General features: G+C 47.9%; 1 long non-coding RNA gene across 1 annotated transcript; it reads left to right on the forward strand.

Annotated features, from left to right (window-relative positions):
• The first annotated feature begins 6,985 nt into the window (after nucleotides 1-6,985).
• On the forward strand, nucleotides 6,986-23,635 carry LOC123290183 (uncharacterized). The gene is made up of 3 exons (XR_011493068.1): nucleotides 6,986-7,358; nucleotides 21,332-21,454; nucleotides 23,519-23,635. It is a non-coding gene; the product is annotated as an uncharacterized lncRNA (long non-coding RNA).
• Nucleotides 23,636-71,923: the final 48,288 nt, after the last annotated feature.

Genomic DNA, 71,923 nt, shown 5'->3' on the forward strand with positions numbered 1-71,923 from the left:
TCCTACTTCCCTTCCAAGCTGTGATCCCGAGAGCAGCCCCTGGCCCCTGCTATGATCCTCCTGTGTGCTCAGCTCCATCTCAGCATCTGTCTCTCAGAGAAGCGGGACTCAGGCCCCGGGGACCTGCTCCTCTGTGATCTCCGCCTCACCCCGCCCTCCCTCGCTCTCTGCTCCGGCTGTCCAGCCCTTCTCTTTGTGCACCTTGCCAAGCTTGTTCCAGCCTCAGGGCCTTTGCACATTCCTTCTGAAGGAATACTCTTCCCCCACCTTTGTTGGCTTCTTATCATGTAAATCTCAGCTAGATGGTCCTCTCCTCAGCGAGGCCACCCCTGACCTGACCGTCTAGAATATCTCCCGCAGTTATCTCAATACATAGCCCTGCTTTACTTTCTTCAAGGCCCTCATCACTCTCTGACATTATGTCTGTTAATTATTTAGTTGTTTATTTTCTGTCACCCACTCCTTTGGAATGCAAGCTCCCTGAGGGCAGGGACCGAGGCGGCTCGTCCACTGCCCCATCTCCAGGGCCAGCAACTGCAGTGGAACAGCATAAGTGTTCCACCTGCATGTGTTGAATGAATGCCTGACGCAGCCATATCAGAGCAGGGGTCTTCATCCTGGAGTTTGGGACATCCATGAGCTTAGATGGTGTCTCAGTGTGCTAGAGCCTCTGTAACAAAAACAGCCCAAACTGGATGGCCGAATGCAACAGGACTTGCTTCCCCACAGTCCTGGAGGTGAGAAGCCTGAAGTCCGGGGAGGGCAGGGCCGTGCTCCGGGATAGCTGGAGGGGAGAAGCCTTCCGTGCCTCGTCCGGAGTCAGGTGGCTCCAGGTGCTCCGTGGCTTGTGGCTGGTCCACTCCAGCCGCTGTGCCCGTGGTCGATTGTCTTTGTCTTCACGGGGCCTTTTCCTCCTCTCTGTGTCTCTTCTTCTGTCTCTTACAGGGACACGTGTCATTGGATTTAGGACCCATCTGGATAATCCAGGATGATCTCATCTAGAGATCCTTAATTTAATTACCCTGCAAAGGCTGTTTCTTCCAAATAAGGTCACCTGTACCAATTCCAGACACTGGGATGTGGGCGTACCTCTTTTTGGGCCACCATTCAATCCACTCCAAATGGGAACAAAACTGCATCTTTATTTTCATTAACTTCTAGCTGAAGTTGAGGATTTCCCTCAATTATGAGAGTAGACGACAAGCCACAGTCCCATCAGCAGTGCCTGGGACCTGTCACCTGATGGCGCAGATATTGCCACCATGGGACTGAAGGATGCTCATGGATCCCTCAGAAACACAGTCCTTCTCAACCCCCCACTGGCCCTTGTTATTGGATGCAATAATAGAGGAGCCCGCATATTATTATTTTACCCGCTTGTTCTTAAACTTTTTTGATAACTGCATTGCATTATAATTGGTGTTTCCCTAATCTGGTGTATTTTTTTTTTTTTTTTACAAGAAGGGGTCCACAGGGGTTTGCATGCATCCGAGGGGGCTGTGAGCCTCTGGATAGATGGTTTCTGAGGCCTCTTTTATTTTTCACCTTCACAGGTTGGGCATATTTTTAGGTCACGTGTGCAACAGCATCAGAGGCAAGGAAATGAGCCCTGAGGTTCTGAGACTCAGGAGCAGAGAGCTGGGTTTGGAGGGAGAAAATGCTCCATCCACATGGCACTCTCCATCTCCCACGGGATGGCTCCTTGTCGCTGCCTGGTCTTGAGGGAGGGTGGGGCAGCGGCTGGAGTGGAAAGGGCTCAGGACCTTGGCATCCACCAGAAGAAGACTGTCGAATTCCACATTAGAGCCCCCGAACCCACAGCTGGCCGGCGAACGTTCACGAATGAGGGGACACACAAAGGACGGTCTGTTTAGTGGACCGAGATCAGCAGAGCTCTGGTTCAGGAAAAACGCCACCGTGGACAGCTCAGACCTGGCCTCTGGAAAGCTTCTTCCCATAACCAGACGCCAGTCAAGGCCAAGACAGCTCTTTGGACGCAGAACTGCCCTCATCACGGCCTCGTGACCTGCAGCTGCTCCGATGCGCCCTGGAATCAGGCAGCCGTGGTCCATTGAAGTGGGTGATAAACATTTCATTCTCTGGGCTGAGGGGCGCCACCGGCTCCTGCTTGCTTCCCCAGCTGTTGGCAGCTGTGCTGAATTGGTCTCTCCATTAACTGTGCAGATGATGTCAAAGCCACGCAGACCAGGTCAGCATTACCATCTTGCCTGCACAACAGATGAGGTGACCCTCAAGACCTATGCCCGTCTGCCCAGAGCTTCTTGTTCAACCCGAAATATTTTGAAGACAAGGATGTTGAGCTGTAAAGAGGGGCGGTGTATGATTTCAAATATGAACTGCATACCTGCTGTGCTTGGGGTACCCGTGAGCCTAACTTGGAAGGACCCGTGCCGTGCGTGTCCCTGCCTCGATCAGAGCTTACGGCGCTGGACCTGGAGGGAGGCACAGCCAGCTGATAAGGATCCCACGAAAGTCCCGTGAGCTCAGCTTCCTTATATGAGAAATGGGCAAAAAAGACTCCCTGATTCTTCCTACCGTCCAGGGTCCTGAGGAGCTGGATTGAGACAGTGAATGTGAACTCTCGCGTGACCTTGAAGAGCTGCCCATGGAGGGGTGTTTGCATCACTGTTTGTCTTGGCTCTGGGCTTGAAAGTCACATAATTAGGGAGCAGCGTTGCAGCCTCCACAGTAGCCTTCCATCAGTAGTCCTGTTTACTTCTTGTGGGCACCCCCGATTGGGTTGTGTTTGTGTGTCAACCATGCCCCTCTCCCCAGAGTGACCCTCCTCCCCATGTCACTCATGGTGGTTCCTTCCCCTTGCTGGATGTCCAGCTAGGTAGAGGCATGTGACAGCTGCAGAGAATGAGACGGTAGGGGAAGTCTGCTTGGACACTTCTCAGAAAATGCTCCCGATTTTGCAAAAGTAACTCAAGATGGGAATTCTCCTCTGCTTGCCTTTGGACATGCCATGCAAAGACAGCTCAGATAGCCATCTTCAAACTAAGAGCCACCTTAAAACACAGTGGCATTGTCAACATGCAAAAGTGGCAGAGGGAAAGATGGAGTCTCAGGGCTTGTGACAAGCTTGGTAAGCAGGTGAATTAACATTGGAACCATTAACCTCTAATTTCCTTGCTCTATGAAGTTATGCCCTTATTGTTTATGCCATTTTAGTTGGATATTTGTTTGCCTACATCCAAAAGAATTTTAACAGATAGTGAAGTGCGTTAGAAGCAGGAGAAAATTGTGTCTATATATTCGAATAGTCTAGAAAGGAAAATTTAGTGCATGGGTTTTGCGACAGCTATTAGGTCTATCTCAGGATGTTTTCCCCTTACTTCTGGGTTCACAGCTGGGATCTGGATGCTGAGCCTGGTAGAAGCTGACCCTCAGCCCAACAGGAGGGTATAAAATAAACAGAAATGTGTGGAGCAGTGATGGCTAAAGATGCCACCTTGACAAGCTCACCTTGACCCCTGGAGCTCTGACCAACACAGTCATGCCAACGGCTTGGATGCTGTGAAGGGCAGATCCCCCTGTGTTTCCATTAAGCCTCAATGTTCCCAGCACTTCACTCAGTTTCCATGCTGAAATCATTATCAGTTAATACGGTGATGCTTATTAACACGCGGTGACGTCAATTAACGTCAGTCTACTAATGCCTCCAGGTGCCAGGTCTGATGCCAGCTGTTACACTGTGTCTTCTCTCTGGCCCTCCCAACAATCCTGCAAGGTGGGTATTATTATGCACATTTTACAGGACATGATCCCAAGATTCAGGGACTCAATTCATGTGCCCAGAGGCCCGCGTTTTGATGGGAAATCAGCAGAGGCAGGACATAACTTCTAGAATTCTCCCCGATTTAACTGCTCAGAATGGAGCTTTGCAGATGGAAGTGTCTGTTTTGGATTTGCTCCAGTTCTTGGATTATTTTGGTATAAAAAAGAAACACCAACCTTTGTGTCAAGGCCCTGAGATTGAATCGTCATCTTTCCAGTGAGGCAGGGACGGAGGTGGGGGTGTTGTCATGTCGTGGGGTGGTTTTCTCCTCTCCATCTTAGTTTTTTATCTCTAAAAGGGTGACAAGAGATTTTCACATATTGAGGTTTATGGGGTAATTTTTCAAGGTCAAAACTGATTCTGCTTGACCTGAAAAGCTTGACTTACAGCCTTTCGATCGAACATACATTGTAATTCTGCTTCTGCATTAAAGAAGGTGCTCTCTGAGGATAAGAATGCGTGCTTCCTCTCCTACAGCCTATTGCTAACCCTTTCCAGGGTCATGTTTACCTGCTAATCTGCAACTGAATACCTCTGGCTCATAATAGACAGGGCAGTTAGAAACTTGGCCAGGGTTACATGGCTAGTGAGTGTTAGAAATGGAAACTCAGCTCATAAAATCATAAACTCACGATGCTGTCCTGCTATGTCCCTCCTAGAGGGACTGTGAGGATGAAATAGTTGTGAGGTGTTGATGCAAATAATCCACCACCAATCTATAAGTCAAAATTGGGGTGAGTTTATTATGAGCCAGAGTGAGGATTATAAACCAGGAAGGCCTTAGAAGGCGTTCCCCAAAAGCATGGGTTTCAGTACAGTCTTATATCCTTTCAGAACAAAGAACATACATCAAACACACCCAGGATACATTTCCATCAGAATTTCAAAGAGGTATTCAGTTACAAATTAGCAGGTAAACATGACCCTGGAAAGGGTTAGCATTAGGGTGTAGGAGGGGAAACATGCAATCTTATCTTCAGAGAGTGCATTCTTTAATGATTAAGCAGATGTTCAATGTATGTTTGATAGGCCATAAGTCAGGCTTTTTAGTTCAAGCCGAATCAGTTTTGAACTCAAATAGTTACACCATATACCTCAATATGTGAAAATCTCTTGTCATTTTCCCCTTTTCATCAATAATCTTTGATTGAAAGCATTGCTGATCAAAATATTGTCCCTCAGCACCAGGGTGGTTGCTCCCTGCCCTGGGTCCATCATGTCCCTTGATGCTAGGCTGTTATTGCATTGATTTGCCCAGTTATCCATCTTGGGAGGAAATAGTCAGATATAGTGGACAAGCACAGGGATATATATTAACAGGGGAAATGTTTCATAGGCTGTGTAACTTGTCAATTGTTTTCAGATTATCCCACAAACGTTGCACATATGCTTTTCCATGACTTCCTATAGTTACATTGTTTATAACAATTATACTCAAAGATAAAGAAAACCCTTTTATAACCTCTTTATCAAGAACAGATCAAAAGTTCAAGAAAATTATCCTTTTGAGAGAAAAAAACAAGTTTTAATTTTGCACGAGCTCATGTTTGACTTTGGAACTCATTTGCTTATTTGGATTTACTTTAATCTTAGCCAACTTGACCAGGCATAAAACTCCTTTCAGAATTTCTCTTTCACAAACCTTCTACACATTTCTTTTTGCCTTCAGAATTTGTCCCATGCTTCCTTTCCTCCCTTCTAGTATTTTAGGACAAATTTATCTTCCTTAACCCAATGAAGAAAAATACTTATATTCTTTATATCTTCTTTGCTGAAGACATATTTTACTTTCCTTGTATACAGAGCTGTTTTTCTTATTAATTTTTTAGTATCTTTAAATACATATATTAATTAGAATTCTTAACCCTTACAGACCCAGCAAAAACTAAAAAGTAATCAATTGCGAACTGTCTTTTATGTCATCATTCTAAACACTTTTCATAATTTCCAGAAGCATGATACTTCATAGTAATAAAACACAAGGTGTGTTTACTAATAGACCCAAACACTTTTTAGCTTCTCTGTAATAAGAAACCAAAAGTAGATAAACTTAGATGCATTCAGCAAAATTGTTTCAGTATTTTATCTCATGTGAAAATGACCCAGATACTCAAGTTTTTATCATTTAACTTAATTTAGTAAAACTCTAAAGTTACTAGAAAGAATTTGGAAGCTGTTTTTTTCAATTTTTCAGACCATAAAACATAATTATTGTCCTCACAAACTCCTATCCATTTTTATCTATCTAAATCATTTGTTTCCAACAGTTATGTTCAGATTACCCCCGAAAACTTCGTGAGACATTAGACAAAATTAGCTATCATTTAAAGCTATTATTTTGCTAACAAATTTGTATATAACAAATATATACAAAATTTTTTGATAACAAGAGCTTGTTTGACTAGTAAACCCAGGCTGCATGCCTGCATCATATCCAAATACTGACAACACTAAGGACATGCCTATTTCAATCCAACCAACAAACTTAAATGAGCTTTCGTTGACCAAAGATTAATCTATATCATCTTAACTTGAAAGACATTGGGTTAATTTCTATTACATTTGGAATTTAGGTGAGCACTTACTTTAAGCCAATTAAACAGAGCTCTTAATTTTGTCCGTAGCATCCAGAGGTAAAATGTCACACACATATGACATACATATAGATACACATGAACAGAGTCTCCACACCTATTGTTTTAAAATTACTGCCATGAATCAGGCACAGTAACATAAAGTTCCCTAGCTATGAATCCAAATTTTGTTTTAAGCCTTTTTTACTAATATTTGTGGAGAAGACATTCAAGGCGAGGCAATCACCCTTTTTTGAGAGAAAGGAACTGGGTGCAATCTGAACTGCCTCGAGAACTGCTTTTCCAGTCTTACAGGAATTTGTAAGTTGAAGATATCTGTGCAATTGCATCATCCTAATTTGCTTTTTTCCCTCCGGGTGCTTAGTTTTAATTTAACTTAGGGAAGAAGCCTTGGAAAGAAAATGTGTATCAGGCTCTGAATATCAGCTTCCCATTTGGCCAAATTTCTGATCCTAAGTTGCTAAATCCTTTCGAATACCTTGTCAGGTTTCAGCCAGGACAAACAGTAACTAGCTGGCGGTATTGAACCGTTCCAGTAATCTTTAGTGGAGCAGTTTCCCAGAAAATCTCTCAGAGTCTCATTAACTCATAGATTATGGGGGTGTCTGTAAATCCATAGCCTAATATTTTCCTTTAAGTACTATTTATAACTTAATTTTCTATTCGCTTTTTGCCACAAAACTTTCAATAAGATTATTTTGGAATGTTGAAGGTTTTTCTTTTTAAGTGCAGTTTTTAAATGATCTTATCTAACCAGAACGTTCCTTCTAATGGGCAGTGTAATTCCCCTGAGCCTGGCAGCAGCTTGGGAGGACCCTTAGCCATGAATGGAGTGCAACCCGCATTTCTCTCTGACTATCTCTGACTGCCAAATGGGGTGCAGCGCATTTTGTCTGACCATATTTCAGGACCTCTAACCTGATGATTATTAAGCCAAGCCCTCAGGACATGAAACAAGCTTGGTAAGATATTTTCACTGTTCTTTGTAAATAGTTACAGCTTCCTGAAGCTTTAGTTGAGCAATTGTATGGGAAGTTGGGGAGCTTGACTCTAAAAATCTCTCTGTTACCTGGCTCTTAAAAGGGAGCCCCACAGTGGCCACTGTAATTTCAAATTATCCCGGGTTATCTTGCCAGCCATTTCCATCTATCCTTATTTAATTAAGCACTTGCGAGTCACAGCATGAAGCCAGCCAGAGTTTGGGGATGAAGTTGCCCGTTTGGGAACTGGTTGGCTTTTAGAAGCTCAATTTCTTGCTTTTCCTTTAGTTTTGTTTTGCTATAAAGTCTGAACCATTCCTAGGGACAATGGAGTGGGTCAGAATTGTGCTGCTTGTGAGTGTTACTCCCTAAAGGAAGGTCGCAAACTCTCTTATGTGCCTCGGTTTCTCCTGCCAGCAGCCTAAAACCATCATGGGGGTTTGGAGACTGGTGACCAAGCCTCATAGGTGCTTCCCCAGAAGAGCCTGTAATTAATTAACGTGAATGAAGTGGAGTTCCCTATGGGACCGCTATGAGTCTTGAGGAACTTGACCCTCCAACACTCATGCTAAGGTTCTCAGTCACCGGGGAATGCCTTTTGGCTGGGAGGAGCACTGTCCCTCTTCTTCAGAGCTGAACGCATTCAGTCTCTCATTTCTCTATCAAGCAGTTTGTTCAGACTTTATGAACACAATTCCTTCCAATTTAAAGCCAAATTTAAAAGGTCAGCCAGCCCCATTCCCTCCAAAGTTCTCACTAGGCTCCCTTGGCCTAGGAAATTCCCCCTAGGTTCCTCTTACCGAGGGTATGTACCAGTACCCCCTTAAGATACCTAGTCTTAAAGTTTGAAACAGCTCATACAAACTCTAGACCATTCACATAAAATAAGGAGGTCCAGGTTTTGGGGGAACTCACCAGGGTCACCTGAAGAATGCAGTGAACTTGAGGGGGCTCAATGGGCCCCTATTGGTACTGAATGCTGGTTCAGTATAGACTCCAGGTGACCTTCGGTGGCTTTCTCTGAAATCCTGCCAACTATGCCAAGAAATATTGATGCAAATAATCCATAACCAACCTATAAATCAGAACTGAGGTGAGTTTATTCTGAGCCAGAGCGAGGATTATAACCCCGGAAGGCTTTAGAAGGCGTTCCAGAGAAGCATGGGTTTCAGTACAGTCTTATATCTTTTTGGAACAAAGAACATACATTAAGCACAGCCAGGATGCATTTCCACCAAAATTTCTAAGAGGTATTCAGTTGCAAATTGTCAGGTAAACACGACCCTGGAAAGGGTTACCATTAGGGTGATCCCCATAGGGCGGAGGAGGGGGAGCATGCATTCTTATCTTCAGAGAGTGCCTTCTTCACTTTAATGGTTAAGCAGATGGTCAGTGTATGTTTGATACGCTGTAAGTGAGACTTTTTAGTTCGAGCCGAATCAGTTTTGAACTCACATAGTTACCCCACATACCTCAATATGGGACAATCTCTTGTCAGAAGTGTGTGCAAAAGTGTGTCTAGCACAGAACTAGCATTCCACAAATGTCAGCTCACCGCGTGGTGGGGTAGCATGGTGGTCAGGGGAGCAGCTCCTCGGGTCTGATCTCTGGTCCTACGCTGGCTCCCTTGCTAAGATGTACAAAATCTTAGACAACAGTCTCATTTTCCTGAACAGCAAAGGAGGGACAATAAGAACATTCTATACATGAGGACTGCTGCAAGCTGTATGGGTTCGGTATTAGAACAGGACCGGAAAGATTTTAAGTGTGTTACAAGCACTGACATTTATTATAAACCCTCTTACTGCTTTCTACCTGTGTCATGATTATGAGTACACCCATCCCAGATCTTTTACTAGACTGTGGGATCCATGACAGTAGGGGAGATATTTTATTTACTATTGTCTCCTTGCAGCCCACAGCATAACCCGGCATAGAGTTGGGTTGGGATGTTCATTCGAAATAAGGTGAATTGAACACACGCGCGATCTGGGACGCTTGGGATCCTGTGACCTCTTCGTGGCACAGGAAGTTCATGGGGCCAATGATTAATAAAGTCCTTCCCAAGCAATTCGCTCACATCACTGGCTCCACTGCAATAGATGGACGCTGAGTGTCTGAGTGTGAGCAGGAAGGGGGTCGAGCAGAGAAACCTGAGACTGAATGCCCTTTAACATCTTATTTAGCTTTGACACGGAAGGCATTTGTCATTCATCTCTACGTTCATTCAGTCACCCTCGGGGCGCGTCCATTCCTGTTTATTTCCTCCAGGGAGGCAAAGCTGCACTTCTAATCACTCCTTCCTTTCTTCAGCTCTCCGAAAGCAGAGACCCTTCAGCCACGCGGGCATGGAACACCCTCGATCCTTGGCCTCAGGGAGAAGCCAGGCTGTGCATTCGAAAGCTCTCTTTTCTTTCCCTTTGTCAGCAGCTTCTTTTACCTTGAACCCCAAATGTCTCTCTCAGGCTCCCCCACCCTCCTGCACAGCCACTGCCTGAGTCCACCCTCTCACCGCTTTCTCCCGTGTCCTGCAGCAGCCTGCTCTCTCTGCCGGGCCTCGCTGCCTTCAGTCTGGACTCTCCTCGTCCATCCTCCATCCTGTGGCCAGGGCGGTCTTTCTAGAGACCACCTCTCTCTTCCCTGCTTGAAAGGCTTCGGTGATTTCCACCTGCTATGTGCCAGGCCTTGGAGAGAAATCATTGAGAAGACAGACAGCCCATGACCTCGTGGAGCCGACTGTCTACTCTGTGTTTAATTCTTGCACACGATTGTGACTATTTCCACCCATCAGACTTCCAGGGGAATTGGAGTGGGGATGCAGGGAAACCTTCCTAGTCAAGGTGGAATAACAGGCAGCCTTGGGAGTTGTCATGTGGGCTGAATGCTGACACGTGGAGCAATTAGCCAGGCTCTGCAGGGCACACCGGGGAGTGGGAAGTGCATGTGCCAGGGTGGATGAGGACTGGGCGCGAGCATCCTGTTCCCACAGCACTGTGTGCCTTGTCACCCTGGATGACAGTCGCTGGCTTATTTGTGTGCGTCTGTCTCCCCATCGTCCCCAAGCTCCCTGAGGGCAGCGGCTTTGTCTTCTTTTGCATCCCCAGTGTTTAGCGGGCACTCAATACATATTGTTTTAAGCGATGACTAAATGAAGAGATGACGACTCTCTCTTTCATCCCTTCGTCATTCATGGCAGCTCCCCTCCCTTCCCACTTGTTGCCTCTCTGCTCAGAGGTGGGCTGAGCCTTCTTCCTTCTCTCCTGGCCCAGGGCCACCTTTCCTGAGTCAGACACAGAGAATTCAGAGCGAGCAGCAGCAGCTGGCTCTGGATACAGAGGTCTGCAAATGCTGCTGTTTAAACGTGGTTTTAGTGCTGCGCTCTGTCCAGTCTGCCTCCCAAGAGAACATGAGTTAGAGTGGTCCATAAGCAGCCGGGGTGCGTGTGCGTGTGTGTGTGTGGTGTTGTGTGTGTGTATGCATGTGATGTATGGTGTGTGGTGTGTGTGTGGTATGTGTGCTTATGTGATGTATGGTGTGTGGCCTGTGATGTGTGTGTGTGTGGTAGTGACATGTGCATGTGTGATGTGCATGGTGTGTGCGCATATGTGCTGCATGGTGTGTTTATGGCGTGTGTGTGTCCGGTTCTACATGTTTAGTGGTGGTGAGATTGCAGTCTTCAGATCCAGGCTGTAGGTTCTAATGACTCACGTTGCCTTCTATGGCTCTGTGGTAGCTTGGCCTCTTGGATCCTCCATTTCCTCCTCAGTGAAATGGGCATCAATGTCTCCTCAGAAAGGCAGTTGTGAGGATGAGAGAGCCCGTCTTGAAGCCCTAGCATCTCAGGTTTGATTAATTCCACTCTGAGCTCACCTGCTGCGGTGCTCAGGGCCCCACCTCAATCTCATGAAGTCCCTGCAGCGTCAGGTATGAAGCCATCAGCCAGCCCTACCAGGGCCCCTGAACCAAGGCCAGGGCCGACCAGAGCCAATGGCTAGAGAGCTGGCAGTGTCCCAGTGAAGACGCAACGTCCATCCTGATTTCTTCTTAACAGGCCTTGGGGAGGGGCTGGCAGAACTTGGCCTTAATGGGAGGCCACAATGGGTGGTTGAATCCACTTGTCTTCATGGGGCCCCGTGTCTGGAATCATCTGGTCTAGCGCTGAGGGCTCTGAGGCCAAGGTCACGGAGGAGACCCCTGAAGGGCCAGTGCAGCTCCTTCCTGTCTAAACCCACGCTTCCCCCCAGGCCCTGAGCAGCGTCCCGGGGAGGATGAAATCAGAACAGCTTACTCTCTGTGTGAGTCTGTTAAGTTCCAGACATTGGAGCAGATGCTGCGTATTATAACGTTTATTCCGCGCAGTAGTCCTTGAAGGTAATGGGCCTCAACTGGGGGTTACTTTCCCCCTAGGGGACATCTGTCAACATCTGGAGACTTTTTGATGGACAAAAACCACATAATAATCTTAAAATGCAGAAAAAACATCTGACAAAATCCCAAACCCCTTCATTATAAAAATGCTCAACAAACTAGAAATAGAGCTTTCTCAACCTGATAAAGGGCATCTAAAAAACCCACAGCTAACATCATACTTAATGGTGAACAGTGGAAAGTTTACCCCTTAAGACCAGAAACAAGACAAGGATGTCCACTGGCACTACTTCTATTCAACATCATATTGAAGGATCTAGCAAAGACAATTAGGTGAAAAAATGAAAATACAAAAATAAAAGATATCCAGATGGCAAAAGAAGAAAAGAAGATACCAAACCATCTTTCTTGGTAGATGACATGATCGTGTACATAAAGATCCTAATTAATCTACTAAAGAACTATGAGAACTAATAAATATCATCAAGTTTGCATAGTATAAGACCAATATAAAAAAATGATTATATATCTATACACTAGCAATGAACATTCCAGAAATGAAGTTAAGGAAATGATTCCATTGATAATGGCATCAGAAAGAACAAACTACTTAGGAGTAAATTTAACAAAAATGGTACAAAAGTCATACTCTGAAAACTACAAAGCATTGTTGAAAGAAATTAAAGAAAATCTAAATAAATGGAAAGATATTCCATGTTCATGGATCAGAAGAGTTAATATTGTTAAGAGGCAATACTCCTCAGATTGATTTACATGTTCAACACAATCCCAGCTGACTTTTTTGCAGAAATTGACAAGCTGCCAACAGAATTGTTATGGAAATTCAAGGAATTCAGATATGCAGAATAAAGTAGAAAAAAAAGGAACAAAATTAGGGAACTCACACTTCCCAATTTCAAAAGTTGCTACTGTTAAAAGACAAACTGAAGTAGATTAAAATTTTCAAGAGTTTATTTGAGCTTGAGTTGATCTGAATCAGGCTGCACCAAACCCGATGTGGTGGGGAGCCAGGGGGGTGGGGGAGAGGTTTCTCTTGAGAAGATGTGGAGGCAAAGCAAGGAAATTATTTGACTGGCTACGGCTTGAGCAGTTGCCTTATTTGGGAAAGCCCAGTTGGCTCTTTATGATCGGTTCTTAAATTTCATTTTCTCGGATTCCAGTGCATTGGTTCCGGCTTAAGTTTTGGTTCACCCAAGTAGGGAACCCAGGCATTAGGGCCACCTCAGTCTACTGGGCTCCTTGTCTAATTACTTTAATACTACAAATCTACAGTAACCAAGACAGTGTGGTGCTGACACAAGGATAGAGACGTAAATCAACGCAACAGAATAGAGAGTCCGCGATTAAATCCTCACATTTTTCGTCAACTGATTTTCAACAAGGGTTCAAAGACCATTCAATGAGGAAAGAATATTCTTTTCAGCAAAAGATCCTGGGGCAGCCAATATCCACCCGCAAAAGTGAGGAGCTGCGCCTCTGCTTCACATCCTACGTAAGCACTCTCTCAAAATGGATCACAGACCTAAGTGTAAGAGCTCAAAGTGTAAACGTCTTAGAATAAAATATAGGACTAAATCTTCGTGACCTTGGCTTAGGAATGCCTTCTGAGAAAAAAGCCTTCTTAGAAATGAAATCCAAAGCACAATGACAAAAGAGGTAAATTAGACTTCTTCAAAATTAGAAACTTTTGTGCTTGTAGGATGCCATTAAGAAAGTGTAAGATGATTACTCAGCCATAAAAAAGAATGAAATCTTGTCATTTGCAACAACATGGATGGACCTGGAGGGCATTATGCTAAGTGACAGAAGTCAGACAGAGAAAGTCAAATACTATATAATTTCACTTACATGTGGAGTCTAGAAAACAAAACAAACAAACAAAACAGAAAAGAAACAAATTCATAGATATAAAGAACAAACAGGTGGTCACCAGAGGGGAGGAGAGTGGGAGCTTGGGTGAAGGGGATTAAGAAGTACAGACTTCTAGTTATAAAATAAATAAGTCATGGGGAGGTAATGTACAGCATAGGGAATATAGCCAATAATACTGTAAGAACTTTGTAAGGTGACAGACGGTAACTAGACTTATGGTGGTGATCATTTTGTAATGCATAAAATGTTGAATCATGATGTTGTACACTTGAAACTAACACAATAGTGTAGTCAACTATATGTCAATATAAAAATTTTTTTTAAAGTGTAAGGATGACCTACAGAATGGAAGATTAGATTTGTAAATCTTATGTCTTAGAAGGAACTTGTATCTAGACTATGTATATAAAGAACTCTCACAAGTCAATAATAAAAAGACAAATGACCCCATTTAAAGAATGGGCAAAGGATCTGAATAGATATTTCTCCAAAGAAAATACACAAATGGCCAAGAGGCACCTGAAAAGATACTCAACATCCTTCGGCGTTAGGGAAATACAAATCAAAACTCAATGGTATACTGCGCCACATCTACTTGGATTATTATAATAAAAAATACAGATGATAACAGGTGTTGGGGAGGATGGGGAGAAACTGGAGGCATCATACACAGCTGGTGCAGGTACCACTGTGGAAGACAGTCTGGCAGTCCTCAGAGTGAAACACAGAGTTACTGCGTGACTCAGCAATTCCACTCCCAGGTAGATACTCAAGACAAAGGAAATTTATATTCACACAAAAACTTGTTCATGAATGCTCATAACAACATTATTCATAATAGTCAAAATGTAAAATCAACTTAAATGGCCATCAACTGAGGAACAGATAAACAGAATGTGGTGTATCCATACTATGGGATATTAATCGGACAGGAAAAGGAGTGAAGTACTGATTCATACTACAACTGGGAGCATGCTGTGTGCATGGAGGAGCCTGGAAGACAGTGTGCTCCTGAAAGAAGCCAGTCACAAAGGACCACATATTAGATGACTTCATTTTTGTGAAATGTCTGGAATGGGCAAGTGTGTAGAGACACAAAGTAGATTAGTGGTTGCCTAGGGCTGGGGGAAGCGTGGGTTGGGAGTAGAGTGACAGCTAAAGCGTACTGGGTTACTTTAATGAGTGACAAAATGTTTTAAAACTGATCACGGAGAGGCCAGCCCCGTGGCCGAGTGGTTAATTTCATGCGCTCCGCTTTGGCACCCCAGGGTTTTGCCAGTTCGGATCCTAGGCACGGACATGGCACCACTCATCAGGCCATGCTGAGGCGGCATTTCACACAGCACAACCAGAAGGATCTACAACTAGAATATGCAGCTATGTACTGGGGGCTTTGGGGAGAAGAAGAAGAAAAAAAGATTGGCAACAGATGTTAGCTCAGGGCCAATCTTAAAAAAAAAAAAGGACAAAAGGCTCAATTCCTCTTAGCTATTAAAAAAAAAAATTGATCATGGTGATGGTTGCACAATTCTGAATATACTAAAACCCACTCAATTTCTTACTTTAAATGGGCGAAATGTATGGTATGAAAATTATACCTCAATAAAGCTGTTAAAATTAAAAATCAGGGGCCCGCCCTTGGCGCAGCGGTTAAATTCTCGTGCTCTGCTTCAGTGGCCTGGGGTTCGCGGGTTCGGATCCCGGGTGTGGACATGGCACTGCTTGGCAGGCCATGCTGTGGCAGGCGTCCCACATATAAAGTAGAGGAAGATGGGCACGGATGTTAGCTCAGGGACAGTCTTCCTCAGCAAAAAGAGGAGGATTGGCAGCAGATGTTAGCTCAGGGCTAAACTTCCTCAAAAGAAAAAAAAAAAAACCTAAAAATCAGTCCTCTATGTTCTAAAGTGCAGGCTCGGTCCTGGCAGGGGGCGGCTCCTGGAAGCTGGTTTCTTCTGAGAGAAGGGTGAGGGTCCGGGGACAGGATCCTCCCTTTTTTCCGCAAGTGCCGACAGGGGCTCTGGGTTAAGTGCAAGTGTGTCAGTGACCTTTCCGGGGACTCCTCCTGATCCCCAGATCTGCCTCCTGACCTCGTTTCTGGTCAAATGCAGGTTTTTCCTGAGGGCCAGGGGGTTCAGTGCCTACTCTGAGCACATGACATGGTGTCCTGAAAACAGTGGTGGGCTTTGGAGCTACACAGCGTTGTGGCTACACAAAATTGCCTTGGAGTTCAGCTCAGCCATGTGGAAGCACCGAGGCCCTGGCTGGTCACCTGGCCTCAGCGGGATGCCATCTCTTCATCCACAAGTTCAGGAGAAAAAGATGCAACCTACAGCAAGTTTGAGAGAGTTGACCAGATGCTCCTTCCAAGTATGGAGCTCGGGATCTGGTCCTTTGGGAATGCTCAGTTGTCGTCTCTTCATCCTTGGAGGAAGATGGAAGATGGTGGAAAGGCCAGTGCTGCTTTAAGCACCCAGAGGAGATCATTTGAGACAGCGAGGCCAGCTCATCTATTCTCTTATAATAATGATGATGCTGATAAAGAAACGACGTGTCTTGTCAAGGGCTTTTCTGTTTTTGAGAAGGTTTGCACATCTAACTTGTTCAATGCTGGCTCAGCCCCTTGCCAGGAGCCTGGGACGAGGATCAAAAGGCAGCCTTTGGAGGACTTTCAGGACGGTGGAGCTGGCCAGAGACAGCCCAAGGCCTTCGTGCTGGCTGGACCTGGCCTGGGCACCGCTCCAGGTGCTCACTCTGGTCTCCGACCTCCCGCTGGCTCCAGGCTGCTTCCCTATCTTCACTGGCGCATTCCTCAGGCTTGGAATGCGCAGTTTGGATAAGTCCAACTGATGCTGAGTCCTTGGGAGGTCAGGGAATCTGAGGCCCGAGAGTCATCTGTCCAGTGACGAAAGCCAGATGCTGTGGAGGAGACGGAGCCAAAGGGAAAATGAGAAGTTAAAAGAAAGGGCCAGGAGCCCAGATCCCTCCCCCTCCACTGGGCCCAGGAGGCGGAGGAAATGCCTACAGCGCTGCTCCGACCTGCTGCAACTCCATCACTTTCTTCAGGCTGTCATTCGGAAGAGCATCCTTAACCAGCGCCGAGCCCCTACTGTGTGCATCCAGCTGCACCCTGGGAGGGACCCAGGAGGGGCAGGCAGAGGCCTGATCTCAGGGAAAGGAGCAGTAGATTTACATCTGGTCCAGGCCCCTGATCTTGTTGCAGGTGGGTGGCAGATTCTGTGTGTTAGTGGCCGTCCCTGGACCCCACTCAGGAGTGCTCCTATCCACCACCACTGTCTCCAACAACACAATGCAGCAAACGCTTACAGCAGCTCTCATATACTAAGCTTCTATGATATGCCAGAACTGACCTGGTATTTCGTATACATGATCTCATTTAATCCTTAAATCAAGGTTACGTTACCCACTTTTGCAAATGAGGAGATGGAGCTCTGAGTGGTGAGTGACTTGCTAGCTAGTGCCATGGCAGCTCAGTGGTGGAGCTGGAGTCTGCACCCACCTCTCGTTTTGATCATTGATCTGCTTATTGCCTGTGGTACCTACTGATTGTCCCCTGGCAATGAGGCCAGTCATGTGTGAGGAGTAGGGCCAAGAGGTCAGCTTAATAGCTCAAGTCTGGGCAGGCTGAGGTCAAGCCCAAGAGGTCAGCCAGGGCAGGGTGGAGGGAGCAGGGAGCAGCGGTCGGGGTCAGTCGCGACTGATGACCTGGCACCTGTTCTGTGAGGTCTCCCTCCCGCCTTCCCCCATCTGGGACTCAGTGTGGGGTGAGCTGCGGGTCACAGGGGTTTGGGATTGTATCCCAGCTCTGCTCCTTGTGAGCACATGGTTTGACCTTGGGTGAGCCCTTTCAGCTCCTGGCGCTCCCTTCTGCATCTGTAAAGTGGAGCGTCTAGTCACATCTGCTTGTTCAAGCCTGTAAGGGAGACTGGGAAATGCAGTTATTTTATTTTATTTTTTGAAGATTCTCACTGAGAAGGCAGGGTTTACTTGGAAGAGAACAATCGAGGTGTAGAGAGGGTGTACAAAAGACGTTGGACAGTCACAAAGGATGGAAACTGACAGCTGAGGAGTCAGTCAGTAGGGGCGGGACATAGGGGCCCCTCCTCCTGGGATAAAGGAGGCTCCATTGATGCTGGGGGGCTGGACAGGAAGGAAAAGGTAGTTGGCTGCCTTGTGGCTGTGGTGACAAGTGGGAGCCGTCTTTGGGATTGCCAGGCATGAGAGGGGCAGCTCAGCTGGCTCCAGAAAGCTCGGAAGCTCTCACACCTCTCCCTCCACCCCCGTGACCACCCAGAAAAATTTTGGGAACATGGGCCTGGCAAGTCAGCTAAGGGAGCTACTTACCTAAACATTTATTCCTTCGATGTAGAGACTTTTGGCTCCTTGCTCTCTCTAGACACTGTGCTAGAGCTGTACAGACGTGAGTAAGACGTGGTCTTGCCCTAGAGGAGGGCTCTGTGTAGTGAAGAAGAACGTGAGCAAACCAGAGCAAGGATAGTGTTGCCCATGATGGAAGTATGAATAAGGAAGGCTTCCTGGAGGAGGAGCCACTTGAGATGAGCCTAAATATACAAGTTTGTTTACCAAAGAGAGAAGTAAGGTGTGGAAATCATTAGAGCTATTCATCCAAGTATTATTGCCTCTCTGCTGTCTGGGCCAGGATAGGATTGCCTTCCCAGACCCTTGACTTGCTTTGGCCAATGAAATATGACCTGAAGGGAAAGTTTAAGAGACAGTGCATGGTTTGCCATGTTCTCTTCCTCCTGCTGTTGTGGTCATGGAAGCACACGACTAGATGAAACCTCTCTCAGCCTGGGGTACAGGGTGGTGGCGATGAGCAGATGCCCCCTCTCCCCCTCCCCACAACAACTTTGAACACGTAGAATGAGATATAGGGGATGTTTGTTTCTGCAGCACAAGCTAGCTCACCCTGCCTAATACATAAAAGCACCAGTCACCATAGGCAGAGAAAACAGCACCAGAAAATGCCCAGAGGTGAGAAAGTGCCTCTTGTATCCTGTGAAGCCTGAAAGTTCAGCATGGCTGTTGTATAAAGGATGATACAGAAAAAAGTGAAGAGGTGGGCAGGGCCAAATCTTGAAGGCTCTGCTAAGCTTTACACAGGAGCTGAATCTTTTTTCTTGGGAACAACGGGGAGCCATCCAGAGTTGTGGTTTAGAAAAATCTCCTTAAGTGCAATGTAGAAAATGGATTGGAGGTAGATATACCTTGGGGCCAGGAATCCAGGGAGGAGCCTGCTTTCATAGTATAGGTGAAAGGTCAGGGGAGCCTGAGTGAGAGTGTGGCGCAAGGGTGGGGAAGAGGGGAGACGCAGAGAGAGAATGCAACCAGGTCGAATCTGTAGGACTTGCTGGTGGATTGGACGTGAGAAGGAAGGAGAAGGAGGGCAGTCTTGTGCCCAAGCCTGAGCTCTTTCACCCTCTCAGCGAGCTTTCTTCTGATAAATGCGTTTGCATCCATCACCTATTTTGATCCTCAAAGGTGCCCTCTAAACTCGAGTGAGCAAGTATCGTTTCTGCTTTACAGATGAAGAAACCGAGTCTCAGAGAGGTGGCAAGATGGGTTGCTTAAAATAGAAATGCTTGAACTCAGGTCTCCTAACAGCCAATCTGTTTTCCTTTCTCTAAATCACCCTGATCTCATTTACTTAGATATTTCAGGGGTGGAAGTATTTTTTTTTGGAGGGAAGAGGGGGCAGCAGTTAGGTAAAAGGGCCTCGAAAGGAGATGGAGCTGGTGCTTTACAGCCGTAGTTATCTGGCTGATTTATCTATAAGTGCTCAGACATATGCCGCACACGTAAAAAGCAATATGCTCGAAGGAAGCACCATCTACCACAGTCTAGATTTATAAGACTCAAATGAGTGATTTTTATTCCATTGTTAAAGGCTTTTTTTCCCCCTTCTTACTCTATGAAAGTGTTCCTCACAGGGTTTCTTAAAAGACCAATCTGAGTCTCCCATGTTGCTTTTAAAATGCAATTTATCACCCACATTTTATTGGCATTCCCCTGCTTAGTAATGTGGCCTCTGTTCAAAATGGCGCACGTCCACTCGTAGAAGTATGCCAGCTTGAGATGTCATTAGTTTGGTATTTCCAGTTGTCTTCATGGTTGTTTTGGGCAGAGACCCAGGGAGTCCAGTCAACTGTGTATTTTAAAATGGCTAAATTTCTCCAAGTCAGACTCAGGGTAAAACACTCTATGGAACCTCACGGGCAGAGAAGTGGTGTGGGCCTGAGAGACGACAGCTGGGACAACACCTGGTTCCTGGCGCTCCCCTTGGCATCAACACGGGGACCTGGGCCAGCTTCTCCCTTCTCTGAGTCTGACTTTCCTCTTCTGGAAAGTGAGAAGGGTGGGAGAGGCCAGTGCCCTGACCCTTATGTATTTATTCCTCTAATTACTCATTTATTTTTTAGCTGTTGAACTCTTTCCCTCCAAAATCAAATATCATGCAGAAGCCCCAAATAGAAAGCAGATAAAAGCAAGCAGCCCTTGGAGTTCTACCCTCCTGGCCATCCTTCATTCCCATGGAAGATCTTGGGAAACCAGGCTGCGGGGAATTTTTAGGGTTAAGTGATCACTCAGGTGCCTTCTAGTTTGGTGTAAGCCTAGAAAGTTTGCCTGCAACCCACTTCGGCCACTCGGCAGCTCTGAGAGGTCGGGTGGGTCACAGAGCTGCCCGGGTGTCTGTGTGCTCATCTGTAAAGTGGGTCATTCACAAAGCACTTGATGGGTTCTGATAGAGAAAAACATCCAGCACATTGTTCAGAAACACGGGTGTGTTTAGTGTGCATGTAAATATGGAAACTTACAGAGCACTAAATATACATTCGGACTACCGAAAGCACTTTACGTGTATTAACTCATTTAATTCTTACAACGCTATGAAGAAGGCACTTTTATTTCCTCTCAGTTTACAGATGAAACTGAATCTCAGAGGCAGTGAAGAGCTTGTTCAAGCTCACAGAGCCAGTAAGTGATGGATAAGAACTCTGGCAGTTTCATACATATTTGCAACAGACATTGTCTGGAAACCTAATCCAGTCTTTTAATAACTGGGAAACTCAATCTTTTATTTTTCTGGGAAAGGTTCGTCCCGAGCTAACATCTGTTGCCCATCTTCCTCTTTTTTTCCCTCCCTAATGCCCCACTATATAGCTGTGTATTCTAGTTTTAATCCTTCCAGTTCTTCTACGTGAGCCACTGCCACAGCATGGCTACTGACAGACGAGTGGTGTGGTTCCAAGCCCGGGAACTGAACCCAGGCCACTGACGTGGCCTAGACCATCAGGGCTGGCTCTGGGAACTCAGTCTTGAACTCACTATTTTAACAATCTGATGCAGTGACCTGCTAATGTGGTGGACAGATTCTAAAGTGGCCCCCCGCCCCGTGACCCCTGCCTCTTGGTGTTTATTCCCCAGGGAGGGCAGGACCTATGACTTGCTTGTAAGCATGGAGTACAACAAAGGTGACAGGATGCTCATGACTATAATTGTCTTGCTGGAGTCTTTCTCTCTCTGGCTGGCTCGACAAAGCAAGAACTATGTTGAGGGCCCACAAGGCAGGGAACTGAGGGCAGCCTCAAGGAGCTGAGGGTGGTCTCCTGGCTCCTGCTGACAGCGAGCAAGAAACTGAGGCCTGTGTCTTACAGCTGCAAGGAACTTAACGCTGCCAACAACCATGTGAACTTGGAAGTGCCTCCTTCCCCAGCTGAGTCTACAGATGACAACACAACCCTGACCGATGCCTCAGTTGCAGCCTAGAAAGGACTCAGGTAAGCTGTGTCTGGACTCCTGATCCCAAGATACTCTGAACTAATAAATGCATGTTGTGTTAAGATGGTAAGTTTGGGGTAATATCGTTATATAGCAATAGACAACAAACACAGTTAAACTTTTGCGTTTTTTCCTATTCCTTTTCATAATAATAACAGCTGTTATTTAAAATATCCTTTTATTAAGCTAAATACTCTTATGGGCAACAGTTAAAGAGGCAAAACATTGAGGAAAGCTAGAGACAACAGATTCCCAGACAACACAATGGTTTTACTCGATGTCCTGATTCCAGGTCTGCACCCCCATTGCCTTCAGCTCTACCTTACAAGGATTGGCTTCCAGCTGCCTCACGGATGCAGCCCCTTCACCTACCACCACACAGCCTGCCCATGTCCCAGTGGAAATGTTGTGGCCAGAGCAGAAGGCACGCTCTACAGAGTGCGTACTTTCTTCCTGGCCCATGTTCTTCCCTTTTCTGTAAGCGGTTGCACTAACTTCTTTGAGGGGACTATTTCTCACCACTCTAAGCTCATGTGATTAGGTGGGATCTAAGATGAATCAGCACATAGTCCTCATCATACTGCACATCCTACTTCCCCAGCCACAGGATGGGTTCCGGGATGAACAGATGACCTAAGTGGGCCAAGGGGATTCATCTCTGGACCCACTGGGAAAGGGAAACCTGCTTTCTGTGAAGACTGCTGACTTCTGTGAGGCTCCTGTCAGCGTGGGAGCAGCCACGCGTCGTGCTGTTCAGACAGCTATCAGGGGTGATGCCAACAGGGGGGAGCAGAGTTGAGAGAAACAAGAGTGATGAGATCCTGGTGCTCTAGTTTGAAGCTGACTGAAGTGAGTCTGTGCCTAGACTTTTCAGCTACCTAAGCTGATACCTTCCTTTTATTCCTAAGCCAGTTTGAGAAGGGTTTCCATCACTAGCCACAGAAAGAGACAAAACTGCCAAGTGTTAACACCCACCAAGGGTTAACAGTCATTCCAGATAACCTCCATTGGTCCACAGAGAGGCCTACAATTTTTAACATAGGCATTAACACAGTGTTGCATTATTATTTTTGTCAGACATGTCACATTGCTGACCCCCACAACTAATAGTGACAATAATATCTACTGTGTGTTGAACCCCAGCCTTGTACCGGGCATGTATCACCAAAGGCTCGCATACCCACATGACAAATGATGGGAATAACAGTAGCATCGCTTGGCCACCTGCCGTGCATTAGGCTCCATGTCAAGCCCTTTACATCCATGAACTCATTTAATTCCTCCAACAGCTTTATGAAGGTGGTGATGACGTCACGCCCACGTTAAGATGGAGTAGATTTGAATCTTCCGTTCCACTGTAGTGCCTACATCTTTCTCACAGACACAGAGGCTGAGCAGTCATGGGGCCACCCGAGGTCCTTGCTGGCTGCCTGGAGTCATCTCTTGCTGTCTCCCAGGGCACACGAGCTGAGGGCAGCCATGAGGGGAAGCACAGAGCCCAGGAGCTGTACCCACATGTCTAGCGTCCTGCATTGGTGGTTGCTGGGAAGAGCCAAATGTTGGGCAGACACATACCTCTTGAGCCAGCAGGCCTTCTGGCATAGCAGGCTGGGAAGCTGGGATCAATGCCAAGGATGACAATGGCAGGAATCTGAGTCTTATATGGCACAGAAAGTCTAAAGCTTTCTGTAAATACACCTGTGTTTATCCTTTACCCACAGGATGCACTGTGTAGGGGCTTGGAGTCAGAAAATGGGGACTTAACTCTCTGTGTGGCCTTAGGCACACCCCTTCACCTCTCTGGGGCTCACTAGGGCCTGTTAGAAAAGCTGGCCCACCCTCGAAGCTTCTGATTCAGCAGGTTTGGATGGGGGCTGAGAATCTGCATTTATAACAAGTTTCCAAGTGATGTTGCTGTTGCTGGTCCATGGGCCACACCTCGAAGACTACTGGTTTACAATGACAGACATTTACTTCTCAAACACAGAGCTGGGAGCACGCACAGAACTCTGCTCTAGGCTGTGGATCGCGTCCAAGTCAGCTGCATCTGTTTCTCACTCCAGGACGCAGGCTGAGGGAGCAGTGGCTCCTGGGCACGACTTCTGACGGTGCATGGCAGGAGCACAGGAGACCAAGCTAACCCAGCCATGCACACTGAATGCTTCTCGTCGGACATGGTGTAAGTCTCATTCCATTGGCCAAAGCAAGCTACAAGTTCAAGGCCAGCCTCGGTGGGATGGGAAAATATGCTTCTTTCATGGAGGTAGTGGGAGGGGAGAGTAAATATGCAATTTATAAAGTAGACACCGTTATTTATTTCCATTAGGCAGATGAGAAAACTAAATCTCGGAGTGGCTAACTGACTTGTCCGAGATGGCACAAATAGCAGAACTCACATTTGAACCCAGAGCCTGTCTGAAGTTGCAAGGTGGGGAAGATGAGAAGGGCCGATGGCTGCTGATGACAGGCTTCCTCCCCAACAGCCTTCCATAGAAGGTCCTGGTGAGGAGAGAGAGAGTAAGCTGTGCATCCAGACGCCTGGAATCAAATCGTTATTCTGTCTACCAGCCGTACGATCTTGGGCAGCCATCACTCTGTGAGTCTCCGTTTCCCCTTTTGGCTGAACAAGGGTATTAATTCTCAGCTCGCGGCATTGTAGTAAGAATTCGATACAATGAGGGTGAAGGGTGGGACTCAGAGTGCGCCCTTGGGAGGAAAAGCATTTGAAGTTTCAGGAGAATGAAACAGCTGGTGAGCCCCACCAACAGTAGAAGAGAGAAATTCTGTTGCGGGACAGAGGCACTGCCCAGTCCTCTCCCACTGGCCTTGCAGAAATCCACCTGTTCAGGAGGCCAGTGTGGCTGATCTCTGCGGGAAGAGCCTGTCTTCCCTCTAGGTTGGACTGAGTGAAGAAGTTGTCCTTTCTGAGCCCAGGACCCCAGATGAGTGTCTGAAGAATTGGAAGCTCAGGATGTTTGACTCTGCCTTGTCTCTGGCATTGTTCTGTCTGAGTCCCTCAGGACCTGGCAGAGGGCTTGGCACTGGGAAGTGCTCAGAAAACACTGTGTGAATTGTATCCTTCCCCACACTTACAACCTGCATCCCTCCCTGGAGATGGAACCTTGGCCATCTTTCAGCTATATTCAATCAGCCTTGAATAAGTTTATTTTTCCCTTGGCATGCTTTGCTCTAAAAGCTCTTTTCTTTCCTGTCACCTCCCGTCAACTTGACTACCTCAGAGGTGTAGGCCATTGTGACTGCCGTCATGATGCACCGGGCCTGGGCTTCCTGTTCTTGGTGCCACGCTCTTTCTATCACACCAAGCTTGGAGTACTGCCGTGGTCTGTTCATTCATTCATTTCTTCATGTCGTGGGAACAAAAGGAGACGATAAATCTCAAAATGAGGTCTATCTGTTTCACCTCCTCATGACGTCACAGAGGAACTAACCTAGAGAAACATCTCAGGCCCTCTCTGTTCCGCCTCCTTTTACTCTCTCCTTTCCCCAGCACCCGTTCCTTCCTGGCAAGGAGAAGTGATCGGGGGATGTATCTGGTTGGTGAGAGGCTAAAAGTGGTCACTTTTTAATCCTTTAGTCCGGGCTGCTGGTCATCTGGGTGAAGTTGGTGAGGTATGCTCTCTCTCTCTCCTTCTCTCTCTCTCTATCTCAGTTTCTCTCTCTCTGTCTTGTTGTTGCCTCTTAACAGGTATGAAACGGTGATTCTCTCTCCCCCTGGCAGGGAAGTTTCTCCTTTGCAGACTTCCCCGAATCCTTAGGAGGACAGAGGTCTTAGATGACCCGATTCAGCCTACAGGTCCAAGCTAGGCTTTCTCATCAAGTTTTAGCAGCATTGCCGTCGATCTCTGAATCCCCACCTCTCTGACTCCTGCCTGTATTTCTTGCTTCCGAACTTGGAGGGGAGCATGGTTGTGAATGCTTGTCACCCTTGAATCTCGGCAGTGACTGAAGCAGGCTTATCAATCGGATCCACTTTAATGTTATTCAAGAGATGCAAGAAAAGGATCATAATTAATGTCAAATCGCTATCGGTGGCTGGACTGCTGTTCGAATGTCACATCTCTGGAGCCGGAGTCACGTGGGGTGTCGGAATACACGGGGGTCACATTTTGACAGTCCTGGTGCTTTCCTGTACCGAGATGTGGGTACTGGTGGGCCGATCTGGTCTGCTTCCTGTGGATCTTGGGAGATGTCTCTACATTCAAGGCTTTTGATTTTTCTTCTTTAGGCTTCAAGTGAAAGGTTTAGTAAGGAATTAGAGAGGCTCCAAGGGGAGTCTTTATGGAAACTGGACCAGAATCCCAGACAGAAAAAAATGCATTCCTCTTGAAAATATTCTGTACTAAAGGATACAGCGCTGTCTAGATTGTAAACCATCCACAATGTTCCATCTTCCATGCCTGTCATGGAGCAGCAGGACCGGGGCCGAGAGAGATAAAATGACAAGAATAATAGTAAAAGCAACAACGGCCAACCTTGATTGTGTGTTTACTTCCAGAAGACACTGTGCAGAGAGCTTTCCTTGATCATGTGACAGAATCCTTTGAGGTCGGGTCTTGCATTTCCCTACTTGGCAGGTGAGGAAATGGAAGCACACAGAGGGGTTTAGCAATTTCCCCGAGGCTTTTCAGCGGGAAAGAGGCGGAGCTGACGTCTGAACCCTGGTTTCTGATCCCAAAGCCGGCTTAGAGCTACTGCTCGCAAAGCTCTTGGGAACAAAGCTGCGGGTCATTACCACAACTACCCAACAGAAAGCACAGTTAGCACTGAGTGGCACCACCAACTTCTCATTATTGCAGAGGTACGAGGTGACCCAGCGGTGTCCAGGCTCCCTGGAAGTTCTCTGTCTAGTGACAAAGACAGACTGCGCAGAGTCACAACAACGGTGTTAAATAAGGGACTTCGGAGTTGTCTAGACCCCACTTCCCCATTTTACAGCTCAAGAGGCTGAGGCCCAGAAGAAAGAACTGAGCTACCCAACGCCCACAGTTGGTGGGACCCAGAAGGGCCACACTACAGCCAGGACTGGGACAAGACTGAGGCAGGGGAGGGGCCCAGGGTGCCAAATGTAAGGAGGCTCTCAAAACGCAGAGGCCAGCTGTGCCCTGGCATGGCCCTGAGAGCCGGTGCGTCCTCCCATTTCGTACGCAGGCCCCTCGCTCCTGCCTCACCCCGTCCCGGCCTTGACTACAACCCAGGAGCCTCTGAGCTCAGCATTCCACCGCAGAGCCCGTCTTCCCGCATTCCTACAGCATGAGCCCTTGCCAAATGTTTATTCCCTTTTATAATTTTTTTCCAACAGACTTTTATCCAGTGAGCTGTAACAACACCCATAAGGTTTCAGAGTCAGTTACTCACTGGCTCGGAAACTCCAGGGCTGGGGGCTCAGCCTCACCCACTCATCCCGCCCATGGACCATGTCTTCAGTACTATATTTTCATCAATCTCAGACGCCAGGGAATTTTAGACTCATCTGATTTTTGAAGATTTTAAAATGATAAAAAAAAAAAGCTGTCTTAGAATTAATGAAAGAGAATAAGAATGGTGTGCTCGATGCCTCGATTGAGAGCCCCTTTTACAGATGGGGCCACTGATTCCCAGTGAGTGAACTATGAGAATTCAAGGTCACCCGGTGATCAGCGCGGTCCTGGCCCTGGACCCCGCCACCGTCTCCCGTCAAGTGCTTCTGTCCTGGACCATATCTGACCCTAGAACTGTAGCCTTTTGTCCCTGCGCTTGGTGCCCTAAGTAATCCCTTTCTGTGGGGGGCAATCAGGGACCCTTCCTGGTGGCATTGGAGGAGGGGCAGGAAAGATAGATCTATTTTGCTCATGGCCGTTTCATAGGAAACAAAGTTTATTCTCACCTTAATTTTGACAATCTTGGAGCTTTATAAGAAAGAAGGGGCACAGAAATACATAAAGTACTCCACTTTTTTTTTTTAACTCTTTCTTAATGTCACTGTTTTCCTTCCCTTCAGGCCTATACAGCCAGGAGCAGTGATGGCTGCAGAAGAAATAGCAGGACCCCTGTGGGACCCCTCAGGCACAGAGCGTCCTTCAGGCACAGAGGGGCACAGCGCCCCGGGGCCGGAGAACCTCTGCTGCTCTGCCCTCAGGCCTGCCTCATGGCCCCTCCCCAGATTTAAAGGATGAACCGAAAAAGTAAACAAAGGGAGCACTTTGCATGTGTCTTTAGGAGACTCATTTTCCAAAGTCAGCAAAACCCAAATAAGTTGTACAAATATTTGGTGACTAACCCATCCTTGTCTTTAGAAATGGGAGAAGTCAAAGATCCGAGATGTCTGGTGATGTTTATTCTAAACTCTCCAAATATTATCACTGCGCTCAAGCTGTGGAGGGCAGAGAGAGAAACAAATGCCCATTCCTGCAGCCTCGTCATCACAACGCAGAATCCCCAGATGGAATGTTCTGGCTGATACGGCGTGGAGGAGAGACCATGGGGTTCATGCGGAGTCAGGCAGAGTTTGGTCTGAATCCTGTCTGAATCACTAGCGATCTGAGTAACTTTAATAAGATGTTCCAGCTCTCTGAGCCTCAGTTTCCTCCCTTGTAAGATAGGGATGTTAAATTGAGCCCACAAGCCATTCGGAAATTTGAAGAGCTGGCATGTGTAATCGTTCTTGAGACATCACAGGACTCGATATATCAGTTTCCTTCTTCTCCCTCCTCCCTCCGTGTAAACACTATCCCCACTCACCTCCATCCCCCATTCCACACCCTTTCGGCTCCTGTGAAAGTGTGGGTTCCCCAGACAGTGCCTGAGAGAAGGACTTGCACACAGGGAGTTCACTTTGGAGGTGGCCCCAGGGAGCAGGAGAGAAAGAACAGAGAGCCAGTCAGGGAAGAGGAAAAGCTAACACGGGGTTGTGCTAGGCAGGAGGCCCATGGGCGCAATGGGGTCTTGCTTTTGTTGGGCCGTCTGAGATGTATCCAGCAGATTTTCCAGAATTGCCCTGCTGTGAACAGAAGCCCGGTGCATCGATCCACTGACGGACAGTCACCCCAGGGACGCATCCCTCGGCGCCCCTGCACACCCGCACCCAGTTATTCTGGACTGTGTGCGGAAAACAAGGACACCCAAAAGCTCTTTCGAGTTCGCCTCCTGCCCTCACTGTCCACCACGGCTGTGGATACGTGAGCCGAGGAGATCTGACACGGGGGTCCAAAATCATCTGCTACGTGAGACTTGAGATGGACGTCATGTGAAAAAGCTAGCGTCCCTCGGTCATTAGAAGCTGGGGTTTGGACTCTGGCTGCATTACTCATCAGCTGAAATATCCCGTCTTTGTGGCTTAACCTTTCAAGCTTCAACTTCCTCATCCACAAACTCAGAGGAATTAGTGTACATTAAATGAGACCGCAACTATACAACTATACAAGGGGCCTGGAAGCCAGGAAGAACTAAAATAATAACACGGATGGTGGTTGTTATTATTATTGTTTTGTTATTATTATTGTCGTCATTATTGTTAGTATTATTATTGTTGTCATCATCATTGTTGTTGTTAGTAGCAATGGCGGTCTTAGCGATGCTAGTGATATTAATAGCACCAGGGTTTGCACATTAGCCTCGACTTTTACCCACAATCCCTCTACCCAGAGCCCAGCTGTGCGAAGCAAAGTGTGGTCTGCAGAGCAGCAGAAGCAGCATCACCTGGGAGCTGTTAGAAAGTGAGAAGCCCCGCCCCCTGCCCTCAGACCTAGGCGTCAGAATCCGCGTTTTAACAGGCGCCCCCAGGGCGCGCATGCGCATTACAGTTGGGGAGCCCTGGGCTAGCCTGAAGTCTCTGCTTTGCTCTGACCAGGGTTTGGAATGTGCGTGCTGTTCGGTCTCTGCGGAGGAAGAGCAGGAAGGAGCTGGGGGAATGGTGGAGCGATGGGATTGAGGGCTGGGCGACAGCATGGACGGGGCGTGCGGGAAAGAGAAGGAGAGGTGTGAGTTCCTAGGCCCTCCTCCCCTTTTCCTTTTCCTTCCAGTATCTGTGGAGCGTCCCCGTGAAGCGATCCAGGAAAATAGGGGCATCAGTGGGTGTGGAACTCGGGGAGGGTGGGCAGTTCGCTTTACGTTTGTGATTCGCCAGCAAACTGTAACAACAGCTAGCATTTGCTGAACACCCTTGGCTGGGAAGTCATGGGCGAGGCCCCGCCCCCGCAGGTCTGCGCAAAGTGCCCGCGGGCAGCGTGCGGTTATTGCCTCATTTTACAGATGAGAAAACTGTGGCGTGGAGAGGTTGCTTTTTGACCTTGGTCACTCGGGTAATAAGTGGAGGAGGGAGAATTTGAAGCCAAGGAGGCTGAGTCTAGAGCATTTGCTCGGCCCAATGATAGTGTGTTACATGTAGAGGGCTGTGGAAGTTCTGGAACATGCATGTCACTTAATTGTTTGCTAAGAAATTTTACATGTCCTGTAGCTTATCCTTAAACTGATACTAGAGTTGCTGTCTTCCTCTTTGCATATGAGGAAACTGAGGCTCAGAAAGCCCATATGGGAAAGGTGGTATGGGAGAGGTCCCATAGCTAGCAAGTGGTAGAGTAGGCGTGGAGATATTTCCACTACGTCCTGTTCAGACCCTAACATGGCTCACCCTCTGAATATAGTGATGTTAGTTGCCTTTTTGGTTTCCATTTTCTTCCTCTTAGCTTACAAAATCCTGATTTTGTTCAGGATGGCGATGTACCCAGCATCAGGTGTCGAATCATGATTGATGAAAACTAATTATGAAATTCCATTAATCATGACACGATAGTCCCTGTTTTCCAATTTCTATTTCAGGTAGGAGTGCCTTGGTAATGGATGTGATAGCTGGACTGACAGCAGCTATTTTGCAACCATGAGGCAACTGGTAAGGATGGCAGAGAAAACAGCTAGTAGGAGCTTTGGTCTCTGATGTCATGGTCAAGCAGCCCAACCAACACTAGGAGCTCCCCACCTTCAGACCTCTCATGTGCAACATAAAAAACCCTATTTGTTTAAGTCACTGTTAGTCCAATTTTCTCATATTTGCCCATGAACATATTCCTAATGGACACAGTCTTCTAAACATGAGTATAGTGGTTATATTGATCCAATGGTGCTTTTGTGAGAACAGCACAGAGCCTGCACTTGGTACGGTATTCAATAACGGTGGCTGTTATTATGTCAGCATGTGGCTCTGACTCCAGTATGAGATGCTTGTCCTGTCTGCCAGGCTTATGTCACCACCGGGCCATGGCGTTCTGCAGGGGACTCCTCCAGAGTTTATCGCAAGCCAATTAGCCCTCCGCTTTTGGACTCTTTCCTCCCGTCTGACATTCATCATCTTGTCAGCCTGTCCGATGGCTCTGCCAGACAAGTATGGGGACGTTCGGGAGGAGCTGCCCGGAGCCCGCATGATGGCCCTTCCGGGTGCCTCTGAGTGGGCCGCTGATGCTGGTGAATGTCAGATCTAAAATCCATTTCTGGAGAGATGGCAACCCCGGCTTTCTCCTTTGGGGGCGTAGAGGGAGTGAGGGCTGGGGGCTCCGGGCTGGGCAGTGTTGGAGGCAGACAACCAGACCGGTCGTTCGGCTCAAACGTCAACTCGTCAGAGGATTTCCCTGACCACCGGGTCTGAGAGTGTGTCCCCAGCTCTTCGGGTCACTTTCCTGTTACGTTTCTCTGGTGTCTGAAACTGCCTTCCAGGTGCGTTGTCGTCTGTCTCCCCCACAAGAGTGGGAGCCATGTGGAGAAAGGAGGTGTCTGCTCTCTCACTGTTCGTTGCTGACACCCAGCGCCTCTCCCACGGCAGATGTCCAATGTTATTTCAGGTTTAATGAATCAGAGGGCTGGAATTGGGATTCTTATAGAGAAAGTTACGTTTGTTTATAAAGTACGATGTTAACAGTAGGGGAAACTGAGTGTGGAGAGTACAGGACCTCTTTGTGCCATCTTTGCACCTCTTCTGTAAATCTAAAACTATGCTAAAATTGAAAGTGTATGAGAAACAAACAGCAACCAAACCCGGAGGGGTATTGCTGCAGCTCCCCCTCACGGCAGGCCCGGGGAGTAGGGGCGTGTGGGCTGCACAGCACAGAGCCCCTGGCTGAGCGCGGGAGAGACGGAAGCTTCTGCAGGACCGTGTGCCCCCAGAGGGGCCCCTTCGTGTCCTTGCCCACCTAGAGGGGCCATCTTTTTCTAATGCATCCAAGGGTTACTTAGAGCCTAGAGGCAGCCCAACCCATGGGCTGGCTCTGGTTTCCTTCTCTCTCTCCTTGTGCCCCCATCTGTGGTGGCCTCCAGGGGTACAGTGGAAAGAGCACGTGACAGATGCACCATCTCAGGCTTCAGTCCCTTCTGCCACTTAGCTAATCCTCTCCCATCGCTGACCCTCAATTTCTAAGTTGTAGAGCTAGACTGCCTGTGTGACCTTGGGCAAGTTGCTTCACCTCTCTGGGCTCAGATTCCTCTGTGTGCCTTGGTTTCCTCATCTTTGAGCTGGGGATAGTCACAGTTCCCATTTCTTAGGGATGTTGTGAGTTAATGCTCGTAAGCTCTTGGAAACGTACCTGGCTAATACTAAGTGCTCAATAAATGCGAGTAATAATAATAATAAATTAATAATAATTATCATTTATAAACATTACACCTGCCAGTATTTTAAAGTGATCTTCCCAAAATGCAATTCTAATCCTGGTCTTCTGTGCATATCAACCTCTACCGCTGCATTAGTTTCCATTCGCTGCTGTGCAAACTCTCGTCAACTCAGTGGCTTAAAGCAATGCAAGTGTGTTATCTTACAATTTGGGGGACCGGAAGTCAAAATGGTTTTATGGGACTGAAGTCGAGATGTAGGCAGGGCTGCGTTCTGTTCTGAAGGCTGTGGGGCAGGTTATTCTAGCTTCTAGAGGCTGCCTGAGTTCCTTGGTTCTTGGTGGCATCATCTGACCTCTGCCTCTGCCACCACATCTCCTCTGACCCTCCTGCCTCCTTTTTGTAAGAACCCTTGTGATTATTAATCCAGGATAATCTCCCCATCTCAGGATCCTTATTTTATTTATTTATTTATTTTTATTTATTTATTTTTTGAGGAAGATTAGCCCTGAGCTAACATCTGCCACCAAGCCTCCTCTTTTTGCTGAGGAAGACTGGTCCTGAGCTAACATCCATGCCCATCTTCCTCTACTTTACATGTGGGATGCCTACCACAGCACGGCTTGACACTCAGTGCCGTTTCGGCACCCGGGATCCGAACCAGTGAACCCTGGGCCGCTGAGAAGGGGAAGGTGCATACTTAACTGCTGCGCCACCGGGCCAGCCCCCAGGATCCTTATTTTAATCAAACCTGCAAATCTCTTTTGCGGTGTAAGGTCGCGTATTCACAGGTTCTGAGGGGTAGGAAGTAGATCTCTTTGGGGAGGGGTCAGTACCCCGCCTACCGCAGTGCTCATCAGGATAAAGCCCAAATTTCTCACACCAGCATCAGAGCTTCTCAACTCTGGAGTCCTTCCAGTGCTTCGAGCCTTCAGTCCGTTGACTCCCTTTCCATGTCCTTTGCCAGCTTCCCACAGGCCTGAACGTCACACTTTCTCGCCTTGATCTGTCTGCTTCCTTCTGGGAGGTCCCCTACCTTCTCCGTAATCCAAATCTTCCTTTAAGTTCCAACTTATCTGTCTGAGACAGCAATTGCCACAAAAATGCTGCGTAATTCACCACCCTGAAACTCAGCGGCTTAAATCCACCAACACGCATTCCCACTCGTGTTTCTGAGGTCGGCTGGAGATCGGCTGTCTAAGTGGAACTCAGCTTGGACTGGCTCCGAGTGGGAGGTTGGGTTCAAGTCTGCTCCACGCATCTTTCATCCTCCCTGGACCACGATTGTTTTTTGTCATGGCGATGGCGGTAGTGTGAGAAAAGAAGCCTTACACAAGCACACTCAACTCTGTTTCCTATTTCACACACACTCACATCCCATTGGCCAAAGCAAGTGGCTAAACCTAGCATCAGTGGAGCAAGGAAATATGCTCTGCTTATAGGAGGAGAGTAAATGTTTGCCGAACAACAATGATTCATATTATCATAAGGCCTCCGCCTCCAGGAAGCCCTCCCTGAGTTGCACAGCTGCAAGCTCTTTCTCCTTCCTTTGGCATCTCACTGCGCTCTGTGCCTTTCTTATAGCTCTGTGTTTTATCTATAGCCTAGTTCATTATCTCTACTAGAATAGAGATACCTTCTAAATTACGAGCTGCTTGAGATCTGGACATGAGGCTGACTCATGTTTACATTAACACTAACTCCCACCCTCCCCACCCCAGCCCCAAGGGCCTGCTGATTGCTCTGGTTAAGGTCTTTTGAACAAGAGAACAAATACCGCCCATCTCTTATCATGAAGATTAGAAATAGAAGCCCCACCAGGATCACCACATTGGGAATTCTCTCCTCAACTGGCCAAGCTTGCAATGTACAGAGCACTGAGTTTGGGACTGAGAACCCGTTCGTGACTCCCCAGCCTTATATTGTTTTCTGGGTTATAGTTATGAGAGGGAAGAGCGAAGTCTGGTTATTTGACTGAATTACTTGAGGCTACCTTCTCAATGGCCAGTTTGGACAGGAGAGATTTTAAAACCGAAGAGGGGGCCCTGAGGCAGGACTCAGCTACTAGGAATCCGCAGGCACACGCCTACGCCTTGTCTCGATAATTTGTCAGGTCTGAGCGGCAGTTTTCAAACTCATTTGGCTGGAGAATTCCCTTCTCCCACGTAACACATTAAAATCCTGCAGAACTAGAAAATGAGACATACCCTCTGGGAGTCCCTGGCCTGTGGGCCTATCCAGGGTTCCACTTAAGTACTGGTTTAAAAAGATTCTTTACCGAGAGGGGAACACACCTGCTCCACCACCAGCCCAAAGGCCTCCTGAGCAGGAGCAGCTCTCGGAACTCTAGTCTAAGAGCTTGCACCCTGTTGGGATCTGGGTGGCTCCTCGCCACTTAGGCAAGTGGCCTAAGCCCGCTGAGCTCCAGTTTTTCCATCGGATGAACTGGGGTGATGCTGGCCGTTTGCCTGGAGGACGCTGCAAGACTAAAGCGGGAAGTCTGCAAAGTGCCTCGCCTGCAGCAGGCCCAGAGGGAGGGTTCTGTGCTCCCCCCTGGGGTTTCTCCATGCTCCCCTCTCTGGGCTAGCCCTGATGGAGACGCGAGGCTTCTTTCCACCGCCTGCATGAGCCTGTGGCCTGTGTCCGTGTTTCCTCCTTGCAGCCTGGGCGAGCTTCTTCCCTCTTGCTGGTGTGTCAGAGCAGCTACAGGGCTTGTGAAATTATGCCCTCGAAGCATCGTCTCGCAAACCCTTCCAGACAGAGTGGTGCTCTGCGCTCCGCAGGGGGAAACCCATCCCGGAGGACTGGGGCAGGGGGGCGGCTGATGAGGCTCCAGGCCCAGCCAGTCCCCAAGCGCTCCCGCTGTGTTTCCTGGTAGAGTGAAAGTAATATCATTTAAAGAGCTACTTGAAAACAAACAAAAATGGACGGAGCTGGGATCTGTTTGTGTGGAGGTTGAAGGACACGTGACAAACAATAACATAGTCATGGGTGTTCATGTAGTTCTGTCTCTCTCTCCCTCTGGAGAGAGACGCACAAACGAGAGAAAACATCTGTGTCCTCAAAGCCTTCTGTCTAGTGGGGTTTGAGGCGAGTGTGTCCATCTCTATGTGATCTGATGTGGATAATCAGTCCCGGGATGGAGATCAATATAAAGCACTGGTAGACGAAAGGGAGTGGGGACGGCGTGGAAACCACAGAGCCAGACCCAAAGGGTAACTAAGAGTTTTCTAGGAAGGTAGGACTTCGATGGTTTTCAAGGAAGAGGAACAGAATAAAGGCAATTAGGGGAGTGCCCACAGATCTGCTGTGTCTGGGAAACAGGACGTCCAGTGAGTATTAGAGAACAAGATGTCGGGGCAGAGACCCCCATGACATGGCTGCGGACTGGAACCGTGTTTAGGATAATCTGAGCAGCACCATTTGTTGAGCACCTTCTACGTACAGGAGGTTCTGGGTGATTTCAAGTCTTGTTTCTAGTGTCCTGGCAGCCCTTCACTGCCCGCTCTCCACGCAGGAGGGAAACCGAGGCACAGGTGTGGAGATCACAGAGAAAGGCGCCCCTGGTCCCCACTGGAGTGTTTGACTCCACCGCCCACGCTCTTACCAGCTGCAAAGAGGGCTTGCAAGGGGTTTGAAGGGCTAAGTTGACAGTTCTAGAAAGTTTCTCTAGTCCACTCTGTGGAATATTTATCAGAGGGAGACCCTGAGGGCAGTGAGCAATGAGGAGGCTGTTGTGTTGGTTCAGATTAAAAAAGAAAAGAAGCATAGAGTCGCTGATGGTCAGAGGCGATGCTTCTGGCGTAGCACTGCCTGGCCTGGAGGGGATCCGGGCGTGGATGGTGATGGAGAAGCGAGAAGGGGAGTTGGGCTCAGCTTGGTAGCTGTGTGGAGCCACGGCTCTGGCCCCGAGGGCAGGTTTGCTTGAGTCGTAGGGTTTAGGGGGAGACTGAGAGGTTACGGGACCTGCCGGAGGCGGCAGACCTAGCTGCCGGGCGGAGCTGAGACTCAAATCGACAACTTTCTGTTCCTGGCTCTGCAAGGGCACAGTGTAGCCTTTAAATGTGAGTCTGTACCTCTGCAATGGGGCCAAAACTCAATCCCCTCTCCCTCTCTGGATCCAGAAACACGGGAGCTGATGTCCTCTGTAAGCCACCGTACCACGCCAACATGGATTTGGTGATGGCGCCCTGTATCCCCAGGCCGCCCCGTGAGCCGTGCTCCCCAGCTGTGCCTCCACCATCCGCCTGGGGGGCTCCACCGCAGATGCTGCCTCCCAGGGGAATCCTGGAAATAGACTTCTCTGCAGGAGGCTGGGGGAGCATGTTTCCGTGAGAAGGATTTATAGGAGCTCTTGGAAAGTTTGTCTGCAGGGCCCTGAGAGATGCCCCCAGCTCTTTTCCGTTCCTCTGCCGCAGCAATTACTCACGCACGTGCTGCGGTGGTCTGCTGGTGGTTTCTGCCCTGCCCGGCTCCCTCACCACACGCAGGGAGCAATTTTTTCCAACTGCCCCTGTGCCTGCTGACGTTAGGCTTAGGGGGCATCCTCCCTGCCATCCGCACCCTTGGGAGAGTGAGTCAGCTGGTCCAGGCAGCTTCTGCCCCATCTTTTCATGCATGGACACATTCTCTCTGCTTCATTCTTCCTTGTTGTCAGCCCAGCTGGCTCAGGGCCAAGGCCACCTTTCTAAAGGCAGGCCTGGAGGTCCATTCCTCTGTCCCTCCTCTCTGGACCAGGACCTCTGGGACGAGAGTGAAGAGTAAGGTGCAACATTTAAAGGGGCCCCAAAACGCCTAGTCATCAAGATGAATATTTTACTGCTAGACGAAAAAAAAAAATCAAAATTAATGGAAAAATCCACGATGAACAAAACATCAAAATGTTTCACAAAGACGGAATCTGATTCTACATTTTCATGTGCCCTGCCTCAGTTTCCTCACCTTAACCCCCCTCCCCATTGGACCCTATCTTTATTAAAAAAAATGATATTTTGTTCATCATGGAGTTTTTGCATTCATTTTGATTGTTTTGGGGTATTGAATTGAAAATTGTTTATTATTTACTGAGTTTCCTGGAGCCCCATTAAATTTCGCATGAGAGGCAAGTGTCTCCTTTTTCTGAGCCTGGTCCTTCCCTGCTTAGGAGTCAATGAACAAGAGGCCACAGTTCCTCTGTGGATGCTGGACAGGTGTCTGTCCACACTCCCTAGAGGGGCAAAGGGGTTTGGGTTGTGGGGGCATGTAGTGGAAAACCTCACAGTGTTTGCCACTTTCAACAGAGCTCTTGGTGTGGTACCACCGGCTATAACCATGAGTGGTAATTTGTTCCTCCAAATATCTGGTGACGGCTTGCTTTTAAAACCCCATTTGTGCTCAAGACGTGTTTACGAGATGATTAAGGAAATGAAGGAAGAAATCCTCGAGTATGTTTTCAGTTACTATTGAAACCTCCCTGTGGAGCCCTCGGCCTCTTCTCACACACACCATGTCCAGATTCCATCTCATTATCCTCCTGCTTTAACTGCAAATGTTGGAAGAGAACATTCTTCCTTGAGCTGTAACGTTGCGCAGGTTAGTGCAGTGGCCAATTAGGAACAGTAATAGTAACCAAAAGTAGAGGAGCTCGATTAACGGAGATGGCGCTCTTAAATTTTTATATATTGTGCAATTGTGAACAGGCGGAACCCACTTTGTCTGCAGCATAGATATCACCCCTCCTGCAAAGAAATTAACTCTGTCTCTGAAGATCGATGTGAGGTACAAAAGAACAAAAACTAACATGGAATCAGAAAGACAAAAGAGAAGGAGAAGCCAGAGAGGAGAAGGGTTTAACTATTTCTGCAGTGACAGCTGGTCAAGGGTGTCGCCAACTCCCTAATGAGAAGAGATTTGGGTTAAGAAAAATAAAACTGCAAAAGGTATTACATGCTAAATATCTTATTGGATTCAAGTTAACCTTATTTAGGTTATTTTTTGGTGTGGTTAATTCAATCTCAGCTAACCTTTTGATGTCTTTATAAGCCCTAAGAAAAAGGGGCCCTGGGGTTGTGGGTAATCTGAATGGATCAGCCTGATGCTGAATAATGCCTTAAAAATTCTAGTGCGTGTGTTGGGAGAACCAGATAATAAATTCACGCTATGGAAATGTGCCTGAGTGCCTTTATTCAGACAAGAGAGTATGCTGCACCATGCGCGTGGTCCCTGCTATTTTTAAGCTCCTGCTATGTGTTGCACCATATGTACATTGTGGAGGATGGGAAGTGGGATAAAACTCAGTCCTTGCCCTCAATGAGGTTATGGTTTGGGGGCTGAGGCAGACAATCACACGTGCCTGAGCCCAATGATGTAAATGTCATGGGAAGCTTTGTGCAAAGGAGAGAGGAACCCTTAATGGAGACTTGATGGAATCTACTTTGGGTGAAGTGTTGGGGATGATGGTGGTTTGGAAAATCTCTGTGGAGTTGGGGCTGTTTGAATGGGAGTCTGGAAGGAATCCTGGCCATGTGACCATGGAGCATGGCAGGGACCACTCTGTAGTCTCGGAAGGAGCGTGACCCTCTCGTGTTAGCAGTTTGCCAGGCTGAAAAGGGCACAGGAATGTTCCAGAAAACCTCCACATGAGGGAGTTGTGCCTTTGGAGAGTTGAGTTTCTTGGGAGTGCAGGAGTGAGTGGTGAGGAGATGGTGGGTGACAAGGCTTCGGAGGGTCTTTGTCCTGGTTCGTAAAGGGTCTCTGTGCATCTCACTGGGGAGACGTTTTCTTGCCTCTAAATGCTTCGGGCATGAGAGCAACATGGAGAGATGTACTTTTGGACCATCGGTGGTTGACCTCATGGAGAATGGAGTGGAGCGAGAAGACCAGTGAGACAGTGCCTCTCTGACTGCCTTGGGGTCAAAGAGCTTGATATCCCGGGACTTGGGGCTCTGGTTCCCTAGGGTCGTTAATCAGGTAGGCGGGATGGACGAGACCCTTCTCTGCCCTGGCCTTTTGGAAGAGGTTGGGTTTCAGCCTCTATTGCAGGGTGCTGTTCAGCCAGTTATTCTCCAACCACATTGCCGGAAGCATCAATAAGGACTCTCCCATGTAATTCCTACAACAAGCCAGAGAATAGGGCATCGTGGCCCATGCTGAGAAGAGGAAACTGAGGGTCAGAGGTCACATGTAGGAAGTGAAGAGCTGTGGCATAAATCGGGTCTTCTGACTTTGAGGTTTCATGCTCTTTCCATAGACATACATTGCCTGATGAGTTTCTTTCTTTCCCTTTCTTCCTCCCTCCCTCCCTTCCTTTCTTCCATTTTTTTCATTCATTCATCCATCACACATTCACTGACCAGCATGACCCTCCCTCTTAGTACCCCAGGGTCTTCAGCTGCCTGATGCAAATCCTCTAGCCCCTAAGTTGAGTTCAGCAAATATTTCTTGAGCAGCTTCTGTGTGCCTGGCATCACATAAGCCCTGGGATCTCGTGATGGCTGAGATACGGTCCCTCTATCTAATGCAAGAAACACATGTACAAACCAGAAATTGCGTTTCTCTGAGATAAGTGTTAGAGCTAGCTATGCACATACCCCCTCCGGACCTCATTTCCCCCACACAGTAAAATAGATGATTTATTTCCATGCTTCTTTCCAGTTCTGACACCCTGCGCACCGTGCTTTTGGAAAGAAAAGTCAGAACAAGCTGTGCTGGATCTGCTGGCCTGTGTTAGTGCCCAGGGCGAGCACTCATATTCCTCATCGTCTGCCTTTCAGAAGGCCTCATTAAGTAAGGGGAAAAAACTGTGAAAAGTTTACATTTTAAGTCTTAATGCCGTATGAAATAATAATGGACCCTGCACAGGAAATTTCATTTGAAATTATGGAATTCTCTATGTCAACGTATCAAAGGGTGCTTCCCGGATGTGCTCGGTGTCTTACAAGATTGAATAATAAAACATTTCAAGAGAGGTGGTGAATATTTATAGGAGGTAGTGAAAGTTTGATTTACTCATAAAAGAACTTAAAGAAGACAAAATTAAAAAGTATTGACATATGTATAGAGAAAGGTAAAATAAGCATTAAGGGGATCGAGTGAAATGTTCTGGTGGTTGTCTCTGGGAGGGAAAATTATACGTGATATTTATTTCCTTTTCCATATTTTTATGTATCTTCCAAAAATCCTGGAATGAGCACATATTGCTTATATTTTTGGAAAATAAACGTTACTTTTTAAAAGGCTCTTGGTGCCTTGAAGACTGAATTCTGTTAGCGGGCTTCCATCTGTCCAGACCTTTCCTGGAGGGGATTCAGAATTGCCTTGTGTGAAGTTCTTTTGTTTCTAGAATGAAAGTGAAATAGTTTTGAAATAGATTCATGAGCAGGCTCCTGAGGAGACAGAGGTGCCCTTCACCTGTGCAAGGTGAGCTGAGGGCACCTGGATGCCAGCCTTCTGGAGAAGAACCCCCTGCCCAGCAGCTAAAGACTGCCAGCAGTTGTGTGAAGTCCCCAGACGTCACAGGGCCTTTGCACAGGCTTTAACAGTGTGGATCGGAAGTGAGTTGATGCTTGCTGTCACGGGTAATAATAACGAAATTAACAACAATGGCAAATGTTTATTCTCATCAAACGCTTGCTCCATGCTGAGCTCTGTTCTGCATTCCTCATGTGTTGATTTATTTTGATGACGATCAGCTGAATGAACCGGGAGAAAGGATTCAGAAACATTCGGGTCTAGTCATTTCGATTCTCTGGGCTCAGCTCTTTCATCCACAAAAGACACACAGTGCTGTGCTTTGTGAGGAGTTCTTCAAAGGGATACTGCCGAGGGTGAAGTGAGATCCTGTGGGTGAACAAGCTCCCTCGCCGACTCCTTCATTCGCTCAACAAACATTACTATGTGTTTAGTTTAATCCTAATTTTAAAAAGAGAGGGGGTGGGTAATGCTTTCTGCCTAGTGCTTTTTGGGGGGGGACCTGAGTTTCACGGTGATTCTGCAAAGCTCCCCATGAAGGATGAGTCCCAAGTCAAGCCAAGTGGAGACTTCTGGGAAGACCGTGGGCGTGGCATCTCTTCATTTGGGGTCACAGGTGTGCACAGCCAACGCATCTTGTAAAACCCACGTCTGAGAAGACAGGACAGCCCTGGCAATGCCAAAAGAGGGAAAGAGGCGACAGGGTCCTGACCCCTGCAACCAGCCGGCCTCACCCCATCCGCCATCCGTGCAGCCCTTGGTTACATGAGCCAGTGCGTTTTGTTTTTGACTTCGGACCTATGTAACTGAAAAAGCTTATTTTATGATGTAAAAGGAAAGCTGGAAGCAAAGACACCAAAATAATGGCATCGAAGGCAAGGTGATTTTTCTTTGCTTTTTCCTTTTTTTCCGTATTTTAAAAAGTGTTTTTTAAAGATGGTTTTCTATTTTTATGATAAGAAAGAACTAAAATGTCAGTGCTTTGAAGGCCGCGTTGTGATACCTGCCATGGGCCCCGCCATCCCTCAGGACCGCTGGCACTGGAGGGGTAAGGATTTGAGGCTTTGCCCCTGCGCCGGGTGCTGCTCTGGGATGTAGGGTTTCAGGGTGGTGCTGTCTCCCTCCCAGTCTTGTTTAGAGATGTGAGCTCTGCCAGTCCCATTCTCGGCCCCCACTTAACATTCTTCAAGGTCCGTGTTTGCACTGCCCTTCCCATTTCTAACCTGCACTTGCTGCCTCGTATTTGAGATGTTTACTTGTCCATGCCTCTCTCACCTGGGAGCTAGCTCCCAGGGTTCCTAGCCCAGGGCCTGGGCCATATGAGACTATCGGCCTCTGTTGAATGCATGAGTGGCAGATCCCACAGACTGGCTCACACACCACCATTCCAACCACCTTCTTGCTCACCTTCTCTTGCAGAGGCTGGAAAGTTAACTTTTATTTCCTGGCTTCCCGTGAAGCTAGGAACGCAGCCCTAACCAATTGGATGCTGGTAGAAATCCCAGGAGGGGCTTCATTCCCAGGCAGAAGAGCAAAATCTCAGAAAGAGAAGATCGTTTGCCGTTCTGCGCTGTTCTCTTCTTCCTGCCTGTGTCGCTGACATTCTGCCCTCAGCACACACGCAGCAGTGATCGTATGTCCATGAGGGACCAAGGACAGGGAGAAAAGCCGGCACACTGGAAAGGCAGAGCATTAGGAGGGAGGAGTCTGGGTCCCAGCTGGCACCACTGAGAACTCTTAGTGGCCCTCAGCCGCTTACCCCTGGGCTTCTTGTGTTGGGAGATACATAGACCCTATCTGTTTTTACCACTGTGGTCAGATTTCTGTCATAGGCAGCAGATCCCCATCTAATACTGTGTGAATGAACAAGGGAATCAACGAGGCTTGGAGAGGAAGATGGCTCGCCATAGAACACGAATTGGGCAGTGGCAAGACCAATATGTACTCTTTGCATTTCTCCACAACGTCTCTTTTATGAACACATTACAGTGTGTTGGGCATATAGAACGTATCCACTTTGTTGCCTAGTTAAATAATAATGGTGGGAGTAAAATAAGCGTTGTTTTATAAGGAAGTTGCCTTTCTTGTTCTCCAGGTGGCCACAACGAAAGCTAACACATCCCAAGACGCTTTATACAAATGCAACATCAATTCCCTTTCTCCTCTGTCTAATCCTCAGATTTCCTGGACGTCACCAGTGTTATTGATTCTTGGCCCAGTGTAAATGTTGATGGGATGTTTCACACTCTAAGGAAACGTCATTCAAGGAGATAGATCAATAAGGCTGATTATTGGCATTACAGAGGAACCTGGGACAGTCCATTGGAATAATTGGTTGTAGAGAATGAATGACTACAGAGAGGCGACGTGGCATGATGGGGAAGGTCCCAGCTGACAGAGTCAGCTCTGTCTTGTACTTTTTGGGAAATCTCTCCAGTCTCTTTACATAATAATAACATAGATGCGGTAGTCATCATGGGAGTAGGAATGGTAACAATGACAATGACGATGATGTCAATTGAACCTTATAAGGGTTGTTTTGTGAACTACTTGAAATGAGTTTAAAAAAAACAACCCAAAAACCTAAACACTGCTGGACCATTCTTGTTGTGGAAATAAATATTAGCTATTATGATAATAGCTATGGGAAACTCTCCAACAAGAAGAAAGAGAAAGTGAAGAACAGTGAGATAAGATCTGGGCAAACTTTTGCCCCTGGAGTGCGAGCAGGGCGATGTCAGCAAAGAACACTTGACTTGGAAAGCTTCCCCCCCCCACCCCCAGCCGCCGGAAAGCCAGGCCGAGGAGCTGTCCACCTCCACTCCCTTCCTGCCCCACCCCTTACTCCTGTGGACACTGCATCGAGTTGTCCTGTTATGGTCAGGTAAGGGTCTTCTTTTATCCAGGGGCCTATGGAAGGAACCTTGTGGTTCTCGAAAAGTCTCGGGGGCTGGGGGCATTTTGTATGAGTATCAAATGGACTAAGGGAGAATATTTTTCAAATACATTTCTCTGATTCCACCCTTGGTTCAGGAGGCCACTGATAGCAATGGCACTTTGACTGTCATCGTCATGGGGGCAGGAACCATGCCTGCATTCCCAGAACAGTGTCTCACGTATAGTAGATGCTCAGTAATTATTTATGGAAGAAATGAAGGGGGTGGGGAGGGAAGAAAGCTCAGGTTATTGGGACATGAAAAGGACTGAAAGCCCAGGTCAGAGGCAGCGTGGGCTGTGGGACTGGGGACTCAAACTGGAGTAGAAACTGGGGTTCTGTGCCCCGCCCATCACCCATTCACCATGTGACCTTGGCCAAGTCACTCCCTTCTTAGAATGCTGTCACTTTGGAATTGGCTCAGGGCCATAAAAAGAACCAGAATAGGTGTGAGAAATAACCTCCTTTTCTGTTCCAGGTAGAGATGTCTCATCATGTGATCTCACAAGGATATCAAGATTTTCTCTTAAGTATCTTTTGAGGTTGACGAAAGTTGATGTGGAAAAAAAAGAGTTTTTTCAAGAAATGTGAAGATGCTGGGCCCATAGGCCTCCCAGTCTTCCCCGATTTGCTTTCTGTGGGGGAAAGTCAATAAAAGGCCTTGAACCTGAGATATTTTAGTTCAGGGAAGTGGAAAGTAAGCAAGAGTGAGGCGCAAGTGTGGGGTCCCTCGGGCTGAGTCCTCTGGGAAGGCGAGGCTGGAAACCCTTCCTCAGGTGTAAGGATCTGAGCGTAGAGAGGAAATGGGTGCTGCCCAGGGGCCTTGTTGAGATGTCTTTGGGGCCAACACAGGGTGGCAGCCACAGGTGGCAGCTGTGACTACATGGCATGTCCAGCCAAGGCAGGTTCCTGAATCTCTATGGCCCTGATGTGGCACGGAAAGACGAGAAGGCAAGATCAGCACGTTTTCAATGGTAGTCCTCTTGGGCTGATGGGGAGCATGACCCGCAGCAGATCCACAGGAGAAAGAGGAGGAAGGACCTAGCTGAAAACCAGACAGAATAAGACTCATCGGCCACAGGAGGCCACAAAAGGACCCACATTTTCAAAGGTGGGATTAAGACCTCACATCCCTCCATGGCCCAGGTGGCACTGGGTAAACCCATCACACTTAGCATTCATTCTAAGGAAAAGCGCGGGTGGGAAGCAGTGATGTGCCGGTAAATCAGCTCTCCAAAAAGAAACAAAACTCCCAATTTGTAGTCTGTATTTTCCAATCTCCATGGTGTCCATGGCAATCCCAGCTCTCAAAATTCCCCCAAATTTACTGATTGGCTTTCGCGAGCCTTATGAGCTGGCTGGAGCACATCTTGGAGTGGGAGGGAATTCCTGAGCGTAATTGGGCTTTTGCTCCCAAATGGCTGAGAGAAGCCAGAATTTATTAAATTTTATGCATCAAGTTGAATGAGGGTTAGAAGTGAGGGAAAGAGTAATATAACACTGAAGGAAGAATAATAAAGGATATTACATTGTGTTACAGGTGAAGCTCCCTCGATAGGAAAATCCAGATCAGCCCCAAAATTAGACCTCACTGGGGCTGAGATTGTATTAAAGATGGCTGGAATCTCTCAGGACTTCCAACTGAGGGAAAAGAAGAGACAGGTAGAGCAAGGCCATGACCACTGTGGGGGAAATTCTCTGAATGCTCACGAGCACAGACGCTGGCCACTCTTTGCTTTGGACTATCTTTTTCAGGACATCTGTAGAGGACATGGTCTTGAAAGGTAAGATATTGTCTTTCTCCAGAGAAAAGGGCAGGCGGGGCTCACCAACTATTATAAAAGATTCAGGTTCCCAAAGCTCGAAGGTCCTCTACTGGAACGTACCCCACTGTGGGTGCAGGTGTCACCTGGCCCTCTTCTCTTCGCCTTGTAAGAATTGGAGCTTGTGGAACTGATGCAAAAATGATGATCTTCAGGTTACACACCTATTGCCTAAGTAATAAATGGACCTTTGCCCTGATCTAGGAGTTGCGTGTCTTCGGCAGGCTGACTTGTTAGCCTGCAAACTGGGGAAAAGCCCAGACCCTTCACAGGTCTTGACAAGCGTCCATCCAGGTAATTAACAAGCTCCATGTGTCAGCGCTGTAGGAGTTTAGAACCCACCTGACGACTGATCAGGAGGGTTGCGAGAAGAATTTTCCTCGAATTGAATGTCATTACCCAATCTTACAGGTGGGGAAACTGAGGATCGGAGAAGCAAAAGTCTTGCCTGAAGTTCTGGGGATAGGGAATGGCAGGGGTGGGTTTGATCCAGATCTTCTGGTACTAAAGCCCATAAGATGTATTCCAAACCAGAGACCTCACAAGGCTGTCCCACCGCTGGGAAGGTGGAGGCTCGACTCTGGGGGAGCCCTGCCGTTTGCAGCCAAAGGGAGGTTGGAGAATGTGGTGGAAGCACACAGACTCAGGTTGCCATCCTAGCTCGGCCCCTTAACAGCTCTGTGACCTTGCGCAACCCATTTGACCTCCTGAGCCTCGTCTCCCTCCTTTGTGAAATGGGAAGAAAACAGGGCTCACCTCACAGAGCAGCCATAGGCTTAACCAGGATAAAATGAGTCAAGTTCCTACCAAGGCGCCTGCAAAGAGCCAGACTAACAGTAGCGCCTCTTCTAATAAAGCACTCTTCCCACGCCAGCAATCAACATCACGCAATAGGATGCTGGAGGCCTGGGGTGCTGGACATCACCTGGTCTGTTCGCAGATGAGAGAACTGAAGTGCACGGGGAGGGCAGGACTCACTCGAGTTCACACCGTGTGTTAGTGCCTGAGTCTGGACGGGACCCTGTCTCCTACCTCGAACGGTCCAGCGCCTCTCCCACTCCCTCCCGCTATTATTGCCTAATGAACATACCCAGTGCCTCTGCAGCCCCGCCCACACTTTCCGAAAGGATGCAGCTGCCTCTCTCAGCGATCTGACGTTTCTCTATTTGATGTCTTTCTCGTTCGCCTGAGCACAAGCTCTACAGTGTCAGAGACCATACCCGCTGCTGTCTGCTGTATCTCAGCACCCAGCACAGTTCCTGGCGTGGAGTGGGAGTTCCATGCATTTCTGCACAAAAGATGTAAGTGAGTGCACATACGCACGCATAAAGGTATGAATAAAGATCTCTTTGTGGCACACTTCAGGCCTTCAGGAAAGGCAAGATTCAGAAGAGGGGAGGGTCAGGAAATAAGGAAGCTGGGATGAAGATGGAGGAAGGATGGAGGAGTTTCCCTGGCACTGGTGTGACCTGGCTGTGGGGGCTGCTGGTGGTGTTGAAGATGGCAGGGTCCCCAGGTGAAGTGGCCCGCCAAAGCAGGTGGTGCCATCTTGAAAATGTTTTTGCTGCTCAGTTGAGAAGTCCTTTCACATTTATTCAGCACAGTGAGTGATGGCTGTGGGCCAGATCCCGGGAACCGATGAAGGGGACAGAGAAGTGGACAAACTGGAGAAGCAGATAAGCAGTGACTGGTTGGGGAAGCTGCTCCGAAGAGGGTCACCTGAACTGAGTCTTTAGGGTGTGTTGGAACCCTCTTTATACTGAGGAAGTGACCCAGACTCAGCTTGCTCGGTGCTAACTGCTGTGGCCCCCCCACTCTGCTCAGCTGCCTAGCTGGGCCATTCTTGCTTTGTGTCAGTCTCCCGGGAGCCCAGCCCTGTTCTCCCAGCATGGCATGGGCACTCAGAGTGAGCATGGCGGGGTGTGGGGAGGACAGGCTTTTGAGCCGGACAGATGCGAGGTCGAATCTACACCAGCACTGACTGTGCGACTGAACATGACTTGACCTATTGGCGTTGTGGTGTTTTCCTTTGCTAAAGTGGAAACATACAAGAAATGGTAAATTTCTCACGAGCCGTGAGCTAATACACAGGGGTGCTGTTGTTGCTGTTCTGATTTCAGCTGTGTTATAATTTTGCACCCTCTGTGCTCATGCCTCAGGCAAGTATTGAGTATCAGAGGCCTCTCTTCCCTAGCCTAAACATGGGCTCTCCCAACTGGGCACGAGTTTGCAGCTTTTTCTTTCTGGCTTTGCACAGTGGAAACCAGAGTGACGAGACCCCTTCCCCTTGGCGAGGCCCTCGGCTTCTGGCAGGGCTGTGCAGTTGGACCTCAGGCAAAACCGGAGCCCCACCTCTGTGATTCTACAGCAGCTGGTGGTTATCAACATAGTGACAACTGCAACAGTGATATCAGCAGGAAGCATGTCCCTGCCTTGAGCAGGAAGCTGAAAGAGGACAAGGCCTGGCCTGTCGGTTTCTTTACTGACATGGTAGACTGCGTTTTCTACTTCATTAGGCACCGCACCTCGCCCAGAAGCCTCCTGGGCACTGGCTCTGGCCAGGGGCAGAAGGACCCAGGCTCTGGGGCTAGAGGAAGGGGGGCTCGGGTGGAGGGGCGTCTAGAGGGCACTGCCAGCTCAGGTGGTGTCTGCAGAAAGAGAACTGGCACTGAAGCGGGGGCGAGGAGTGCTGGAAACCTTTGGGTTCTTCTCACACACACTGTTGGAAACAAAGGTACTGCCGACTGGGTGTGAACCTGGGCAAGTTTCTCTTCTTCTCTGAGTCATGGCTCTTTCACCTATAAAAAGCAACTTCCTCCAACGTCGTTGTGATGTCCATGCTCACAGATGATGCATTGGAGTGAACTCGTGAACTCCAAAGTCAGATGCAGCGGGGATGGGCGGTGAAGGGGCAGGAAGCTCGTGATGAACCATCATAGGCACCTGAATCTGTCTTGGGGCGGATAACCCCAGGGCAACAATTCTCCGTGCCTCAGTTTAACCATCTGCAGAACAGGGAAGTAACACCTGCTTTCACAGGTGCTGTGGGAATTGAATGCGACGATGTGCAAAACCCCACAAGCACTCTCTGCAGAAGGTGCTCAGCTCACTGCCTCCCTCCTTGCATCTCTGAGCCCTGGTCTTCCTCATTCGTTAAATGATGAGGTTGAATTATGACGTGAGAAGAATAAAGAAAGTCACCCTTTCTCACATCTGATTTTATCAAGGTGGCAAAGGCTGGAACAGCTCACATTAGGCCTCTGCAAGGTTCCCTCGGTGCTGATCCGTAATGGGTATTGGGATGGTGTGAGTGATAGCTAGCACTTCTGGAGCACTTTCTAGAATCCAGGCCTCATGTGCTCAGTGCGATACCTTACTTGTTCCTCATAAAGGTGAGGTGAGCTGTGTGTTTGAGCATCCCATTTTACAGATGAGCAAAGTGAGATGTGGAGAGGGGAGGTAGCTTACCCCCGGTGGCATCTCTAGGAAGTGACTCAGTTGAGATCCCCTCTTCAGGTCTCATGCCCTCACGCTCTGCCCTGAATGGTCCACAGAAGGTGGACTGGAACCGTCGTGCTTCAGTCCTTCTGTGAGAAGCTGTTAGGACTTGGGACCCATGAGGGCTGACTCTGTCCAGCTCAAGCGAGCACACACTCCTGTGGGGTTCATGAGACTTTCATAGACACAGAGTGCTGAAGGAGGCTGCTTCCATCTTCTCAGTGTCCGTGAGCATTCTTTGAAAAGTGACCTGAAAATGTGTCTATGCTATGTTGGCTTTCCTGTCCCACACTGCCTTCACAGTACTTCTGTCCCCGCTTCATGAAAGAAACCCATCCTTCTCCTTCAGCCTGAACCTGGCCTCTGGGGCACTGAACAAAGGGAGGGATTCTGTGAGTGCCAACCAAGGAGCTTCCGTGAGAAAATGTGAAGGCATCTTATTTCTTGGAGGCATCAAAGGCAAACAAGAGCAAGGCTCAGTTCTCTCTCTGTCTCTCCTTTTTTTTTTTAATCTATCTTCTATCTATCTATCTTTCTTCTTCTCTCTTTCTTTGTTTCCTTCTTTCTACTCATCCTTCTACTCATCCATCCAACCATCCATCCAACCATCCATCGATCCATCCATCTATCCATCCATCCATCCATCCACCCATTCATCCATCTAACCATTCATCCATGCATCCATGCATGCATGCATGCATGCATGCATCCATCCATCCATCCATCCACCTATCCATCCATCCATCTAACCATTCATCCATGCATCCATGCATGCATCCATCCATCCATCCAACCATCCATCCACCCATTCATCCAGCCATCTATCCATCTATCCACATATCCAATCATCCGTCTCCCTTAAAATTTGATTTCAGGAATGAGAAGGTTAACAGAGGTTGTGCATTAACACATCTATTTGAATTTTAAAATAAAGTCAGTCTTTCCTGTCAGGTAGTAAGTCAGATTTGGTTGATGGGTTTGACAAAAAGGAGTGACTTTGCCAATTAGGCTACATGGCACTTATTTTCCATAAAGTAAATGAGTTAAATCAGAACCTCTGAGGTTTTGACAAAGTAGATTTAAGGCACTTGTATAATACTCCACAACTGTACTGTCCAATATGGTAGTCACTGACCGCATGTGGCTCCTGAGCTCTTGAAATGTGGCTAGTCCAAAGTGAGATGTGCTTAAGTATAAAACATACACTGGGTTTCAAAGACCTACTATGAAAAAAAAGACCGAAAGGTATCTCATTAATGTTTTTATGTTGACTACATATTGAAATGATAATATTTTGAATATAAGTTAAATAAAATAAATTGTTGAAACTAGCTTCACCTGCTTCTCTTTTGATTGTAGAATCTAGAAAATTTAAAATGGCATTTGAGGTTCCCATTATATTTCTACTGAGCAGTGCTGCTTCAGAAAATACATCCCTTGGAATTATTTTAATGTATGACATAATTTTTAGATGTCTGTCTAAGATGTCAAAATGGAGCATGGTTTTCAAAATTCTCTTAGAACGTACATAAGCAAAAGCTTCTTTTTTTTTCAAACAAGTGGGGACATTCTGGCCTAGGAAAGAGCGTGTGTGCAAATTCTCTAATGGTCACAGAAGCTTCACTTGCAACCTATAGAGTCTTGATAAATACAGCGATATTGACCTTGAGAAAGTTTCCACAAAGGCTAAAAGAAGGCTTTCCCTTGGAGAGCGCCTCTTTCCGCTGTGCCCTGAGACCTTCCAGCATTTGCCAACTGTTAAGGAGCTCTCTGTCTTCCAGTCATGCTGCTCGCCCCCTGCCCCAGATCTGAAAGAGGGAGGGTCTGGTGCCATTTGCAATTGCTAACTTGCTGAGTGGCCTTGAGAAGTCCCTTTCCCTCTGAGTCACAGTTAGATGGTCTATAAAAGAGCACATTAAACCCTACTGATTGACTTGATCCCTAAGGACCCTCCTAGAGGTAACATTCTATGATTGGTCACCTTGGTTTCCTCATCTGTGTTGGGCATAATGCTTCCTCCACACACGTCACTTGGTGTTAAAATGTGTGTATTCTTCCCTGTGCTTCAGAGGGTAGGGGTTCACTGGTTCGGATCCCGGGTGCAGACCTATGCATTGCTTATCAAGCCATGCTGTGGCTGGTGTCCCACATATACAGTAGAGGAAGATGGGCACAGATGTTAGCTCAGGGCCAGTCTTCCTTAGCCAAAAAGAGGAACACTGACAACAGATGTTAGATCAGGGTCAATCTTCCTCATCCAAAAAAAAAAAAAATGTGTGCTCTTTCGTCAGGTCCTCTCCTGTCTGTGGAGGCACAGTTGTCCCGTTTCACGGATGATGGTGCTGAGCTCACCCTCAGAGAGATGCAATCCACCCAGCACGTTAATGCCCGAACTGGTCAGGATTCAACCCCAGGACCGAAGACTTCCCCCCATAGGTCCCTTTTTTGTTATTGTTATTGTGGTGAAATACATATGACATAAAATTGACCATTTTAACCATTTTTGTGTGTACAGTTCAGTGGCATTAAGTACATTCGCATCGTTGTGCAACCATCACCACTATCCACCTCCAGAAATTTTCATCCTCTTAAACCGAAACTCTGTACTCATTAAACAATTATGCACCATTCACCTCTTCCCCCACAACTGGCAACACCATCCTACTTTCTGTCTCTATGAATTTGATGACTCTAAGTACCTCATATAAGTAGAATCATGCACTCTCTGTCTCTGTGTCTGCCTTCTTTCACTTAGCCTTGGGTCTTCAGAGTTCATCCACATTGTAGCCGTTCTCAGAATTCCCCTCCTTTTCAAGGCTAAATAATACTCCATTGTATGGATATCCCACATTTTGTTTATCCATTCATTTCGTGATGGGCATTTGGGTTGTTTCCATCTTTTGGCAACTGTGAATAATGCTGCTTTAAATACGTGTGTACAAATCTCTGGTTAAGCCCTTGCTTTCCATTCTTTTGAGTGTATACCCAGAAGCGGGACTGCTGGATCACATGGTCGTTCTATGGTTACGTTTCAGAAGAACCACCGTGGTGCTTCCGACAGCAGCTGCTCCATTTTATGGAGCAACGCACAAAGCTCCCACTTCTGCACATCCGCCCAACACTTGTTCCCAGGCTTCTTTTTAAACCAGCTAGGGGCCCGTCCATGTGATGCAAAGTAGAAGCTCAACAAACTCTGGCTGCTTGGCACCTGATGGGTTGTCATGACTGACTAAGGAGCCTGCCAGCCCTGTGGTGTGGCCCGTCCAGGCCATTGGGGCTACTGAAACCTAGAGCCACAAGTGACCATGGAGACGCCAAAGTCTGGAGTATCCAGACGCATTTCTAAGGTCAGGCAGGGACCTGCCTTCTTTGGCTCACACACAGAGGCTCTGATCTTTCCTCCAGAAGGCTCTGGAAGCAGAGAATCTTAGCTTCACGTAAGTCGGAAATTCCATCTTTTTCCCAAAGCCTGCCCTGTCCACTGGGGTTAAGACATCTTCACTTACCCAGGAGATCAGGTCAAAAGTCTTGGAGTCTCCTTGACTTCTCAATTTCTCTCACCCCAACAGCCAATCCACGGACAACCGCCAGCTCCACCTCCAGCATCTCTGCAGAACCCTACGGCTTCCCGCCCCTCCCTCGCACCTACCTGGCCCAGGCCGCCTTATTCTTCAGCAGCTTAAGCAACCGCTCACCACTCATAACTGTCTCCCAGTCCAGCCCTTCCCATGTTGGGCTGGAGGGGTCCTCTCAAACCCTGAGGCAGCTTAGAGTGTCTGCCTGCTCAGACCCTCCTCAGCTGCTCATCTCATGGAGTGAATGCCAAAGGAAGCCCTTCCGTGGCCCACAGGCATATGAGGTCTTGTCTCTGGCTGGGGGACTTCCCTGACTCAGCTTCTTTCTCTCTCTCTCCCCGTCCAGGGCCTTTGCAGTCTTCTCTCCACAACCATGCTCTTTCCTGGGCCTTGGCCTCTCCTCCAGCACCTCTGCTGGATGCACCTTGTTGGCGGCACGCCCCACCTTCCTTCGTGAAGTAGTGCTACCCCGCCCTGTGCTCCAGACGCCTGATACTTGATGTCCGTTTCCTGGGGCTGCTGTCACAAATTACCTCAGCGGGGTGGCTTAAGTCCAAAGAAGTTTATTCTCTCAGAGTTCTGGAGGCCAGAAGTCCACAGTCAAGGTGTCAGCAGGGCTGTGCTGCCTGCAAAGGGGAGAGTCCTTCCTGCCTCTTCAGCCCCTGGTGGCTCCTGGCGTTCCTTGGCTTGCGGCTGCATCACTCCAGGCTCTGCTTCCACCTTCACCGGCCTTCCTCTCTGTGTCACTGGGTGTCCTTTTCTATCTCTTCTAAGGACACTTTCATTAGATTTAGGGCTCATCCTCGTCAAGGAAGACCTCATCTGGATTCTGACTTTAATTACATCCATAAAGATGCTATTTACAAGTAAGGTCACATTCTGAGGTTCCAGGTGGACGTGAACTTTGCAGGGAACATTTTCAAACCACCAAGCCCTTCTTCGTCTTTTTTATTTCTTGCCCTTATGGCCATCTGATAGAATCTCTAGTTCACTGTTTATTTTCTGGCTCCCGTTACAAGAATGCGGGCTCTGACGCCACAGAGGTTTGAGTCTGTCTGTCACTGATGTTGCTGCCCAGTGGGTGCTGGCATGTTAGAGTCTCGATAACCATGTGTGGGCTGAAGGATGGAGCGCCCGTGCCCCTCAGGGGCTGTCTCTACCTCTGCCAGGGGCCCATGGTGTCAGCAGCGCCCCGTCAGGCTGAGGGCTCCCTCAGTCCCCGGGGCCAGAGCCCTTGTCGCTGTGGCCACTGTCCCTGGAGTGCAGCTGAGGGAGAATTCTCCAGGGCTGCTCCCCGAGTCAGCCCAGCCCGGCAGGCAGAGCTCCAGGCCACACTCCTTCTGCACAACAGTTTCTAAAGGAATTGCCTTCTCTCTGTTTATTTGCTCTGATTAAAAAGAGAAAGCGTGGGGTGCAATTGACCAGGTGGGTGGGCGATTATTAATGGCTTTTGCTGTGTTATAGGATCGGTTTCTTGCTTTTCCATTACTTTTGGAGTTTAAAAGAGCTAATCGAATCAGATACAAAGTTAATGCATACTCACTGAGAAGAAAAAGAAGACAAAAATTGAACTGTAAAATATCAAGAAGGAAAGGAAACCTCTATTATCTGTTATCCCGCTACCCACAGACAACTGTCTTTGCCTTATTCTCAAACAGTTTTCCATGCAGTATGAATTCTTCCTGCGATCATACTCTATATGCAATTTTAAACCATGCTCTTTTTTCCCTTAAAATTAGGCCATGAGCATTTTCCACATCATTAAGGACTAATAATAGTTACCATTTGTGGAGCGCTTACACTGTGACAGGTGCTGGACCAGCCGCTCTACCCAATTAACTCTGTTAATTTTCACACCCGCCACGTGCAGTGTGCCCTACAGGGGTGGCTGAAGGGATGGGCTCGGGATCCCGACGACCCAGGTGTCCATCCTGGGTCTGTGGCCCCTGAGCTGTGCAACTTTGGGCAAAGGGGGTGTACTAGCTTCCCGTGGCTGCCGTAAGGAATTGCCACAAACTGGGTGGCTCAAGGGCACGGAATGTATTGTCTCGCGGTCTGCCCAGAAGTCTGAACTCAAGGTGTCAGCAGGGCCGTGTTGTCTCTGAGGCTCCAGGGGAGGGGCCCTTCCTTGCCTCTTCCAGCTTCTGGTGGCTGCGGGCAGTCCTTGGCCTTCCATGGTGTAGACATGCGTCACTCCAGTCTCTCTCCATAGTCACATGGGCTTCTTCCCTGGGTCTTTGTGTCTCTGTGTCTTCACATGGCCTTTTACAAGGACACCGGTCATTGGATTCAGGCCTCACCCTAATCCAGGATGACCTCATCTTAACTTCACTAATTATCCCTGCAAATACTCTATTTCCAAATAAAGTCACATTCTGAGGTGCTGGCTGGACATGAATGTTTGGGGGACGCTGTTCAACCCGGTACAGTGGGTAACGTCTCTGTGGCTCACCTTCCTCATTTGTCCGAGGCAGGGAGTAGTGCCTATCTCATAGGGGTGGTGCAATAATTAGATGAGGGTATTTACGTGTTCATGTAGTTTAGCCCAGTGCCAGCACACTGCAACTCCCAGGGCTGTGTTTGCTGTAACGATGAGGCCTTGTTCCATTATCCCCATCACTCTCGTTAGGAAGCCGTACCTCAGCAAGGCTAAAGGATGCTCGGAGCCCTTCAACCCAGCGTGACACGGCCGGCAAAAGCTGGAGCTGCTGGAGAAGTTCTTAGGAGGTTGCAATAGACTTTTTGTGTCCCCCAAAATTCATATGTTGGAATTTAACCCCCAATGTGATGGAATTAGAGGTAGGTCTTTGGGGGGTGATTAGGTCGTGAGGGTGGCGCCCCCATGATTGGGATTAGTGCCCTTATAAAAGAGGCCCCAGAGCTCCCTTGCCCCTTCTGCCATGTGAGGACTCGAGAAAACAAAATTTCCCCCAACTCTGTTTTTTTTCCCAATTAAGAGCTTATTTTCATAAGTTTAGCATTTTTACATAGCGTTTTACAGTCATTGCTCTCGACTTTTTTCATTTAAGACTCCTTCCAACACTTTAAAGTTTAGAAGGTCCTCCCTGTTAAAGAGATCTGATGAGAGGGTAATCTAATTTAGTACAGGTGTTTCTGTTTTAAATTCTCATAGGCTACTTTTTAACTTATCTGGAGGTTATTTCGATGCTAGTTATGAAGTGAAACGCCAAGCTCATTTTTCCTCCCAAATATTAAATTCAATCTTTCGATTTCCACTTATTGGTTTATCTTTGCCATCTACACACACACACACAGACACACATATACATTTGTTTGTTATTTTACAGATAAGAACACTGAGATGTAGAGAGGCAAATTAATTTTCATGGACTCGCCCAGTTATAGGAGGATCTAGAAGCAGGCGCATTTCCATGGATTCCCAGTTCAGTCCGTGCTGCTCCATGGATCTCATTATACTCTATCCCTGATCTCAGCAGACACCACAGCTTCTAACGTCACTTATTTCCACCATCTTCCCAATTAGACCTCCACCAGCCAAAATGGTGACCAGCAGTCACCTGTTGCTATTGAGTGCCTGAAATGTGGTTAGTCCCAACAGAGCTAGGCTGCAAGTATCACACTCACAATGAGTTTTAAAGACTTGGTGTGAAAACAAGAATGTAAAATGTCTCATTAATAATTTTATGTCAATTACCTGTTGAAATGATAATAGATTGGATGTATGGGATTGAATAAAATATATCGTTAACATTAATTTCACCTATTTCTTTTCACTATTTTTAATGCGGCTAGTAGAAAAATAAAAATTACCTATGTGGCTTGTCTTTATGTTTCTGTTAGTGTTGAAAATGCGATGGTCAACTCCATTCAGGGACTGCATTTTGTTTTGTTTTTTCTCATTATTTTATCATAGAAGTTAGCACTGTTCCCAGGACGTAACAGATGTTCACTAAATATTTGTTGAATGAATGTGTGAATGAGTGAACCACACAATTACAGCCACACCCACTTCTGAACGGACCTCATTTTCAAAGGTCGTGCTGCTGGTCAAGTTGACTTTTTTCCTCCAAGTTTGAAGGGATTGGTTAGGCTACAAGATAATGGTCAAAAGGGTCCTTTCTATTTTGGCTTCTGTACAGACCACATCGTCCTTTTGGGGTGATGAAAATATTTCAAAACTAGATAGAGGTGGTGGTTGCATGCCATTGTGAATGTACTCAATGACACTGAAGGGTTCCTTTAAAGTGACTGATTTTATGCTATGTGACTATCACCTCAATTTAAATAAAATAAAAGAGAAAAAAGGGTCTCTTAGTCACTAGGGATCAACAGGGAGCAATCCAGGAGGGGCCACGAGCTCAGGCCACATAGGCAGCCTATTTGAGAACCCTGAATTTCCAACAGGGGACCCTTACCCCATGTTTCTGATGGGACCTTGGCTGAGCACCGACAAACCTCAGGTTTCCACTCACATACATGCCGTCTGCTCACCCTCTCTCTCTGTCTTTCTCTCCTCTCTCTCTTGAGCAAACAGGCGTCACCCTGTAATCCAGCCCCTTCTCATCACGTCCTTCCTCGCCTTCTCTGTAAGCAAGGCCTGTGCAACCACATTTCTTTATTCAGCCCACACCATACACGTAGGCAGATAGCATAGCAGTTAGGGGTGCAGGCTGCGGAGCTGGAGGGCCCAGGTTGGAATCTTATCCTTCCTACTCATCAGCTCTTTGATGATGGGGGAGTCACTTTACCTCTCTCCTGGCCTCATCTTCCTTATTTGTTGAATTAGCATTGTCAGTAATGATTCTAAATGTTCAGGACCGTGTCGGCACAGTCATTACTTAATAGATGTTAATTCTCCCCATCAGACGATGGCAAGGTCACCTAGAAGTCATTCTAATGCACAAACCACACTTGCCTTCATTTATCTTTGCTCCTCCCTGGGTCCCATGAACCACAATCTGGGGGGTTCACCCTGCAGACTCCCAGGGGCCTGTGGATGCCCAGAGAACCGATTCTGGGGGTGGTGGTTGTCTGGAAACGCTTTCCGAGCAGCAGCTGAGTCAGGGGGTGGGTTTGGTTTCAGAAGAGGGAAAAGTTAATCTGGAAGCTGGAGGCAGGAGAGAGCCGGGACACATGTGGGATCCGAAGGCAGGCCCCGGGTGGCAGAGGAGGGGGGTGTGTGGGGTGAACGGTGACAGCAGGGAGGTTGGGGTTGGAAAGTGACAGATCAGCAGTGCCAGTGAATCATTTCCCCCAAGGGCACCGGAGAGCGATTGGAGGGTTTTCAAAGGGGGATGACGCATTCCGATGACAGCATACCGTGGCAGTGACAAGGAGGATGGGTGAGAGAGACAGGGAGCAAGCTGGGCCACAGAGAGAACGTGCAGGAGGCGTTGCCATGCAAAGGTGGTCAGCTCTGCAGAAATGGGGGTGTCCAGGGAGCCAAGCGGGCAGATGGGAGTCTAGGGGCAGAGGAGGGAGGAGGAGTCATGGATGGAACAGGGTTTCCTGGCTCAGGCACCTGGGAAGATGGCGAGCTGGATAAACATCTGCAGTGTGGACATTCAGGTGGGGGTGGTTTGGGTGGTGGGTGGATGGATGGACACTTAGCTTCGTTTGAAACTCTGTGCCTTTGAACACACTGTGCACCTCGAGGTGTTCTCATGCCTTCTTGTCCTTGAACAGACGTCTCAATCCTCCTCTGACCCTCTCAGTTCCAAGTTCCCTCCTCTGGATTCCCATGACATCCTGCGATTTCCTCTTTCGAAGCGCTCTATTAAACTCACTGGCTTACTTCTCCGCCTCTCTACACTTCAGTGAAAGGAGGGACTGTGTCATTCTTCTCTGGGCTCCTAGTGTCTGCCTAAGAAAGGATGCTAAATCAGCACATGTTGAATGAATGGACATGTTGAACCGGACTTCCAATTCACCAGATCATAAACCCCATGAGAGCAAGACCACACCTGCCTCGTTCACCAACCTGTTCCTGAATCTGCCTGCCTCGCAGGAAGGGTCTGATCAGGAGTATTTGGTCCCGTTTAACCAGCAGGGCTGGCCTCTTACAGAGCTAGAATATGGATTTTCTTAAAGCGTCAGATATGAAAAATGTATCTGAACAAATCTTTGCTCCTACGAAACTTCCCTAGGACCACGGGGCTGTAAATTATAGCATTCTTTCTACATCTTTCTTATATGTGCCCGTGAGAGGGAATTTTCCACTCAGGGCTGTGGGACTGAGCACACACACGCTTACGCACTTCTTCACTCTCTCATTCATTCACTCACTCATTTATTTTATTCTTTCAACAATATCTTTTAATCTGCTCTGGCCATCAAAGCCAGAGGTGTGAGTTTGCTGGTTCTGGACACGGTCCTTCACCAATGAAGTGGGGTGATGGCAAAAGTAGAGTCCAAAACCCAGGTTGTCCTGAGGGTGTGGTCCTTGCTGGGAGGTTCATTTGAAAGAACACTTAATAGGTATGCCATGTGGTTCTTCCTGCTTCTGAAGACCTATGTGGGAAGGAATAGTCTAGGTGAGTGATGGGAAGCGGACGTCAGCTCCCTAAGAAGGAGGCCCACCCCCACCCAGGTAGGGTCTTCTCTGTGAGTTGGGGCCCCGGCTTCCTATGCAGAAAGAGCTTCCTCCTGGCTGGGTGTGGACCTGGCAGAGGTGTTGCACGGCTGTCTTCCATGTCGGGTCACAGATTGGGATAGGTGAACTCTGAATTCCAGCATTGGAACCCTAAGGCGGACTCTCTTGCAGTGTAACTTTTCTTCAACTCAGCCTTCCTGGTTTTTGAACTAATTTGTTAGCATCTTGAATGGAGGAGCCAGGTCTCACAATGCCAAGACCATGGTCCCAAATACGCTTGGCTGCTCATTAGCTGTGTGACCATAGGGTAGTAACATAACCTCTCTGAGTTTCACTTTCCTCCTTCTAAACTGAGAAACCCCACATCTGCCTCATAGGTTGCCACGAACATTACATGAGATAATACATGTGAAACATCTAGGACCACCTCTGATACAGAATGGGGAGCGTAATTCATGGCCATTTCTTGACTCCCAGCTGTCATTTTGGCATGAGACCTTGGAGAAAATAGTAAAACCCACCTTTGGGATTCCATTAGTTGATATACGCAAAGCTCCTAGAACAATGTCTGCCATATGTAACACCTTAAGCGTTATGCAAATGTTAGCAATAATTATCACCTGCAGTGTGCCCTCCTAACGCCCTGCATGTCCCCCAGCCCAGTTCTCCTTAGAGAGAGCCTCGTATAATTGTCAGTCTTCATCTGTTTTGCCCACCACCTGGTGAAGTGCCTCCCCGCTCCCCGTCTCCTTGCCCATCCCCATCCACCCAGCACCTGTACAGAGCCTGGATCATAGCAAAGTCCCAACCATCCACGGACATTAATGGATGAAGGGGCCACTGTTGGCTGATGCTCAGCTCTGCAGCACTGTGTCCAGCTCACCTGCTGTCTTCCCAGGAGCACTGTCTGAGGAGTCCGGCCCTTAGGCTAGGGCCCCCATACTGCACAGCTCCGGGGGATAGTAGGCACATTGAGGTCTCTGCCGGGGGTTCCCCTGGGCATGCTGTTTGCTGTGTGAATGCTTTCTGGGGTAGCTGTGTGGCCTCAAGGCCCCAACCGCGGTGCAGGTTGGGCGTACGGGGAGCTCCGGACCGCCAGGAACACCCAGCCAAGGGGTCCAGGGCCTGGGTAGTGAACGCTTCTCTCTGAGGTGCAAGTACTTCCTGCCAAACCGTAAATGTTTAAACTGAGTCTGTGTGATGATACAATATTCTAGGTAAACGTAAAGTGCTGGCAGCTGCGTCATCTCATTTCTGACTCTGCAGCTGGGGAGAGGCTGGTGTTGGGACAGATAAGAAAGGGAATGCTGGGGGAGTCTCTGGAATGCCAGTTAGTTCTGGGCTTCTCCCAGGCGGGACCTCATCAACTCAGGGCTGACCCTGTTGTGAAATATTTGGCCAAAGGGGTGTTGACATGAAGCTGTTTGTACACAGTTTTCCTGTGGGAACCAAGGCCTCAAAGCTGGATCTCAAAGGGGCTCATTTCCTATCCCTCATGCGGAGTCGCATGTTTTGGGAAACAGAGGGGCCTCTCCTGGGAAGATGCTGTGAAATAGACCCAGGAGTATGTTTGGGAGGGAGTGGGGTGGAGGGAGTGGAGCCGTGTATTTTGAAGTTGTTTGGAGAGTATGCAATATAAACAGACCCCAATTTGCTTAATTAAGCCTAAAAGGTTCATTTGTTGGGAGGACCTTGGCCAGCTCAGGGACTGAAGGAAAAGCTGAACAACAAAGATGTCCAAAGGGAAGGGGCTAGAAGAATTTGGGAAGCCTGAGCAGTGGGTGTTCAGGTCTCCTTCAGAGCATGCGTAGGCAAACTTCCTCTGTAAAGGGCCTCAGAGTCACATCTTCTGCTCTGGGGCCATGCTCATCCCTGACCCTATAGCGCAAAAGCAGCATAGACCAGGCACCAAGGAAGGGGCGTGGCCGTGCTCTAAGACAACTGTATTCACAAAAGCAGGCAGATGACAGGTTTGGTCCTCGCGGCAGCGGGCGCTGGCCCCTGCTCCAGCCCAAGCTGTGGAGAGGAGCACGGCTTTCTCCCACGGCCAAGCCCCCTCCCTCAGTGTGGGACCCCGCCCCCACCTCCCTGCCAGGGAGATCCTGATTGGTGATCGCTAGGCAGTGATTGGTTTAGTACCCCAGGCCTAAACCAATCGGTGCACTGAAGCATCACTGACTGCAGTGATTGGCTCAGGTTGGTCCAATCAGAGCAAAGCAGGGACTTTTTGCTCATTGAAATGGAGGAAAGATCTGCCATCTTTCCCTACCTGTGTCTCTCCTCATCCTCCTCCTCACATCCCCCTTCTCTCTGCTCTGGCTCCTCCGGCCCTCCCGTTCTCCTCCTGTTCTCTCCACTTTCTCTCCCTCCCTCCTTCCTCTCTGTGTCTTTCCTTTTCTCTCTCTCTCTTTCTCTCCCTCTCCTGTACAGGAGAGGCTGATATCTGTGAAGGAGCCCATGGAATTTGAGGTTTTCATCAACCAGGATCCAGAGTTTTTGCCCACATCCCTTTCCACTTCAAGTTACATCAGATTGAGATAATTTGGTGTCCTGAATCATTACTATGTGCCAGGTGGCCGTCAGTCCTAGGCCCTGGGGGTATAGAGATGAATAAGACATTCCCTGGGTCCTCAACAAGCTTGTGGCTGACGGGGAAGATGGACAGACAACCAACGAAATCACAGCACAATGTGATGCAGCGAACATTAAGCATGAGGACCAGGTGTTGCTGTTGCTGTTACATACAGAAGGCAGCTCTGGGCTGGAAGAAGGAGGAGACCCCAGACCAGCAGAGACCATGTCTGAGCATACTGGAGTGACAGGGGCACACACACAGAGGGGCAAGCAAGTGCAGTGTCACAGAGGGTAGACAACCCTGGTGAGTCTCGAGATAACTTCACATCTTCCATAGTCGAGCTGCCCAGTGAGACCTGGGCTTCTCTAGAATGACAGACCCAGAGAGGAGCCTTGACACCATCACTCTGCAGCTGGTGGAAGCCCCAGCTGGCAGGTGCTGGAAGCAGCTGATCTTGACATAGTCCAGCGGTGGTAGAGTGAGGAGCTGGCCTTCTCGGATGGTTGTCTCCAGGCCACATGGACAATCCTCAGGAGCCACTGCCACACATATCTGCAGCTCCCTGGACTCTTCACTGGGCAGTCTGAGAGTAGATTGATGTCAAAGAGACTTGTGTCCCAAATCTGGCTCAGGAACGTCCCCTCTGTGTGACATCGAGCAAGTCACTTTACCTCTCCATGAGCAGTTAGCTCGTTTGTTCAATGGGGTTATTCTCCAGGACTGGTTGTGGGTCTGGGAAGCATGGATACAGAGTGCCTGGCACACAGTAGGTACTCAGGACACACAAGACAGTGATATTATCCCATCAGTAAGGCAGGTGCCAGGATGTGAAGGGGCCCATGGAGGCAGAGGATGGCGGGGGTGGGCGGGCAGCGAGGAGGGCAGAACGTGTGGAAGCAGGCGCAGACTCCTGTCTGTTCCCCTAGGCTGCTTGAGTCACTGGCTGCCTCAGACGTGCCCTCAACTTTGTGATTTTCTCCTACGTGTCAAGACCAACCCACACACCCGCCATAGAGAGAGGACATGGCCTTTGACCCTTGGGCTCCTGCCCAGGTCCCTCCAACCACAGAAATGCCTGAATAATGGAGCTTCAAACAGTCACCGTGTGTATCTGTTCAAAAATAGATCTGTTTACAATTTTTAATTATCAATTATAAATATATTAATGTACACATCTGCTTTAAAAATTAAGCTCAATATTATTTTTTAAAACAGCTTCGATGACCCAGGATGCCCCGTGCCTTGGAGGAAGGCTTTGCCATGTGTGGTTTGGTTAGCATGTTTCACAAAACCCTCAGTTCCTTGTCTCCCATCCATCTGGATTTTCAATGAAAGGCCTGGGAGAAGGGGTGGCCTTGAGCCTCTTTGGACACCGATGGCCTTAGGAGCAAGAGCAGTAAGTTATCTGATGTTTGGAGGTGGCGAGCTCTCAGGGTGATTGGTTTCCACTGTCAGGTCTGACTCCTGCACTTGTGGGTGGCACATTTCACAGCCGCCACAACACTGCAGACTTGTCAGCAGCCTCTGCAAATTGCAGGCCACCTCCCTCCCGACGATAAGCCCTGAAAGGGAGCAGGGCCTCAGCCACCCAGATGGCCTGAAGCAGTGAGCGATGAGGTCATTGTCCGAACCTTTGGCTGGTTGGGCAGATGCACCAAGGGGGGCTGGTGGCTCAGTGAGATGGGAATATGAGTTCTAGAGTATTCAAATTTGGGGCTGCCAACGGGCTGCCTCTTGGAGCAGCTGCCTCTTTCTTCACCTAGGTGCGGCCAGAAGAGTGCCAACCATGGAGCGAGGAGCCCCTGGGAACCCCGGCTCTTCCCCTGGGTCAGGCACACAGCCTTCTGAGCCTCAGGGTCATGCTGCACAGGCAGGGGTCATAGCGACTGTCTCCAGGAGTGCTCCTGGGAATAAGTAATATGTGTGACTCATAACAGGGCCTTAAGTAGGACTGCATGCCCGCTGTTTGTCCTGGCTCTGTGGAAGCAGTGACTGAGGGTCGGCCTCCTGGTGACACTGGCCTGGCCACTTCTGGGATGATGAGAAAGAGGCCTCCATTGAAACCAAGTATCTCATCCAGTGCCTTTACTACAGGGCCCCTGAGTAAGAGTTGGGCTGCTCTGGGGAACACGGGTGGCTTTAGAGCTCCAGGTTCAGAGGATGACTGTCGCTCAGAGCCTGTGGAGGGCCTCCACGGAGAAGCATTGGGAAAATTGCCTTCGGTGGCCAGGTAACGAGCTTCCTACCGTCCTCCAGTGTTTCTTCAATGTGCAGAGCCCTGGGCAAGCCCCCGGAGACACTGAGATGGGCTAGCCACAACACTTCTCCTAAAGACATCTCCGTTCAATAGGTGCCTTATCTTAGCTCTCTGGGCATCTGAGAGGTGGGGAGGAATGCTCCCCTGTTCTAAATTGACAAGCCATGAGGTGACTACCCATGTGCCAATGATAACACTTCAGGCACTAGGGACACAGTAAACAAGGTCTGCTCCATGGCCAGAGGCTCCCTGTTCTGGGGACACACGTGGCTGCCATGGAAGAGCATGGTCTGCAGCAAAGGATCAAAACCAACCCAGAGAAGAGAGGGTTTCTAATGGGGCACCCAACGTGAGCTCAGCTCCGGGCTGGGCCTCGTGAGGACGCCGAAATGAGCACATCTTTAGTGTTGTCTTGGTGTGTCTCCAAGCCTTCTGGCTATGTGGAGTCATCATTTGATATTTAAATAATTATCCCACGTAGGGAGGGAAATCCTGCCTCCTCCCTCGCACTGGAAGCTCCCAGGACTCTCAAGGCTTCCCCTCTTCCTCAGTTTCCCTTGCTTTGGTTTTATGCTTTGACACGTAAAATTAACCTTCATAGATATGTTCCCTTCCTCTGTCTTGATTTGGGTCCCCTGAGGCCCTGAGACAGTGGCTTCAGGTCCTTCGTTAGGGAAATCATCCCAGGGAACGCTGGTCCTGCAGCAGGGAGTTAGGTGGGGGAGACAAGGAGGTCCACAAGGTGCGTTATCAAGCCAGTTACCACTGGGGGGGAACTGGGGCTCCGTCCCCAATTCAGGGGAGTCTGAGAGACCACGTGGAAGGTGTCACAAGGTTATCCTCACTGAAGGGCAAGGAAGCTGGAATATTCCTCCACCAATTCTCTGTGCGTTAGTGGCTGAGGGCTGATTCTGGGGGCCTCGTGCAGGCTGACAGTGCTTCCTGACCGGAAATCTACCCCCAGCCGGAGCGGCCTGGGTGTCTTGGCAGGCTGCCTCTGGTGTAGATCTAACACAGAGACATGTGGGGCGCCGGACTCCCATCTCCTCCTCCGGCTGGTCTCTTATCCACCACCGCTGGACCCATTCCTTTTGCATTTGGTCAACAAACCCAAGAGGTTTGACAAACAGGCTTTTCTAAAAGTTTGGGGACAATGGGGGCTGGGGGTGATGCCATGGTGTAGCACCACACACAGCTGTGGCTTGAACATCAGCCCTCTCTGGTCTCCACAGGCCTTTTCTCCTAGGCTCAGCCTGAGTTCCTTTTTCCTCCGGAGAGCTTCCTTACTCTCCTCTTTTTTCCTCCTTTCAGGCACTGGAATGATAGGAAACACCAGCACCTGGCCTTGAAGACAGTAGATGCCCGATGAATCATTCTTGGACAGAGAGAATCACAGGGACACAGATGCTAAGGTGACATTTGCAACATGGACCCATATTTTTCAACTAGTTGATGAAAGCTAGAGGCCTGGGTGAGGGCCAGCCCCGAGACAAGTCCTTTCTTCTCTGTACGTGTAGTTTCCCCATGGAGGAGGGTGCCAAAGAAGATGGAAGATCCCACCCAGACAGACGTTTCATATTCTACGAAACTTTGATAAGACCTAGAAAGTTGGGAACTGTTCTGGGGAGTGAAATCCTTGGATAGTCTGGAGTGGAGTCCCCATAGTTACTGCTGGGAGGTCAACTTGGGGCCATCAGAAGGCACTGAGACAAGCAGAGAGGGCCCAGATGATGGTGTGACTGGCAGGAGGGAGCATGGGGGTGAGTTGCTGGATCAAGAGGTGTCAGAACTAGGGAGAAAGCCTCCAAGATGAACCGAGAACCACTCAGCATTTACTCGAGAACCCAGAAGTCATCAACATGGGCCATTCGGTTTGATTTAATGAATGCTTTCTACACAGCCTTTTGTGCCAGGACTTTTGCTCAGCAAAGGGGACGCAGAGAAGGAGATATGATAACTAAAGCAGAGTTTGGAGTGATGCGGCCATGAGCCAAGGAATGTAGGAAGCCCCGAGAAGCTAGAAAAGGCAAGGAACACGTTCTCCCCTAGAGTGTCCGGGAGGAACCAAGTCCTGCAGATACCTTGATTTTAGCCCCAAAAGCCCCTTTTGGGTGTCTGACCTCCAGAACTGTAAGATATTCAATTTATGTCGTTTTAAGTCACTAAGTTATGGTAATTTGTCACAGCAACTATAGGAAACTAATACAATAGGTCGCTGGCTCCGATCTCCCTAGTAGATTGAGTCTGGGTTCCCTACACGACATTTAGATAGGAAGATGGATGTGTAAAGGCCAGTTTCCCCATAGTGTGGTAAGCCTTGAGTAAGCCTGTTGGGGAGAGGAGAGCATTGCATTTCAGGAGGCCTTGTATGAAATAACCTCTAAACCTTTTGGCATGATGTTCAAGATCCTTAACAATTTGGCTGAACTTATATTTCCCCATCTTCCCTTTTCCAGTCTTCCCCAGTTCCCAGCGTTTTGGCTCCCAGTGATGGGGCCAAGCCCCTCTCCCAGGCCAGGAATGTTCAGCCCTCAAAGCCCTGCCCAGCTGGTCCTCTACCAGGAGAGTGCTTTTCCCAGGCTCGAGCTACTCAGATCATTCTTACCCTTCAAGGTCAATGGCTGCATCAGGAGGTTATTATACCTCTTGGGCATTGGGGCTCAGTCCCTTGGGAATCTGACCATTTATAGGATTTGGGGGTTTCCAAGTGTAGAGGAATATAGATGAGTTTGTTTCTCTCCAGCTGCGGGGTTGGCACACACCTGCTTTTTAGATTTAAAGTTGATCTGGAATGCTCATAAGCAGGGTCGCAGGGAGTGGGAGTGTGGGAGAAGGAGGGAGCTCACTATACTGAGCACAGCCCTTCCTCCCAGACATTGCGGGGACCTTTCCCTTTTTATCTTCGTGTCCACATGGCCTATCCAGTGTTTGCAGGTGTGGCCGCCAGAATGCTCAGGTTCAAAGTCAGGTTTTACCACCTTCTAGCCACATAACCTTGGGCAATACCTTAAACTCTCAATTCCACAGTCTCCTCATCTATAAAATGGGAAGAAAAGCAGCATAGGCCTGGTTGTGAAGATTAAACGAGTTAGTCCATTTTTGACATTCTTAGATGGTCCTCGACACCTGGAAAATGTTGAAATGAGTGCTAGTTGTTATTATAATGATCATTGATATCATAGTCACAACATTCTTATTTTCAACTCCTCTAAAGATACTTTCTCTCACCTGTATTTTCCAGGTGGTAAAACAGGCTCATAGGGGCCAGCCACAGGTCCAAAGTCACACAGAGAGCATGGCAGGGTTGGGTTTCAAAATCAGAGCTCTCCGGCTCTAAGAGCTGAGAAATTTCCATAAGTTTGCTTTCCTCTGTGCTTTGTGACACATGCCACTCGGGCTGGGCTGGCTGTTACCCCTGATTCCCTCTCCTGTACCTTGGGGCTCTGTCGGTACAGGTTCCCCTCTGGCTTCGTGACTCCGTGCCTCCGTAATGAATTCTCTGTCAATTACCAGCTCTTGCCCGGCCATCTCCAGGGCAGTGCGGCCCGATTGTTCTGGCAGGTGGGGGGCCGGGCAGGGCGTCTCAATTTGGGCAGCTATTCAGTGGTCAATCTTAATCCAAAACAGAGACAGCAGGGCAGCCTTATGCCCTTCTGGAAACCGGCCAGCCCTTCTCCCCAATAAGACGCTCAATTTCTCAGCATGGAGTTTTCCACTAGACATTTCGTGCTAAGCCAGGCTAGTTCTAATTATAATTGGTTCTGATGCGTTCCCGCAGGAGCTGTTCAATTCTTTATTTGCCCGCCCTTTTCTGGTTTCTACCTTTGGGAAAGAACCCTCTGCATCCTGAAAAAAGTTGTTTCTGCTGATCTTTGCTGGAACTAGCCTCTTACTCTTGACCTACCTCATCCTAGCCACCAGTAATCTCTTTAAATGGACAATTTTTTAATCTACGGGAATATTGGTGTTGGTCAGTGGCGTGGTGGCTGGATGGCATGTGCCTGATTTCTTTGATAGATTTTAAGCCTGAGGCTCCAGACATCTGGTTCTCTGTAGGGAGTATTTGCTGGCAATCAATCTTCTCTTCAATAACGACTAACCAGTGAAAACCTGCCAAGTTATCCTTGTGGTTTCTACAGGTTTAATAGGAAGTTTATAGAGTTCAACCTGTGCTATCACTAAGTTTACATGGCCTGTTGATTTAGGTTTTATCTTTTAGCTGGCCATAGCTTCTCATCAACCCAAGATCTCAGTAACTGTGTGGGGTACGGGGCGCCTTTCAGTTATGAAGCAGTTGACACACCCATTATCCTATTTGGTCCTGAGATGAAGTCTTCCAAGGAAGGATGATGATTTTTCTCTGTTTACCAGATGAGGAAATGGGCCTTAGAGTAGTTCAGTAACTTCCCCCAAGCCACACTGTTGTGACAGACCCTGGATTAGAACATGATGTCAATTGGACGCCAAGCCTTTTGTTCTTTTCATTCTGTCCATTTTGGGGTGTTTATTCACTTATTCCAAACCTGTTTATTGAGAGTTTATCAGATAATAATCTAGGCGCTGGGAGGCCTACAGTAATGAGCAGGTTTCTGCCCTAGGGGGAGATTTCCACCAACACACATTACTGCAAAGTGGTCATTGCTCTGCAGAGGATTAAAATAGGATAAGCTCCGAGGAAGTGTAACCTGGGACAACCTCTGTGGAGGGCAATTGGGCAATAGCTATCAAAATTTAAATGCACACTTACTTTGATCCAGCACTTTGATGCCTAGGTAGTTTATCCCACAGGCTTGACAGCACCTGTGCAAAGAAACAGATGCATGTGCAAGGATATTCATCGCATCATTGGCTAGCAAAAGAGTGGAAACGACTTAAATGTCCATCAATGGAGGATGATTAAATAGAGTATGGAGTGTCCCTACAGTGGATTACTGTGGGGCCATTAAAAAGAGTAAGGTAGTTTATAGCTAGAGAGTTGAGAGGGAGAGAGAGAGAGGAAGATATATGAAATAACATCTAAGATATTTTGTCAAGTGAACAAAGCCACTTGCATGATAGTATGTTTAGTGTGCTACCGTTTAATTATGAGGAAAATCAAGCAAAAGAATGAGTTTTTAATTGCTTAGACCAATTGGGAAGGACTCCATGAGAAAGAAGGAACAACAGTTACCTTCAGGGATAACTGAGATGGCTGGAGACAGGAGAGGGAGAAAAACTTCTTTTTATCCCTGTATAACTTTCTGTAGCTTTGAATGTACATGGATTAAATATTCCAAAAAATATATAAATTGAAAAAAAGAGCAATATGAGAGTGACTGGTGGTTGGTCAATTAAGATCTCCACATGGAAGTGTCATTTAAGTAGAGATCTGAATAAAAAACAGAGGACAGCCATGGTGACAACTTCCTAAACCTTCCAGGCAGAGGAAGCAGCAAGTGCAAAGGGCTGAAGATGGGCTTGGGATGATGGACCTGCACTCACCAATGGGAGAGATGATGAACCTGCACTCATCCATGGACCTGCACTCATCCGTGGGAGAGATGATGGACCTGCACTCATCCATGGGAGAGATGATGGATCTGCACTCACCCATAGGAGAGGTGATGGACCTGCACTCACCCATGGGAGAGATGATGAACCTGCACTCACCCATGGGAGAGATGATGGACCTGCACTCACCCATGGGAGAGATGATGAACCTGCACCCATCCATGGGAGAGATGATGAACCTGCACTCATCCATGGGAAAGACGATGGACCTGCCCTCAACCATTAAAGAGATGATGGACTTGCATTCACCCATGGGAGAAATGATGGACCTGTATTTACCCATGGGAGAGATGATGAACCTGCATTCATCTATGGGAGAGATGATGGATCTGCACTCATCCATGGGCGAGACGATGGACCTGTACTCCTCCATGGGAGAGATGATGGACCTGCACTCATCCATGGGAAAGATGATGGTGGCTTGACCTGGGTAGCAGAGGTGAAGACGAAAGAGATGTGGAGGTCTGGAATGGGATTTGGATTGGAGATCACTGGACTTGTTGAAAATTTAGTGTGTGTCTGCGCAAAAGAAAATCTCAAAGATAATGTCTAGAGTTTTGGCTTGAGCAACTGGATACCATATACCATGGTGAGAAATACTGGGAAAGAACAGTCTTGGAGGGGAATCAATAGTTCCATTTTGATCACATTAACTTTGACATTCCTATTGAGCTCATGTCAGCATGTCCAGTAGACATTTGAATATAAGTAGTGGTAGAATTGGGGAAAGGTAATGGCTGGAAACAGGGACTTGAATGCTTGAGTAATGATGACATTTACAGCTATATGACAGATGTGAGATAGTTTAGTCAAGAAAAAAGGACCCTAGGAGTCTTCAACTCTTCCAGGTCAAGCAGAAGAGCAAGAACAAGGAAATGAGTTTGAAGGCAGAAGGAGAAGCAATCAGTGAGTTAGGAGTAAAACTCAAAAAGGGTGATGTTGTAAAAGCCAAGAGAAGGAAATAATTCAAGAAACAGGAAGCGGTCACCAGGTCAACTTCTACTGGGCGGTTATTCCTGACCCTGCAGGGAACAGTTCTGATGGGGTAGTGAGGACAGAAACTCAAACAAGGTTCTGAAGGGAGAACCTCTGGTGAGCAAGTAGGACTGGACGTGATAGACAGGTTCCAAATGTCCTTCAAGGAAGGATAGCAGAGGGATAGGATGGAGCTAGAAGTACTGTAGGGCCAGAGAAGATTTTTGTTTGTTTTATTTTGTTTTAAAATATGGGAGATACTAGAGCATCTCATATGCCAATGAGAATGGTCCAGTAGAGGGGGAACAATTGAGGATGCAGATAGGAGAAGGAGGAGATAATTGCAGAAGCAAAGTCCTTGAGTAGATGAGGGTATATGAGTTCCAGAACACTGGTGGAGGGCTCACCTATAAGGATCAGAGACACTTTTGTCATAAGAAGATGAGGGCATACAGAGAGTATACAGGTAGGTGGTTGGCATGGGTAGAGGGAAGATGAATGGGACCTTATATGATTATTCCCTCGTCTCGATGAATGTAAAGTATATTTTGTATATAAATGAAGTATCAAGCAAAGTCATGATCTGAGAATGATGTGGAGGTGGTAAGATGGAGTAGGGGTTCAGCAGGAGATAAGATGTGAGATCATCATTTTGGAAAGTAGAAACAGTGGTTGAATTGCAGGAAGGTTTTGCATGTTGGTTTGAGAAACATCGCCCTGAATTTAAAGTGAGGCCAGTTAACAAGGCGGTGTGTTTTCCTTCAGCAACATTCAAGTTCTTGGGTGTAGGCCACTGCATGGCTGAAGAAGTGAATTAATGAGTTTTGGGCCTTGACTGGGTCAGCATGATGAAGCGAACGAGCAAGAGAGAAGCAGAGAAGCTAAGGTGTTTTCAAGGAAGTGATTCCCATGGTCCCTGGGCTAGGTAAGGAGGATAGTGAGGGTATGGGTGCAATACTTAAAATGATAATTTGGTAAGGTTAATAAATTCTTTAAGAATTGTTGCAACAGGTATATGAGATAGGTGACAGGAGGTGATAAAGAGTATGTAGCTTGGAATAGAATGTTAGGTGGGTGCAGTTATTGGTATGACAAGGTCAAGAGTGTGACTGTAGAAGTGTGTAGTCAAGAGGATAGAGGAACAGATTATTGGAGGGAAAGGCAAAGTTACTAGATGGATCACACACATGGCTATTTCGGCTTTCATTAGTAATGATGAAATTGAAGAAAAGGAAGACAATGAACGAGGAACTAAAATTATCAATGAATAATTGGAATAATGAAGAGTCAGCAAAGTGACATGTTTACCTATAAGAATATTTAACTCTTCCAGCATAGGCCAGAGCATGGGCAAAGAAGTGAATTAATGAGGTTTGGGGCTTGACCAGGTAAGGAAGATAAGGAGGGGACAAAGGAGTTACGATTGTTTTCATGAAAGTGATCCCATTGCTGAACCATGGTCCCTGAGGTAGACAAGGAGAAAGTGTGTGGTATATGACAACACAAGTAGCTTTAGAGGATGGTGAAGTCTCATGGCACATGTCTAAGGAATTGAGGATTTTGAAGATGGGGTTTAAAGATACTGGAGAATTAATTAGGGAGCAAAGCGGACTCCTGCCCCACCTCTCAGGACTGTGCAAAGTACTAAAGAACATGGCAAACTATTAC

The sequence above is a fragment of the Equus asinus genome, chromosome 12, assembly GCF_041296235.1.
Source record: "Equus asinus isolate D_3611 breed Donkey chromosome 12, EquAss-T2T_v2, whole genome shotgun sequence".
NCBI classification, from domain to species: domain Eukaryota; kingdom Metazoa; phylum Chordata; class Mammalia; order Perissodactyla; family Equidae; genus Equus; species Equus asinus.